The sequence below is a fragment of the Nothoprocta perdicaria genome, unplaced genomic scaffold (genome assembly GCF_003342845.1).
Source record: "Nothoprocta perdicaria isolate Ctin4 unplaced genomic scaffold, notPer1 scaffold_71, whole genome shotgun sequence".
Taxonomy (NCBI): Eukaryota; Metazoa; Chordata; class Aves; order Tinamiformes; family Tinamidae; genus Nothoprocta; species Nothoprocta perdicaria.
In genome coordinates this window covers 819434-887065 of record NW_020455988.1, presented here as the reverse complement: position 1 = coordinate 887065, position 67632 = coordinate 819434, and the positions used below count along the sequence as shown (strand labels likewise).

The following is a 67632-nucleotide window of genomic DNA, read 5'->3' as shown; positions in this document are numbered from 1 at the left end:
GGCCCGCGCCCGCCCCGGCTGACGGGAAGGGGAGGGCAGGGGAGGTGCCTCCGCGGCCCAGCGCGGCCCAGCGCGGCGCGCGTTGCCCTGCGCGGGCTGCAGCCGAGCCTCGCGGCTGGGCTGGCTCTGAGGCGGCTCCTGGCTAAACCTCACCGGCACCAGCCCCGCGGAGACGGCTGCGGCGGGCGCCACAGGGACGCGGCCGCAGGCTCGCAGTGCAGGGCTCGCTCTCTTCTTTTTAAAGCAGGTTCCTGCCTAGGTGAAATGCATTAGCAAGATGTCTCCCTTAAAGGAGGAAGGAGTGTTTCTACTTGCTCTTGATTGTTCTCCTTTTGATTAGCTATTCTCAGGCTGCCACTAATCACGATAAAATTGCTGAGGTATCTTCATTTACTTCTGTAGTTGGAATATGGTTCTCTTGGAAAAATAGGGCCTTCTGTTCAGATTTTTACAGACTGCAAAGGCCAGAGCTTAACACTGCAGCTGCGCAGATGCCACATGCAGCCCWGTGCCCTGTGCTCTAGGTGACCCTGCGTGAGCAGGGGGGTTGGACTAGATGACCTCTGAGGTCCCCTCCAACCTTCAGCATTCTGTGATTCTGTGATTCTAAGCCCTGCACGGGTGCCTGCAATAACTGCACGCAAGCAGCAGATGCAGGGTCTACATCTAGGACTGTGGAGTGGCTCTGCTAAGCCGAGGCTGAGCCCTGGTCCTCAGTTCAACYGTCCTCGTGGTTCGCAGTAAGCCGGGTCCTGGGCAATCACCCTCCCCTTCTGGTTCACGGGAAAAGAGCAGCAGCCTGYGTCCCGCTGAACTGCCAGCTCCAATCACAAATATGAACCCTTCCTCATGTAGCCTTTGACTTTGGAATGTAGTTCCTGCTTATTTTAGTAAAGAAAAGCTTTTTTTAGACATGTATGCACATGCTTTGAAATAGKTTCAGTTTGAAGGGGTTTGCAGTAGCTCCACTGTAAGTGCAGTAATCTTTGGGGAAAAAGAAARCATTACAGATGGATCAGACCTGCAGTTAAAAGATCAGAAATTTGATTGTGGACACACTATTGCTCTCTCAATCATCCAAATGGGCAAAAGAGCCGGGGGGGTGTGGGGGGRAAGGCAGCTGTATTAGCACCATCCTTCCTTTGGTATCAAGAGACTTCCAAGTTTCCAACGCGGGAATTTGAGCCTATTTTTGAGTTGAACCACACTTCCCTCAAGCCAGTTCTAGAAAGCTCTACAGTGACACTGCTCTAGCAGAGCTGCTTCATCTCCACAACCATGAAGAGAAACCACGAAGCACAGCCAAAAGCTTTGTCAGGAACTGAATTCTATGAAGAGCAGGCACGCTTACTTACATTCAGTGTCACGTAAAGGAGGCTCTAGTGGAAAACAAACAAAGTGCAAACAACTGGTCATACAAAAGCATTTCCAGATAAACAACATTACAGTCTAGGAATCGGGTAAATTGTAGGTGTTTTGCGTAGTTTCCACTCACATAATATTTTTATATATAACTTTTTAATATTATACTTTCAGTTCTCTCAGGCAGCAGCAGAAGAAATCAAAGTTTTTCTGACAGAATATCTAATACAAAAAAATTAACTGAGGTCTGACAGCTGGAGAAAAACAATGGAAAAAATCAGTGAAAAGAATAAGCTCAAAGTAATTCAGATGTCAGTGATTTCAGCTGGAGAAGGCACAGAGGGAACAGATGACAAAAATACAGAATCACATGTCTGTCAGCCTCATGAAGGGCATTTTAAATAACAAGTTCTTTAAGCACACTGACCACAGTCATGGAACTTTCATCTAGTTTTCAACAGAATGAATGAAAGATAATAATGTAATCATTGCTACCCTAGRCAAAGAGAAATCAACTCCTTAGAACAAATGAATATATAATTTCCTATGCAAATAATGCAGAGTACCAAAATGTTTTATTTGAAAAATAAACCCTTAAGACACATTTTTAAAAAAACATAATATTACAACTATATTTTAGCATTTTGTCAAATCAAAAATATATCCTTAGGTTGTAAACTGTTCATTATAATGGTCAAGCCTTAGAAGGATTGACATGTTGGATCTGAAAAGTGCTGCAGAAATGAATTTGATGCATAATCAGGTAAAAATACGTAGTGCAGGTATATGTTCTTGTTAAGGGCTTCTGGTCTTTTTTCACACAGGAGAATGCACATCAAAGAGAAAYGAAATCAGTTTATATTAGTGACATTTCACCGAAAGCACAAAAGTAAAGGATATTTAAAAGTCACATTAAACTCCCACAAAACAGTCTTTTCTGTTGGAGCCATCAGATGCATCAGCTGTTAGTAAACTTAAGATTTGACCTAYGTTTAAAGAAAACAGAGAATTCAATATAGCTCTTCTGCATCTCYGATTTCCCTATTATGCAGTTCTTTGAGTTGTTTAAAGTAAAAATAAGATACTAGTAAGACATCCTGAGCATACAGACATATGCCAAAGCAATATCACAGTGGCTTTCAAAGCAACATATTCATGTCGCTGTTTAATATATTACCTTCCAAAATATCTTAAACTTTGCAACTGTACACTGACCACAGTCCAGATGAGTCTTCTACTTCGCACTATGAGCTCTCAAATCCTTTGTTTAGAGATCTGTTTTGTCCTCATATTGACACATACATGCAGCTCTCTGGCTGTCCAAATAAGGTTTACATCCTAAATGTATAACTGCGTCAAACAGCAGCTGAACTGTCGATTCACAAGCTGCAAGAAGAGAAAAGGTAAGTTAGAAATGCTCTTTAAATGGAGCATGACACTCATAGAAATGACTCTAGCAACTTCAAAGAGATTTTAAGAAACAAATTCCTCTCTGGTCACAGCAAGGAGACATCAAATGAAAGACTGAACCAAGGCAGAATCATTTCAGTTGTGACTACTCCAACCAAAATAAAATAAGCAAGGAAGTTCATTGCATATGGATTATTATCAGTGTTAGAAACATCATCTTAGACTGGGGAAGATGAAACAACCATTTTTCCCCTCACTTTTTGCAACCTAGTTTGTTGAAAGCTTGCTATCTTCAGATGCAGTTCAATGGAACTTAAAAAAATGTTCCCTGACAGAAATATTCTGACACAAAATACTAACAACATGACTTCTTTGCAGTGTCTTTGCAATTTGAGAGGTGCAAACATAGGTYTGTTCTAAAAACTGACTCTTCAGTGGAAGAAGTTACTGTAAAAGCATCATTGTCCAAGTTTAAAAATATGGTTATATCATGTATTGATCAAGATGTACGCTAGCAATCAGAAAGTATGGGCTGTTACTGAAAAACCTAAAACTTATGCACTGAAAGACAGCATTAAGTGCTTACACTCTAACAGTGTGTTATTATAAGATCATTACTTCATAAAGGAAACAATTCAATCATTTTCTGCAGTTTACTAACAATAGCAATTAGCAGGCATTTAAAATTCACCCAGTCAAGCAAAGAATACTTAACTACACTAGGGGAAATGCAACACACACATTTTTAATGAAATGATATTCCTGTCTGAGGACACCGAGATGGGGAGCATGATAATTTTTTCAAGGTTACCTTTGATCCTGATCACCTCCCCATGTTGGGTCACTGCTTAGCTGTACAAATGCTGTATAGCAGAAGGAAAAAGCAAAGCGAGAACAAGAACTGCCTCTTTCAGCAACAGCATCAGCTTACAAAGATACGGCACACGTATTCCTTGCCAAATCAGCTCGGTCTAACTTGGGGAGAAAAGCATGCTTTTCAAACTTACCTTGTACACTCTCTGATATTCCCAGTGTTTTTTGGACATCTCTGCAGATTTTGGAGAGGCAGGACTGAAACTGCTCATCACAATCATTTTTTTTATAGCCGCAAGTGTCGTAGCATCTGTCATGGTGATTGCAGCACTTTGTCATCGAAGGGATACCGATGTCGAACTGTGAAGGAAATCCCCCTCCACCGTTAGTAGGTATTTAACTAGGAAAGATGCAGTCTCTGAATACGATGGGATATGAAAGACAGAAAGTAGAAACTAATATAATGGCTCCAGCGGTCATTCACTGATCTGGGATTGGCAGTTCTCCTCTAACAAATTGATCAACATTTCCTCTCTAGCATTAAGGAAAACGGATTGGTGTCAGCAGGAAGAATAAAGGTAAGGGCCAACGCCTCCACTTGCACAAACAGAGGGCTATTGTGGGAATTACTCARTGCTTCTGAAAACACAAGATGAAACATTTTTACTGGAAGATTAGAAATTAATTGGCATTGTTTTATACCTGTAATATTTTAGGTCAATAATGAAAATACTTCTCTGCTACTCTGTTTCTAATCCTATCATTTTCCAAGCAGACGCTGGAGCTAATGGCAGTGGGAACACTGCAAATGGGTGCTGTCCTCATCCTCACCACGAGGGAGGAAAAGAGCTCCCACACTGCGGGAAAGTCTGTGTGGAAAACCACAGAGAAACCAAAAACAGACTCACCTGTACTCCAAACAGAGGAGATCCACAACCATTTGGTGGTGAGGGCTTATATCCATAGCGGGCAATGGGCTTTGATCCTGAAAAGGTAATTTATAGGTCTTAGGTAGGTTTTTTTTGCACAGAAGCTTAGTGCTGTCAACACTCCTGAGATACTTAAGACAGCACCAGCTGTATTTTCGAACCAACCTGTATGTCCAGGCACCTGAGCACAGGCCGTTCTTTCCTACCCAGAGGGTCTTTTTTAAGCAGGGGGTTGGCGGCGGTGCCGGGCGGGAAGGGGCCGCGCGGGGCCACCGGGGCCGGGCGGCGGCTCGTCCCGCCGCGCCCGGGCCGCGGCCCGAGGCAGGCGGCGAGGCCGCGGCGGCAGCCAGGGGCACTCACCGTCGCCGCACTTGTACTGGCAGAGCCCGTCCTCGCCGCCCAGCAGGTCGAGGGCGGCGTTGAGGTACACGTCGATCTTGTGCACGCCGTTGCGGATGGTCTTCAGTGTCATGCGCCAGTCGGGGGTGTGCGGCGGCTCCTGGCCCCGCGCCGCGGGCGCCCGCGGGCCCGGCCAGGCCGCCAGCGCCAGCGCCAGCAGCAGGGGCAGCGCTCGGGCCATGTGGCCCGCGGCGAGCGGCGCCCCCCACGCTAAGCCGCCCTCCCGGCCCGGCCGCCCGCCGCCATCCCCGGCCCGCCAGGGCCGCCTCCCCGCCCCTCCCTCCGCGCAACCGCCCCAACCGCCGCAACGGCTCCCTGGGAGCGCCGCTGGAGCCGGCGCTTCCCGCCTCCTGCTTTTCCATCTTGGAACCTGCGTCCCCCCGTCCTCCTCCCCCCGCTCCAAGCTCGCGGGAGGCGGCTCGGCGCGGCCGTGCGGAGCGACTGCGTCCCGACGGAGTCGCTTCCTCATATGGAGACGGAAAGGGTCGGGGGGAGGGAAGTGTCTAAAAGTGTCTAAACGTAAGTGTGGAGCTGAGGCAGAAGCCCCTGGTGAGGGTGCGAGCGTGTCCCTGCTCGCTGGGTCTGCGCCGCGTAGTCCTCTCCGAGCACTCGCTTAATCGGAGCAAAATCCCCTTTTCTGTGTGGTACTGCAGTCAGAGGGGAGTGTGGAAATGAATATCATATCATCCCTGAGGAAGAGGGAAAAAAAAAGGAAAAAAAGAAAAAAAAAAAAAAAAGGAAAGGGGAAAAAAAAAAAAAACCCGAAGCTTTCCCGTCTCTTGCAGAAACGATCGTCAGAGCGGGAAGGGCCAGTATTGCAAAACGCGCCTCGGCACCTGGCCGGTTACCACAGGGCTGTTTGTGCCGCAGCACCGCGCCGGGCTGGCGGGTCACGGCGCCCGCCGCCCTGAGGGGAGCGCGCGCGGCTCCCAACGGCCGCCCCGAGCCCCAACGGCCGCGCGGCTCCCAACGGCGCGGGGCAGCGGGGCCCGCGCGGCGTCCAGGCTGAAAAGTAAAACCCGGCGGGCTCCGCAGTGCTTTCGCGGCGCTGTCGGTGTGCCAGTGGTCCCGCGACCTTTATACAGAGCAGTGATTCAGTCCCAGGAAACGCCAGCAGATGCACCGGTTAATCCGCTGTAAAAGAGGGCGGGAGGGAAGCCTGCTTGTTAAACGTCGAGTCTTCATCTGCTGGTGAAATATCAGGGCAAAATGAAGTAACTTGCAAAGCATTCTGGATTTATAGAATATGTAATGATCTTTTATTTAAATTCCAAATGTTTCTTAGATGAGCTAAAGTGGAACCGCATAGGAGCTGTTTTAATTTTTGTGAAGAAAGTATTATTTTAAGATGTCCGAAATTCCTCAGTACATAGTAGTATTGAGTTTTCAGGAAAAACTGTAAAGAAGAACAGGAGATAGAAAGAAAACTGAATGATTTCCACACCCAAAGGCAGAGCAGAAAGATATGTGACAAATATCGTGTTGTTTTTTTCTTTTCAGCCTCAGCATCTAGTACTATTTATAGTTACTGAAGAAATAGATGGAAAAAGATTTGCCAGAAGGTAAATAAATCAAATAAAAGAAGGAGCTCTTCATACATTTTTATTCAGTAAAGTAGTTTTTATGCAGGGATATACTTAAGTACTGTTCTAAACAAGGGGTAAGAGGAGCATTTCATTCCCTTACTTTCATTACCGGTGATTGAAAGGGTGCATTTGTGACAAATACCTATGTTATTTTTTATCAGAGAGTAGAAGTGGTGAAAAATAAATGAGAATAAATATGCTGCATAAAACAGATTATAGTAAATGATTTAATAAAATAAATTCATGTTATAGTATCATAAGAGATTTATTAATTGAGGGAAATAAACTAAAGTCGATATTTAAAACATTTGTGAATTAGTATTGAGTGAAGTATATTATAAAAGCATGGGCTTCCTGATAGAAGTGTGGGTAGGATTTCATCATTGGGCTTGTGAAAGTAGAAGGACTTTCTTTTGGGTTCATTTTTGTTGGTRGTCACTCGTGTTTGCCCAGTTCTGCATCAGCTTGGGCATTGCAAAACTCAGCATGCAGGATCAGGTTCTTGAAGGTAGTGTTAGTTTTATTTGATATGTATTGATTTATATTATTTATTTTATATGTATTTTATAGATACATGTATATGCAGTAAAGCCCCACCTGGGTTTGTCAAAGTACTAGAACTGTAGATAGTATACTAAGATAGTATATGTAGATATACTAAGATAGTAAAGACATTTATTATTTAAGACACTTTCRTTTTTATTATTTAAGATGAAAGATTCTAAAATTCAATTGTTGTTTGACCASCTATGGTTAAATTAATAAAACTTAGAGCTAGAAAGTTGCCACAATCTTGATGATGAGGTGAGGTATATTAACTAGATAAAAGTTACCTGTTTTGTAGCGCTGAGGGAACCATGACCAAACAGAGTGAATATCTGGGCGATTGAGTACAGTGTTCCGATCATACTCAAGCTGTGAATGAACAGGCAGCTTTCAACCTAGTTTCTCAATAAGCCTGTAGAATCATCAGGCAAGCAAAGCAGCATCCCAGAAGTTTCTCATGGCCCTGAGGTGGTGAAATTTCTTTAAAGAATTCTGTTTGCTGTCCTATCAGTGCAGCTCATACATCACCAGGGTCACAGTCMTTTTTCCAGCTACTGCTTTTAGTATTGTTATCCGTTTTAAAAGCACCCAATCTAGCACCAATTTAAATGCAATATGAAATATTAAAACAAAAAAGTAATAAAAACAAATGGGCATTTAATAAGCATGCTTTTATTACAGAATTTTGCATAAAGCTCTATGCATTTTCAAAATACCTTCTTTAAAGATTTGTACTAATAGTTGCTAAGTTACATGACTGCTGATTGCAGCAAACAGCTCGTGTACAATTCTGCATGGGTGTTAACAAGAAAACAATTTCTTTTCAGAGCTTCAGACGTTGTACCGTGAAATGAGACTCCTTGTCACGTGGCGACTGATCCAGTCGTAGTAGCTGGCCACTTTTGTATACACACCAGGGTGACCAGGCTCGCCGCAGTTTTCTCCCCAGCTCACAACACCCCAGACATAGGCCACGTTTTCCGCATCAAAACAGACCAAGGGGCCTCCRGAGTCACCCTTGCAACTGTCTATGGAACCATCGTAAGTACCTGAAGCARAAGAAGTAACAAAAAGCAAAATTAAGTTCACATGTAACCTAGCACAGAACATAGAGCTGAGGTGGGTGTTAGGTTGCCTGATGGTCACGGGTAATGGTACTTCATAGCCATGAGTAACAGAGGTTCCTAATGCACACAGTCCATTCCTCCTCCTTTCCTTTAAGTGCAGGGATTCATTTTATGTTTACAGGGGTCCAGATTCTCTTCATTTGCTTTGGTGTAATCATGGGTGACGTGAATCTTGTTTTACTCTGTGTATTTTATATCATTAGAAGTTACCCCTAAGAGTGAACAAAAGCTAGAAGGAAAAGGTACAAAGACTTGTAATATGGTTTCCTATAGGAATTAAGGGTATGTATGTGATCATACTGTGTGTAGGCCAATGTGTTGGCTTAGGTGTCCCCTCTGCCAAGCAGTTTCATTTAACAGAGGGGCAGAGGCCTTAAAATTACATTTCTCTACAAGTTTGATGGAAACAGATGTGCAGATATAGGAAAGAGTCCAAGTGGCTGCCTTCTGGAGCACCAGGTCCCTAAGGCGTATGTGGGTAAGGGTCACTGCTCTTCGCAGCTTTCAGTGATCAATTTGGCAAATATGATGCTCAGCAAAACTGAATTAGGAGTAAAGTTCTCAGCCAATAGAAAGCATGTTTTCTGGCCAGATTAATCTTACTGGTAATTTGAAAAAAATTGAAACATTTCTCCTGGAGGGAATAGGGATAGCAAATGTCTGACTGGGTGAATAATCACATTCCAGTCCATAGAACTACTGATGTGCTCCAAGATAAGCATTAGTTTAAATATTTTTCTGAATTGGAATGAAATATTGTAAATGTAGAAAGTTCAGTGAGCAGTAACATACTTATGCATTTAAAAAACAATTGAAATTGCATGCTGAAATTTACATAATCACAGACACTTGGCAAACTGTCATCACAAGTCTACTAATAAATATATATATAATAGTGGATGCATTTAGGTTTCAAAGGTAGAGTGTTTTGTTGAAGGCAATAGGGTGACATTCAGTTTATTATATTTCCTAAGTCTTGCAGGTTTCCTGACAATTTATCAGATCTTATAAAGAGTATTTTTGACGGTGACTTTAAAAAAATATAGTAACAAAAAATTGTTGCTTGCCTGCACATGCCATTTCTTTAAAAAAGCGTCCTGGATACAATTCAGAACAATTTTGAAATAAATTAACATTGCCCCACTTTAGGACATATTGTTTTACATAACCTAGAAAAGAAAAGAATATTTTTTSTAAGTTAGAAATAAGTGCATAGTAGACATTTTAAATATAATTAATATCATAAAGTGAAAGCTTTATATTTGCTTTTCTACTGAATGTAATCTTCAGTATTATAAACTAGATGAACTGCCATTAACACTCTCCCCATGTGTACTATAGTACATTAGTTATATGGTTCAAAACAAAAGCAGAGTGGTTTAATTGCAGCATTAAATTCAGTAGTTTCATTTTGTAGCATTTTTACTCTTTCCCCTCATTTGACTCTTCAGTTGCCTCTAGAGCCCATGCAGAGCAAGCAGTTCCAACAATGAAGAAACACTTGGGAAAAAAATATTCCTCATGACATGATAAATCCTCTTTTGTATTCCCCCCACTGAACCATCTCTTCCAGTTTTACCTCACTTACTTTCTCCTAATATGGATGCCCTTCTTTGCCTCTGAGCATGTWACCTTCCTCTGAGCTTTCCCCAATTTTACTATGTCCTTTTGAGATGAAGGGACCAGATATTAAAGATGAAGGTGAGCTCTGCATTCACAATGTTGAGGAGATTCTCTGTCCCTTTCATAGTAATTTCTAACTTTGTATTTGCTTTACGGCTGCTACTGAGCATGGACAGAAGCAGCCTCCCAGCCAGCACTCAGTAGCTCCAATGCCAGACTGTGATCTCTCAGTAGCACAGGACAAACACGTCATTTGAAAGTGTCATTTTTATCTGGCTTATCTGTCTCCACGCAGCCTTCTCTGGGTTACAGTCAAACACAGCTGAGACAGGATGTGCTGACTTTCAAACTGTTGGCAGCAGCTCAGGCCCCTGTGGGCTGGGGACATAGAACTGGCCTTGGCTTTGGGCCACAGTGAGCTACCACCTGCCAGTTGTTAAATACCAGCAGGTCTCCATATAAATCTGAAATCAGTAATTACAGCTGCTTCTTTCATATACTCGAAAGGTACTGTACTCCTGTTGTCTCCTCTGAGAAGAAGTACATATGTGAATATCTCAACAAATAATGATATGTTTGCTAAGGGTGGGGTGTTCTTCATGCTACCATCCTCATTCCGGGTGACATAAATGTCTGTGCTACCCAGGGACACACCAGCTCGAGGAGTGTAAATCTAGCTGAAAAATCAACATTTCTTTCTGTCAGAGTACTCTTTAACCAGAGCGGTTTCCAGGCCAATTTGCTAAATGACTGGCACAACAAAGGAAGCTGCTGAGGAAAGAGAACAAGCAGGATGATGGCTGAAAGTCAAGTCATGGCCTGCGTGGGTTTTTGTTTGTTTCTTGAGAGCTTTTGCACACACCACTCTGGAGCCTTTTCAAAATTAAACCTAACCACAATTTGAAAACAGAGTTATAAATTATCCATTCTAGTGGTAAGCATTAAATCAAGTACCTTTTTCTAGTCCCCACCCGGAAACCTTGCATGTATCACCAGGCTTGAACATATACTCAGACCAGGGAATACAGGCAGGTGTGGTGTGTTTTAGGGAGCATTCGCCTTTTAAAGAACTTTCCAGCTCCAACAAAGCAATGTCATTTTCGTAAGTTGCAGCATTGTATTTCTCATGGATGATCAGTTGTTTTAACTGGTAAGTATCTGTCTCTTTGTTAAACCGTATTGTATCCAGCAGCCCAACCCAGATCCGGTACAGATGAACTCGATTTGCTCTGGAAAAAAAAAAAAAAAAAAGAGCAAAATATTTTATTTTAGGTGCTTAACACAAGCACACTTGTATCTTTTCTCTAGCAGTAAACTTCTGCATTTTATTGAAGTTTTTTTATAGAATAAAAATGCATATTACATATATATAGATTCTTTCGGACTTTATGTCCAGGAATGCCTCAGGTTTCTTGAGCAAATGAAAAGCAAATGACACTGCTGAGCTGCAACTAATGCAGAAAAGAATGCTAAATGTCAGCGTCTGTATTCATTGCCCTCACAAAGAGAAAACAGAGGTCTGTGCCCCCTTAATTTCACATGAAATAACAGTGAGCAGGTGTGAAAGGGACCCCACCTGCTTCTTCTAGGGAGTATGTTCCCTTCAGGGACTGATGGTGGAACAGATCCCCAGAGCAGAGGTGATTGGGGAGAGAGAAGGGCCCTTCTGTGCAGGGTGGCTGAACTGAGCCTTTCCCGCTTGGCTCGTGTCTGCCTGAAGAATGCTGTGGCTCCTTAAAATCGGCATTGCTTTTTCATCTTTCTACACACCGCCAGAACAATCTATTTTCTCTGGATCTTTCTCATCATTAACTTGGGTGAGCTAGTGCTCTTAATTATTTTATGTCCAGGCAAATAGGAGTCAGCACAAAAGTGGATGAGAAGAGCAGTAATCTCCAAGTTAATTTTGCCGAAGGAAATCGTTTCTCAGTTTGTTTTTTTTTACCTGACACAGTGTGCAGCAGTCAGAACCCAACAGCCACCAATATAAACCCCGCCACAGTACACTGTTGTACCTTCATTGCCAGTTCCTCTAATTGCCACTTGCCAAGGGAATTCACCCTATTTAAACAACAAAAATCCAAGTAATAATTAATTTTAATTATTGTGCTGTTATTTGTAGTGCATAAAGGGAGATAGTCCATTGCATCACCTCATCTCTTTGACTGTAGCTGACTGTAGATCCAAAAGCTGCTGCCCAGAAATTGTCCATGAATTGTGCACAGAGGGTGCACATTCCAAAATACAGTAATTTTGCTCACTCTTGTCACTTTGTGCAATCTCTCTCTCTCCCCAGCTTTCTATCAGAAAACCCCTCCAGCGAGTGAAATGGGATTTGGAATCAGGAATGTAGGATCTGGCCCAGTATGATCCAGTATAGCATTTATGACTGTAACCTGATTCACAGGCTTAGGCTTAAAATCTGTTTTGCCAAAATTGTAATTTCTAGATAGAATATTAAGTATTTTGTTGAATTATTGTACTAGTAGTTTGCTGATTCATCGTCAATGTATCCTTCAATTATAATACTCTATAATATTTTACTCATAAGATCTGCCTCTTTTTGCATTAATTTGGTACTCTACCACTATTGCTGCTAGTTGTGAAGTTAGTATCTTAGCTGCGTTTGTTGTTTTCAAGCATTTGAACAGAAGGACAACAATGCTCATTTAAATTGATACTGATTGAACTCTTATCTAGTGAAGTGTGGGGTTTTTTGGTTTGCTTTTTTACCTTTTTTGCAGTTTCTCCACCTATGATTCTTTTCCGTCGAGTTAATGTGCGATTTGTAAGACCGCAGTTTATTTGGGGAAGAAATGTCTTTATTCTTTTTCTTTCTTTAACCAAAAGGAAAAATGTGTCACAGAATTAAGGCACTACATCAAAAACTTTAGGAACTTAGTAATTCTTACATCACTRTTTTGGGACAGGTTATCTTTATTTTGAAAACATGAGTGCTGTGAATATTGTAAGTAGCTGCAATAGAAGAAAGGCAAAGATAAAAAGCTTCTGCAATTGTTTTTGCTTTGAATATTGTGTCTTACTATCACATTATTTCCCTTCATTTTGCAGTTCCAGCATTCAAACAAATACTTTTAAAGCCGTTCCATTAGATTGCTTAGAGCTTACCTCCATCAGTTGCCAAAACATGCAAATGTGGATCCTCACCCAGGATAAGCTACTACAGCATTGTTGAAATGAGCAGAAAGATAGCAAGAGAGATAGTAAGCTCCCAATTTTGCACTACTAAACCTTAGAGTCCAAATATTCTGAGTGTTCTGGATCTGCCAAGCTGACCGGTAGCTGGAAAGCCATATATTAGAGGGTATGTGGGATTTATGAAGAGTTAGTTATACTTACCTGCATCCATACTGTGATTTTCAACATATTTTTCTCTATCTGTAGTAGAATAATGAAATACTGAAAACATCTGCATATATTAAACTTTGTCCTATTACTTGAATATATGTTTATGTGCCAAAATCGTGGTGCACTTTTAAAACAGTAAACAGTAACAGTTTTTAAAACACCATTTMACAGATAGTAATATTCAATGAGCCTAGTGCCTGATGTTTTCTTTCTTAACAGACATTGCTTGGCTGCCTTTACCTACASGTGACGTGTTGGTTCATAGTCACTTGACTCCTCCTCCTCTACAGTGCTTAGGGAATCCTAAGAAATGGCCTATTTCTGTCTTCACTAGGAAATGTCAGAACTTCCTCCTTCTGCCCCATGGAAGCATGGGGCAGAAGTCTGGAAGATGGAATCTGGAAGATGGAATCTCTGGAAGATTCCAGAATCTGGAAGATTCTGCCCCATCTTCCAGATTCTGCCCCCAATTCTTCCAGATGGGGCAGAAGTCTGGAAGATTTCTAAAGTCCAAAGAAGCATTAGGTAACTGGATTTTTTTTTCCAGTTTACCTGATGCCTTTATATGCAATGTTCTTCTGTAACAGGTAAGGGAGGGCATGCAACTTGAGAGGTAAATTAAATGCTTCCTTGGGTCTGCTATGKCAGCCTTTATTCAAATAAAATTCCTGTTGAATTCAGTTGCTAAATARTGGCAGAGGCTTTGGCTATTATCAGGTTACTGACAATGATGTTTACCGTTAGAGTTCAGTTTACCCTTACCAATAGTGTTTACTTTTTGGCTTTAGACTTTGTATCTCATCAGAGCAAGGAAAAACACTGCAAGCTCAAAACGAGACAAATCTTTTCAACAGGGAGGGAAACACTACAGGAAAACTATTATATTAGCAAACTGGTTCAGTTCATTATCTTTGAGGAAAATATTCCTGCCTGACTTGTCTACAATTTCTTCAGAGACATAAGATACCAGTTTGATACATGATTTAAGCCTCTTAAAACTTTAGCAGTTTTTCTTTATTTTAAAATTTTTATTCTTTTTTTTTCCTAGAAGGAGTCATATTTAACCTATGACAAATGTCCTATGACAAATAATATAACCTTGGGAAGATGATGTCTTACATGCATTTTGTATTGCTCATCTGTTAAGTAATTTAATAATACGCACAGTGTAGTTGTAACTGATCAGAATAGAAAGAGGGAAAGAGAGAAAGAGGTATCAGAAGGAAACCTGCACAGAGAAGTTGAGCTTCATCCTCTTCTGTGAGGCAGTCAGTTTCTTTGTTGCAGACGTTCTTACTTGGAATACAGATGTTGGACCTACAGTGGAAACTACTCCCTCTGCATGCTGTAATAAAGGAGAATTAYATTGGTCAAGTACAGGGTCATATGGTTCAACAATCTTACATATTTAAGCAGCTCATTTAACATAAACAGAATGTAACATCCATGTTACAAGGCACTTGGTTTTCTTTTTACATAAGATGTAAAATGAAATGAACACTTGGTTTTCTTGATTTTACCCTCTCAAAACAAAGGTTCAAAATTTTGGGCCAATTTACACCTTACTAGTTTCATACATAACTTGCAATACTTGAAATTATGGCAGAGTTTTTGGAGTTACTCTCTAATCTTATACCAATCTACCGTTTAAGGATGTATCTCTTTAACATCAGGCAGTCATCTAAAAGTATCCAGATAGCCCAATGTTAATTTCAACATCACTAAACTCAGTGGAAAGGTTTCCGTTTACTCCAGAAACCATTGTTTTCAGCCTATATAGATAAAAATAGTGCCATTTTGGTCAAGTACAATCTAAATACATACCCTCAATATACAAACCTRCCTATGCTTATTCTTTTAAAATGCCTGTGATTATGTTTCCATCAGTTTCCAYGATTCTTCTGTCTACTCAAATTTACTGACAATTGTAAAACTACAAAATTATTAGGGGTAGTGATGAGATTTGTAATCCCATCAGGTCAAGTTTGGCRCTTGAAATCCAGTTTCTGAAAGTATTCTTCATTCAGGTTATGTGAGCTACTCTATTCCTTGTTTCCAATGAAAACTTTTACAGTTGGAATTGCTGATKCTAAAAGAATGATTGTGCATGAACAATGTGTGCACCAGGAACTATCATTTTATGGACGATCTGGCATTTAAGAAAGGCCTTACTTTGGTTTAAAGATGGCTTTTAGGATGATGGATCAATTATTGATTTTTCTCGACTAAAGATGCATTATCATTTGATATAACACTGCTAATATTTTGTATCAGTGTTTGRTGGTCTCCTAAATATCTTGTTTGTATTTCTTCATTAGATGCCACCTACCTGCTTCAGAAAATGTTTATGGGTTTTTTTTGTCCTGGTGAAAAGACGAAACTTTTTTCGTTGCCTTAATGTAGTGACACTTTTGTGAAAGTTTTTGCGTTCWTGGGGATGATTTTCTGAATGATTGTTGAACAACTGAGAAAGTAAGTAGCTGTTACCTTTGCAGCATAGCTCATCACTTAGGTCCCCGCAATCGTTGATTCCATCACAGGTGTCAGTCAAAGCAACGCACTTGCTGTTGACRCAGCGGAACTCCCCCGCTGAGCAGTCTGTGCCGCAAGGTGAAAACAGTTAGTGTGCAAATAACTGCAGATTCACAGCTACCCAGGGGAATATTTTTCTAACTTGTTTTATTCTTTAAACAGATTSGCCCTAGGCATTTTAAGGCTTGCTAAAGTAAGTAGTAATCTTCTTTGGGCTAGTTCATATATTACACGTATGTAAAGTATGCTTAAAACAAAGAACTCCAAGTAGATCTTTACAGAGAAAAAACTACTGACCTCTGACATTTTTGTAGCATTCAAGGCTAACAAATCCCTCATTCCTATCTCTTGCTTTCTCCACTATGTAACATTCAGCAAGACTTGTCTCTAGGCCTCTGCAAGTTATTTGAAGACACTGTGATGAATTTAAGGTAGATTTTACGATGTTGGAATTGGACTGGTAGTATTGAGCCCCTCTGTGAAGACACAAATAATAACAGTTCATTTCATTTCAGTGGATTGTCCTCTGCTTTTATTGCTCAGATGTTGTGTGATTTTGGTCAAGGCCAAGAAAAAAAATACAGATTTCATATGGAATGGGATGGGGTGAGTAAGAGATTGTTCTACTTTGGGGGRGAAAGTAAAACAAAATGATGTTTTTCACCAATTGCTGCATAGGATTGGCCCTCGACTCATATGTAGCTCTGCCAGAGTCACCGAGTATCATGACAGAAGATTCTGCTTGTACAAAAGAACTTGTCAGTTTGTCAGTGCTGTCTCTGTATGRACATAGATAAGCTGTAATTTGGAAATTTTGGAGGTAAATTCTCACATTAAGTTGAATATCCCTTGTATTAGCAGAATCAGTGCATGCTTAGGAGGCTCAGGAAGCTGCAAGATTGGGATTTAATAAATACTGCCTTGCTTGTAGCTATGTTTTTACCTGAATGTTGCTCTGTTAAAGCATGTGTGTATGTCTCCAAAACAAATACGGACTGAGTAAATAAGTAACTACAGAGGCTTACAATTGAGCTCGAGGACTGAGTGTTCTGTCTCAGCACAAACTCTGTCTGTGTGATTTAAGGAGATACAGATCAGGAACGAGAAGTATTTCTCATCCATAGGGGATGAATTAGGGCAGCACGAAATAGCATCAGTCTTCTGGAAGGATTGGTGGCAGGATCATTCCTACATGCTTAAGTTAATTTAGTGGTATATTTGTAAAATTATTGCTTACAGGATATAAAATGAACTCGTTATGATGAGCTGAGTAACACAGGTCACCAGTGTGGTCACAAGCCAGAGGACAAACTGTGTGCAGCTTCAGCTATASCTGGGGGTAGAGCAAGCAAGGGCAGTGGGGGGTGAGCTCTGTGGAGACCCTTGTTCTGCTGCTCACCAGCCTGGCTGGTGCAAGGGGCAGAGCAGAGCTGAGGCCTGCAGTGAGCCGCAGGGACGATGTATGGCTCAGGGTTGCTTGGCACTGCTGCATCTATGCATGTTCCCTTGCACTAAGCTGACAGAAAACTCGTGCGCCAGTCTTCAGTTTTATTTTAAATGAAAAATAATTATGGCTTGAATGAGATACGGTATTCTATTTGTAATAGAATAGAGAAAAAATCCCCTACATTTTGTCTTTCACGCTCAAATGTCAATTTAAGAAGCTTTACCAGGATATTACAGCTGATACGTATTGAACGTTYTGTCTTACTGTAGGCTGACAGTAACTGACTCTTACATGAGCATCAGTACTTTTTCAGACCCATTGCAGTTATCCAGAGAGAAAGCCCCAAACTTACAACTGAAAGCCAAGGTGCCTGCAGGCCACATTTGCTTCATTCATAGTCCACTCACTATCACATACAAAAAGATCCTCTCTGTGATTCACGGGTTTTACTCGAAGCAAACTTGAATCGCCATGGCCCAAGGAGACTTCAAATGTTTCTGAAAAAAGAAAGGAATCAAAAAGAAAAGGAAATCCCCCAGAAGCATCAAATCAAATCTTATCTTATAGAAGCATTTTAGTGGAAAGACAGTACAAAAATAAAGCATACATAATTTTGACTCCTGGAGACAGCAGAAGTTTGCGTGGAAGGAACAACAGACTGGGAAAGAGAAGCTTTAGGTATTATTTCTGATTCATCTGGCGATTGACTTTTTGTCTTTTCTCAAAATAAGCCAGTTTCAGGACAATTGTGGATACCTCATAAGAGTATGCAAACATCTGCTGAGAAAAGCTTGCATCTTAGTATCTTGAGTTAGCAAGATGTCACGTGAGACAGCTAGATCCTGCAATTGTAGCAAAACTTCAGCTTTTTGAGAAAAGCCCTTATTTTAGTTTACCTTTACCAATAGTGTTTACTTTTTGGCTTTAGACTTTGTATCTCGTCAGAGCAAGGAAAAACATTGTAAGCTCAAAACAAAACAAATCTTTTCAATAGGAAGTGAAACACCACAGGAAAATTATATTAGCAAACTGGTTCAGTTCATTATCTATGAGGAAAATATTCCTGCCTGACTTGTCTACAATTTCTTCAGAGACATAGGATACCAGTTTGATACATGATTTAAGCCTCTTAAAACTTTAGCAGTTTTCCTTTATTTATTCTAAATTTTTTAATCCTTTTTTTTTTTTTTTTGGAGGAGGCGTATTTAACCTATGACAAATATCCTATACCCTTATTTTAGTGAAGCCCTGCAAGGAGATGGCTTGAGACAGCAGCTGGCTTGCAGGAGGCATTTCTGCTCACGCTCCTTGGGGAAGGAGGCTCACGGGAAGGCTGCTGTGCTGCCAAAGCCCTGAGCAGCAGCTTGATGCAGCCTGCGAAGCCGGAGAGAACAAGCACGTTCAGCACAGCAGGCAGGCTGGCTGGCCGGCCACATTTGCAGAACTGCAGCTCTGTTTTCATGACGCTCACTCTGGAGGTGGACAGCGTTCTCCTGCTCCCCGTGAACTCCCTGCAGCCTTTAACACCTGACTTCTCCCGAATTCTCAATGTTTTTACTACTGCAAGGAAATAACACGGCTTTCTGAACTGTAAGTAGTAAAGTAACTACTTTTCTGYAAATGCATGACTGATATATTTTGGAAAAGGAGATATTAATACCTCCAGACACGCAGTTCCCATTGTTCAGAAACCTTGCTGCAGGCTGTTGACATTCATAGCTCTTTAGCTGGCAGTAAGTTTGGAACTGCCTTCCATTGGTAGAGCAAACTGCAGTGCCATTCTTTGGGCACTGGTAGGGAAGTTTACAACGGCATTTTCCCTCCACACATCGTTCCCATGGGTTACAAAAAACTTTCTTACAGGAATTGTGTGTGTATTGGTTACTTAAACATTCTTCTATCAAGTATTTTTCTTGCTCAGCTGGCTGGACAGGCCTAACCTGTCTTTCTTCAGCATTAGATGCTGCATTCTGCAAAACACAAAGTTAAAAAAAAAAAAAATCAAGACTACGAATTACAACTTCTCCCAAAAGTCCTGCAAATCCTTCTCTTCAACAATATTTTCTCGCAAGCCTTTTCCTGTTGTGTTTAAAAGTATTACATTTTATGTGTGGTGTCTATTCCCTTGTCTTTTACCACCTTATCCTCCTCATTTTTTTTCTGGGAGTCTTTTCTTTTTAACATTCTCCTGGTGTAACTTTCACTTACTGGTCTTTTGCAAATATTGCAGTCTTGTTCAAACATCAGCTGAAATTTATAGCAGATTATAAATGTTCTAAGGAAGCAGTTTAACATACCACAGCAATGTGATTATAAGCAAAATTCATAAAGGGAATTAAATACTAGGAAAATAAAAAAGTAACATCTTGATTTTTTTTAGATGTTCTTATTGGTCTAATTGGCTCTGAGGTCAAATCTTACCTGTAAATATTAACAAACTACCTAGAAGGCAAGTATTTATAAGTATCTTCGAGAAATTTGAAAATGAAATGTCCTTCCTCATCTTTTTTTTCTGTATCTTGCACAGCAGTGGATTTGCAGTGTTGTTGCTGATCACTGCTAGACTGCAACAGCTGATTCTGATTGTCCAACCAGCCATCTCTAGGTGAGTGACTCTACATCTATATTTATATTCATATAGCTCTCCAGAAGCTACATTGCTGTGCTTACACTTTGTAAAAGCTGCAGGTGGGAACGAAATTGAAATGTGAAAAATATGTGGATGAACTTTGCATAAAAAATAAGGGAAGAGCTAGTCCTCAAATGTGATTTTTCGACTTCGACTGTGTCCGCTGAATCAATAAAGCTTAAGTTTAAAGTTCTCGTGAAGAAATCCTGCTGCTAGTAAAATTAGTGGTTATATTGTTGGAGCAGCTTTTAACCCAAACCAATTTTTAACAGTTGTATAATCATTAAATTCTTTCTGCTGTTCTCAGGTCAGTAAAATCCAATGCATAATCTCTAATTAGCCAGATCTGGCTTGGCATAAGTCTCATATTTTAAAAGACTAGAGTTGCACTAAATAGGAACCAAAGTAGCTTTTTTTTCTGTAAGGGTTTTGCTAAAAGACTCAGGTTATGATGAATGCTGAGCCCACATAGGCTTTATGGGGTACTTTTGCCAGAAGAAATTCCAGAGCAAAAGTAGAGGCATGTTGCCACGTTAGAAGACTATAATCTCCTTTCTCAAAAATAGTGCCACAGGACAAACAGTTGCACCATTCTCTGGTCAATTGTGCTCGTAAATTTGGGTTTAGGATCATAATTAAGATCTTTTCCATAAGATGGCTGAAGTAAATCTCAGATATAATCGGTACTATGAAGGAGAAATAGAAAACTTCAAATATTCAAACTGGACTAAAACAAGTGGATTAATACTATGAAAGGAAACTTGAAAAAAAGCTTTTATAAAAGTAATCTTGTTGACCTTTTTTTTTTTTTTTTTATAAATTAATGATACCACAATAAAATAAATTCTTACCTCTGCTCCACAAAAATGAGAGAGAGACAAGAAAACCAAGAGAACTGGAACCACTCTCATGATGAAGTCTTATCTCTTTTTTTTAGAGAGATACCCTCCAGTTAGGACTCTTTTGAATGGCAGTTGTTTGATTTGTGTTTAATTTTTAACCATTAGTAAAATACTTCAAAGTGTATTTAGAAATAAAGTGCAGAAGCCTCCATTATTAACTGATAAATGTGATCTCTCCAGAGGGATCCTGCTTCAGTCCATCTGGTTTTACTGTAACTGAAAGAAGAGATAACAAAAGTAAAGGCTTTAAAGTAAATGATTAAAAGGAAAAACTTACGAAGAATGTACTTTTCCTTTCCTTTGCCAGAGGAGACTGAGGGAATCTTCAGACTAATTCTGCTGGTTATAGGCATTCATCTCAATCAGATGAATTAATGTTGAAGATAAATGTATTTTTACAGAACAGATTTATTTATTTATCTATCTATTTATTTACATCTTTGGGGGGATGAGGGAGAGAGAAAATGACAGACATGTACAATCCATTACATAGCTAAATTACTGGTTCATATTACAAGATTTTTATAGAAAATTGCTCCAAGTGTTTGTCACATGGTTGAAGTATTCTTTTGAAAGTCAGTTTCCAGGAAAGCATTAAATCAAAAAAGCAGAACCAAAATCCTCCACAAATAGCAGTACAGGCTACATAGAAGGTGGTATCAGATCTTGTTTCTGAGGCAGGCAGTTTGCAGAGAGAGGGTCCTGTCTCTTTCCTGTTAAGACAACTACCTCTCTGCGCTCCCAGCTCCTTTATAGCTCAGTGTCACACAGTGACACCAAGACAGAAAGGTCTGATCACTTGAGACATGTGGTCAGGAGAAGGCTGGAGTCTGAGAGGGGCTGCTGCAGCCATCKATTGTACAGAGCTTGGCGTTATGTTCGTGGTCCAACACAGCAGCTACAAGCAGAGGAAACAAGCAGAACTCCATCAATGTGGTCACAGGAAAGTGAAAAAAAAAGATGGCTGTTGTTTTTCATTGTTTTTATTATTTCATTGTTGCTTTTTTCATTATTATCCTGTCATACCTTTGTCAGAAATGTATTCCTTTTCCCCTAGAAAGTGGGTTCATTACCCCGAGATCTTGGAGCCCCATCAGAGCAGCTATGTGCGTTTGCAGCCTGGGGCCGCTTCGCCCGCCGTCCCGCGCGGAGCGGGCACAGGGCGCACTTGGACGGGGCTCTTGGAACACACGTGGGAAAGGGGCCGCCCCTCTGCATGCGCTTCGTTCTTTCGGCTCGTTTGGACGCGCCTTCTGCGCTGCCGGTGGCTCCGGGGTTCACGCCCCGGGCTGCGGGCGCAGCTGCTCGCGCACCCAACGAAGCGCGCGCCCGTGCCCAACGGCCCTTAACGGTTGTCAGGGCGCTCCCTAACGGTCGTAAAAGTGCTCCCCCCGCCGTATCGTGGGCCTTTTGCGGCCCTGCCGGTTGGAGTTAGTTTGTGCTCTGCGGCGGAGGGGGCTGCGCATGCGCGGAGCTGCGGCGCGCTGTGCTGACGAGAGCGGCCGCGCGCGCCACGTGCCTGACGCGGGGGTGCAGCCGTTAGTGACCGTTACTGACCGTTGGTGAGTGGGCTGTGCTGCGCTCGCGGCGCCGCGGACGCGAGTGCGCTGAGGGGCTCCTGAGGCGGCTCCGGCGGTGGTGGCGGCGTCCCGCGGGAAGGGCGGCCGTGCCCAGGCTTCTGGCGGGTGTGGGGGCCCCTTCCGTCCCTCGGGAGGGTGCCGGGAAAGGAGCTGTGGGTGCTGTGCACGCTTCCATTTCCAGACGTTCCTCTACGGCTCTGGTGCAAGGATGTGCTGCTCGGCCCTGTGATAGGAATGGATAATTCGGAGGAATATGAATAAAAGCCATAATGTTGTCGGCAGTCCTTTTTTTTTTTTTTTTTTTTTTTTTTTTCAGTTAGACATTGCAGTACATTATGGTGGAAATCTTAGGTATAGATAACTGCATGCATTTAGTAAGGAGTGAAGTGTCTAACTATTGAATTTGCAAACAATGCTGTTTAGAGACCTGTGTTTATACAGCAAGTTAAATATGAAGCACTTTTTACTTCTTAACTGTGTTTTTCAGTTTAGGAGATAACAGAGAATGACTTTTCGTGGAGGAGGAAGAGGAGGGGGCTTCAATCGCGGAGGAGGTGGTGACAGAGGTGGCTTTAATCGTGGACGTGGTGGCTTTGGACGGGGAGGCGGTGGACGAGGAGGTGGTGGACGAGGAGGCTTCAACAGAGGCGGATATGACCAGGGACCTCCAGAAAGGGTAGTCTGTAAGTTATGTGAAGGAATTATATTTGTTTTATCTAGAATGACACTTGCAGGTCTTAAGTATTTCTTCTTTATTTCAGTGTTGGGAGAGTTCATGCATCCATGTGAAGATGACATTGTTTGTAAATGTAAAACGGAAGAAAACAGGGTGCCTTATTTCAACGCGCCAGTGTACTTGGAAAATAAGGAGCAGATTGGCAAAGTAGATGAAATCTTCGGACAGCTAAGAGATTTTGTATCCTTCAAAAGCATGTATGATGTATAATATTTGTCTTTTAAAGCCTGATTATTAATGGAGTTGCTCTAGAATTTACAAGTAATTTAAGACTTAACTAGTTAAATGTAAATAGTGATAGATGTAACTGCAGTTGTCAGTAGATGTCTTATTCTAATGAGATACTTATCCTAAAATATTTGTGATATGACAAAATATGGGTACCTTGTCTCAGGTAGAGGTTTGCAATCAGCTAAGCCTGTAATATGTAAAGTACTGGCAGAAGTCTTCTGAGGTTGGGGGTTCAAGATGTTACTTTCCAAGATGCTACCTGGAATAGGTTATGAACCTGATAACTGGTTGGCCCAGGGAAGAGGGTGGTCTGTGCTTTAGGGCATCTTTCTTATTGTCCATCTTACTTCTTAAAGTAATTGTGAAAAGACATTATGCTAGTGTGTCCGCTTGTGAAGGAAGATAGCTGAGTCCAAGTTGGTGGGTCCCTTCTGTCATTACTGGTGGACTGACAGAATTCCTGACAGGAGAGAGAGAGAGGGAAACAACTACTAAAGTAAACTTACAGACAGTAAGGCTTAGTCTTTGTTGCGCAAGTGTTTGTAACCAGCTCAGCATGCTCCTGTCCTTTTCTAAATGTGAAGTAAAATGTGAAGATTTAAATCCCTGTCATGATCTGAATGTGTTAGAACACATATTTCATATGTGAAGTTGTGTTGATCACAGTTTCACTTTTTGTATCAGAATTATTTGAATTTCAGGAACTTTTTTTTTTTATTTTCCTCCTCCTGCTGTAGCATATTTAGAGACAACGGACTTGAGTGAATTTTTCAGCTTCTTGCTTCTCTATTTTAGTCTTCAGATTTTTTAAGTTGAGTTGGCCAGCTCTTTTTGAAAGCTGTTTAGCAAGCCTTGTATGCTTAAGAGCCACAGGATGGGCAAGGTTGTATGTGTACTCATGAAGACTCTGCTATTTTACCTGCAGGATGAGACTGGGCTGACTTACCTCTTTGCAGAAGCAGGCAGTTGTATCGGGCAAGATCTCTGCTAGCAGAGTCCTTGCATCATAGAATGCATCCAGATCATTCGGGAGGTATATTCAGGTCACCTTGGGAATTCAAGGGGGAGTTCTCTACTCTGGCAGTTATAGTTTTTTTTGTTTGTAATGATGTCTTTTTATATACTGCTAAAGTAGAAATTCCCTGAATTGTTTCTTTTATGTAAAGAATCTATTTCTAGTATTTTATTCATGATATGTTCCTTAAAGAAATTAATAGTATTTTTCAGTGAAACTGTCTGAGAACATGAAAGCCTCTTCATTTAAAAAAATGCAAAAGGTGAGCAGTTTTAATAGCAGAACTTTACTGTATGTCATCAGTTAGATAAAATGCTTTACAAATAGTTCTTATTGACATTAAAGGCTAATTGTCCTTTAAGTAATGAGTTACTTAAATTCATTTGAAAATGAAAACATTAGTTTTCGTTTACTTTTCCTTTTCCCTTCTTCATTTGCCTTGTTTTTATTTCTTGTTGAGGAGAAAAAAATTATAACTAGTGAAATTTCTAAAAAGTATTAAAAAAAAGATTTTTCATATTTGCATTGTGTTTATGTTGCTGTTTGCAATGGACAGTTTAACATAAAGACTCAATTGTGGATGTTTATGAAGGAATAAAAAGATATGGTTATGCTTGTAAGTCGTGATACTTTCAGAGACTAATGGAAATGTCTTTCTACAGTTTTATATTGATCCAGCAAAGCTACTACCCCTGCAGAGATTTTTGCCAAGGCCTCCTGGAGAAAAAGGTCCCCCTAGAGGAGGTGGTAGAGGAGGGCGTGGTGGTGGACGTGGAGGAGGAAGAGGCGGTGGTAGAGGTGGAGGTAAGATCCTTTGAATAAGATCTGCAAAATGCTTCTTTGGTAAAGTGCTTGCATAAAGAAGTATATTTTGAAGAAAAAAGTGGCACATGTTTCTTTTTCATATCTCAGTAGAGACAGTGACATCTTCCCAAAGGCGGGATTTGCAGCTCGTTCAGTAGTAGATTCAAAGTGTAGGAAAGAGAGTGMATTGGTTCAAAACCGAAATAGAATTAGCATAATTAAGAAAAAAATAGTGGCTATTAAGCAAATCTTTTGTATTAAGAAGTAATAGGTAGTGTACAATACAATGAAAACTGTTAGCAAAAGCTGCTATGTTTTGTTATACTTTAAACTTCTAGTTTGGACGCAAATACTTGAAATATATTGGTTGAAATAAAGGATTCATGACTCCTTCATCTCCACTGTTTACCTATTTGACACATCATCTGGGTTGTCTTCCTTGGTTTAAAAGTAAAGGTAATTCTTTCTTACGTTGAAGGTTTTCCCTTTTCCCCACCTTGTCCTTCTGTGTGCAGGGAGCAGAAAAAAATTCGACCGATCTCTTATACAAAGAGCCATAATAATATTTTTGCTCTCATAAGTTAGCATGGAGGTTTTATAAGGAAGAGATGACTTGGATGACTTGGCGGTGGGTGGGACTAGAGGACTAGGATGAAGCAGTGAACTTTTTTATTTTATTGAACTACTTCTTTCTGAAACTGTTAACAATTTTTTTTTAATGTATGTCAGAGTTTATAGACTCCTAGAACTGTAATTTCTTATCTATGTTCAGGAGGATTCAGAGGCGGAAGAGGTGGAGGAGGAGGATTCAGAGGTGGAAGAGGTGGAGGAGGAGGATTCAGAGGCGGAAGAGGTGGAGGAGGAGGATTCAGAGGTAAATGTACAGTTGTTTCATTTTGATAATAAAAGCAGGTCCTGCTAAACTTTTACCTATTGAACATAATGTAGAATTTTTCTTTCCATCTGCCTTATAAGGCTTTATAGACTATTTTTATGCAGAAAGTTTCTGTTCATCACAGTAGCTATCCTAAATGTAAGTTCAGTATTCCGTATGCTTACGAAATTCTAACTGCTGTCTCAAGAAGGCCTGTCAGAACAAATACGATACTGACTTTTATTTTACCAATTCAAACCATTATGTGTTTCATTCATTTGTTTTAAATGCAACTAAGACATGACTTGTTCAGTGTATTTTTCTTCCTCTTAAAATAGGGAGAGGATATTAAAAATGGAGCCACGAGAGTCTTCTTGCTGCCTTACCATGTGATCTGCAGAAATGAAGAACAAGATAAATTTTCTAGTGGACCCTGAAAAATTGTTTATAAAGGACTTGAAACTGTAAAATGACAGTGACTATTTATCAACATACAAGGACAATATAACCTCTGTTGAAGAACTGAAGACTGCTCAGAGTATACTTGAACTTTTTTACTAAGGCAAATTAATACTTAAACTGTTTCTTTCTTACAAACTATTTTTTATTAATGCTYGACTTCATGTTAGAGTTGGGAGTAAACAGTCCATTGGTTCTTTTTTATTATCTCCACAGATTCTTTAAATCTGTGAATCTGTTACCAATGTGTTACTGATCCCTTGTCCTCATCCTGTCTTTATGTTTAATCCACTGGATTGCTGTACAGTGAACATACCATTTAAACAATCTTTGCAACCTTCATCTACAAACTAAACTTCAAAATTTTGTGTTGATAGAACTTTGTTTTTATATCTAATGTACACAAGGAAAAGACAGTAACATAGGGTGCTTTATGGATTCTGCTGTATAAATCTGAATGAAAACAAACGCATCATGACATATTCTTCTTAGAAGCTGCTTCTGTTAATAATTTCAAGTTTAATCTGGTTCTTCTAAATCACCTAAGTAGTTGTGTCTAATTACACAAATACTGAAATTGTTTTGGGTTTTTCACAGCTTATCCTGTTTCTCTGACAATTTGATGTCCTGAGAAAAACACTGGAATGCACCCAGCTTGCCCAGATCTAAGGTCCTTAGGTCTTCTGCCCACATGATGTTAAGTACTCCCTAAAGACAAAGCCTGCACGAGTCTTCAACACAGACTCTGTTGCCCTTAGACTCATTATAAGGAGTGTTGAAAAGCTAGTAACTGTCTCTTGAGAATGGAGAAGGACAGGTTGCCTCTTTACTTTTTAGCTCTGGAGAGAGAATAAGAATGCAAAAAAAAAACAAATCTTTCCCTCCAAATTGCATCTCAAGTGGAGAGTCCTTCCGCAGAGTCTTTTTTTGAGAAGATCTGCAAAATAATATAAGTGTTTTGAGCATCTTTTTCAARTGCTCTAAATGTTCTGAAAGGGCTGTCTGAGGATCTCTATCTTTTTTTTTGCTTCTTTTTTTCTTTAAGAAGTAAGCACAGTGAAAATGAATTATGTTAACCTTCTACTTAAAGAAGAGAAATTGAAAAAAGCTAATTTACTGTCTGTACTGTTCTTGTCATTTTATCAAACTTGATTGCTCATTGTGAGTAATTCTTGGAACAAAACTTGAAACAAGCTGGAAAAACTATTCAAGAATTCAAATAGGAAGCCTAAACAGATATTGCTTGGGGTAACTCTTCTCTTRCAAAGAAAACATGGTCTGCTTTTATGAGAAGAAATAAGTACTGTTAACCACAGCAAAGTCAGCAATCAATGGATACAAGTTCTTTACCTGGTATTGTTTCAGACAACTTTATTCAGGACAACTAAATCCAGATTATTAAAGATGTTTATCGATTGTTTGCTACCATGCATTGCTAGGCCTAAACGATTTAGGACTGTGGCTTAATCTAGACAGAATCTTATGCAAACCATTGTATTTATTGTAAGCCACCTCTGGCACACTAAATTGCAGTCAAACAATATCAAGCTACAGTGAAGCCAGGCCTGTCTACTACATTCTATCATACTTGTAATTGCTGTACCCTCCATATTCCCGTTCTGATGCTCCAGTGCTGACTTGCGGGAAGCTGACCTGAGCATGTTCTTCTTCCTTTCAAAGATGGCACAATCTCTTGTACCCAGATTCAGTCTCTGTATAGCTGTGCTTACTGCATTCTTCAGAGACATACTTTTGCAGGTCTCCGAAGATTGCACTGTTATGGTCTTTCAATTGCCTCGCCTGACATCTGTCAGTGTTCACTTCTACCTTAGAAGTTTGAGCCTGGAACAAGAAGGCTGTGCTRCCTGCCTCTCAGCAGGTGGAGCTATGAGTCATAGTTAAGCCTGGAGCCCTTGCAAGGTCAAAGCAAAGACTTTAACATCTCCTTTACAAGGGGGTARGGAACTGTTTTGCCCATTGTAGCTCTAGGGGGAAGAGCTGTCTCTGATAATAGGAAACTGGACTATATTTTGTGGCTACTCAGTCCCAGCTTAGAAACATATGAGGTGCTTTACACTTGCAGATGATGTTGGATGAGAACAACACAGATATCTGGAGATGGTTTGTTATCTTGACTCCTTGTGGAGCTAAAGGGTCGTTCTGATGCAGATGGAAGAAAGTCCTCAATCACTAGGCCTGAAATAATCTACCATTTGAGGAAGCAGTGCACAGAGAGGTATGTTGGTGTCTGCCCTGTGGTGATKTCTGTTTTCCTCCCACCCCACCTAAGCTGCTGGGTAAGGATAGTTGTTTGACTGCAGTATGACCCATCTGGCYGCCTTTTGCACTGCCTTTTCTGTGTTGTGACCTGATTCTGCCCTCTTGATGTTAGTAGTTGTCAAGTGTAATAGAAACACACAAATGTAGCATCTTGTAAAACTTAAGGACAACTCTGACTTGTCTACTGTGTAATGTTACAGTGGACTAAAATACAGGTTCTCTTCTTTTAGAGATGGGCTTTTCTTCTCTCCCAAACTTTTTGTTGCTCTGCKGTAGTACTTTGAAGCTCAGGAGCAGGTAAGTTTTGTTGCTTTCCAGAGTGTTTTATTTCTGTACCTTGGACATACGAGCAATGTTGTCACCTTACTGTCTCCTTGTCCACTTGTCAGGTGAAGTTAGACTGTTAGCTGATTCTTAGCGCTTATTATTGATTAGATCAAAATAGGGAATAGTGCATGGGCACAATACACTGGTGCAGAGTTATTGGCAATTGTGAAAACATTGTCATGGCAGTAGAAGATGTTGCCTTAGAGAAGGCGTGGTTATGGCATGAATATGAAGCGTAACAAGTGGAAAAGCTTTTTGGGGCTCCTTGCATTTTTTTTTCTTCAGGTAGCTGAAAGTCTCTCTAGTTTACAGAGTCAAAATAACTAACAGTCTAAATTTAGAGACTATGAAAGGAGAAATATTAAATATAATTATTATTTTCTTCATTTTGTTGGAATCATTTTCATTTGTTGTGGAAATAGGATTAAAGAAAAGTGCTGCCCTCTAGTGCTGATATGTTTAATGTACAGGGAGGCTTTTAGAAAGTGTGTTTATGTTTATCACTTCTGGATTGAAATACACTTTTAAATACATATAACAGAGTTTAGTGAGCTGCAAACATTGCAGTTATAAATCGTGCATTGCCTAGTATGTATACAAATATCTGTGAAAAGAAGAATGGATTCAACTAGAAATTGGCTTTTCTTGCTACTGATCAGGGCCAGATGAAAAGGAAGAGCTCCATCATTTGAAATCACAAAACTTGCCTCTGACCTGAGTAGTACTGGTTCTTACTGGAGGGTAAAAAGAATTTGAGTTTCTGACTTTCCATATGCCAGTACTAGAAAGCAATAAGGGGTAAGTCATATTTTGCCTCGCTTAAGAACTGCTTAAGAACTTTGTGGATTGCTTGTAAACTTTAGTATTGATTTAATTATTTTGAAATATATTTTTTGTTTTGTTTTATAAATGTCAGTGTTCTAGAAAAAGCGTTACTGATGTATTTGTGATAAGTCATTTATGTCTTTAATTTTGACTTTTTATCTCAATTTCTGTCACTTAGAATTAGCCAAATTCAAGAGAAAAAAAGAGACAGAAACAGTGTAATGGTTCATAGAATAGACTGTGCATATTGAGAACTGACAAGTACTGACAAGTGTGAGACCTGTATGGTCTCATTAACCACACTAACTCCAAATTTGGCATTCTATCCAAATAAAACTAGAAATGCTTTGCTTTTATGTGCRTATAATGCTTGTATTATACTTTACAAGCTCTGATTTCTATGGAGGCTGCAAGATTTGAGGTTGATCTTGACAGAGTTTCAGAGGAAGAAAGCAGAGCTACCAAATTATCATTAAGCTTTTATCTTTCAAGGCAGGACTAGGCAAGTGGATACATTGTCAAACAGATCATCTTTCCTTTCAGAACACTCCTACCTAGTTCCTGCCTAATCCTTTTCTGACAGGATATGTTGAGTATGCTGAGAACCCTAAGAGTGAGTGTAGATACTGTGGGATTAAAAAAATGTTTGCTGGTAGAGCTGAGACACSTGATCTTGTGTCACAATGATGACTAAATGCCCTGACTGAATAAGTAATGTATCAAAATTTTCAGACCTTCAGATTCAAATGAGTAAAAGATATAAGATGTCTGTCTTGAAATGATGAGGAACAGGATTATGAGGAGCTGTAGGGATGTTTCATGGATGAAGATGGCAATAACTGTACAGATGTAGCCTCTTTTTATGGGATGTCTGTATTGCTTTCAAACTCCTGGTGTCACTAAAACCTCACTGCTGCTTCCAAGACACAGCCCTAGCCTGGGAGCCACATACAGCTTAAGAAGCACAAATTGCTCCTTCCTGTCACTTTTGTACCCTCTATAAGTATGAAACTGGAGGCAAACAACTGTATATAGGGGAACTGGTCGTATATATGTTTGATTACTTGCACTAATGCTGTCTGTATGGTCTTTGGATGAGGGTGTATTGCACCTAGTATTTATACTGGCTTTTGCAAAAGCTTTTTCAGTTTAACAGCTGTGTGCATATCATTATGAAGAAGAAAACAAGCTACTGCTTGGGGCTTTGGAAAGTAACCTAGCACTTTGCTGTACTGTGCAAGATTTAGGTGAAATTTTCCAATGCCAGCTTACCTATATGCATTTTAGAGAGAGGAAGAAAATTCAGATTTGTGAGGCATGTTCAATAGCTTGTTTTTTGCAGACCAGATTGTTTTTAAAAATGTAATTGGGTTTTTCAGTAATTACACTTCAGAAAAATACTGGACAGTGACTGGACTAGTCCAAGACTAGACTGTCTTGTCTGCTATTGTTAGAGAGCTGTAAAAAGAAGTAGGCCTCTTAAAATTTGAAAAGATGGATTTTAGAGTAAGCGTGTCCTGTTTTTTAGAGATTTTGTTTGTTTGTTTGTTTCTATGTTGTCCTGTGGTTGTGTTCTSTATGATGATTAGAATTAATTCCAAACCAGGCTAATGATCAACTGACCTGAGCCAGTTTTCTCTGAAAACATTGCACAAGAAGTTTGAAGTAAAGAGTTTGGGGGCATGTGACAGCTAATCTCTTTAGCAGTAAGAATGAAGTTTAAGCATCCTGTTGGAAATGTACTCTGCTCTGTTCTGCTCTTTGTTGTAATTAACAGGCTTTCCTCTTGCATAGATTGGGAGTGTAAACTTCTTTGCAATTTAGTCCAATTAAATCTTGCTTGGAGATCGTCAGTGGAAACAGGTCTCCCCCCTCTCCCCCACCCCTGGCTTTTTTTTTTAATTGTTCATTGAGTCTGTTGCATAATGAAAGAATTGGCCTGACCGTTTTGTAGTGTTTGTCTGCTTGATGAATTACCAGGGAGGCTAGAGCACAGTCTTTTTTGTCGAGCATGCTTTGGAATGGTTCGGCCAACTCCTCTGAGAGTGACAATGAAGCTCATTCAGCCTTTACACAGACTGAGCACAACATAGTTGCAGCTTACTTAATAACAGCAGGTATGGGCACTAGCAGTTTGGTGCATTTCTTCTCTTAAACAGAACTGTATATTTGAATGCTTGTTTTGTATGGTAACAAGGACATTTCATTATGTATTATGCAAATATCTAATGGCTTTTCCTGGTAGTTCACTGACAACTCGCTGATCAGCACACTGAAGTGTGCAGAACTATTATGTTTTTTGCTGTATAGTTGAAGGCAGTGTGGTGCGTTGAAAAACATAGTTTGTTGATATGTAATTATAGAAGAGAGTGAGAATTTATTTCTGCCAGCTTGCAAAAGAGATAAAAATAGGACATAGCTGCCACAGCTTGCATTTTTCTGTGATGTGCTTGAAGCTATCTTGAGATTTCTCTTGGACCACATGTTCATAATATATGTGTAGTCTGAGCATGTGAGTGGGTGTCTGTTAGGGGGATGTAAGGGGAAGGCTTGGAATGAGGCTTGGAGGGAGCTGGTCATTAATCAGAGAGAAGAGCTGACTCYGGTAGCACTTGTGCTTTTCACTGGTGACACGCATTAGAAAAAGCATGCTGGAAGGCTTGACGTCGTGTATTCCCTTCCACTGTAATGGCCTAAGGCTGAGGCTGGCATCGTTATGGAGTAATATTGTCCTGAAAACTTTCCCCTTTGGAATTCCTTGTTTTGTTTTTGAAGCATTGTTTGCTACCAGAGAAATATCTTGAAATAAAAACTATAAGCTGCTGTGTTTAAAAATGGGCCTTCTATATCTTTTCAAAATTAAAATCTATTTATAGATACTTTATTGATAGACTATATCCTTCACTTAGGGCACTTTTTCTGTGTTAGAACTGGCTTGTGAAATACCAGCAAATACTAATCTGCTTAAGGCGTATAGATAATAATACTGATGATGTTACTTCGGACAGCTGCCTTAAATAAAATGTGCATATCAAGTCTTCTAATAGAGGGGGTATTTTTGAATGCAAAACCAATGAGTTAATTCAGGTTTTTAGGGAAGTTTGTGTTGTTGGCCAAATACCAGTTGCTGGACTTGCTGAGAAGCTGTAGAGCTGTTTTCTGAGAAGGAAGGCATTGTTAAAGCATTGCTTTCTGTAGTGATCAGTGTATCATTTTAGTGATCGCTGCAGGGACACTCAGGCTGCAGGAAGCAGTGCTGCTTTGCTGATAGCCTTCAGCTTGTAATGAAGTACTCCGGAATATCTTTAAAATGCTTTCTGGAATAGTAGATTTCCTATTATAAATAGATTTAACTTGTACTGCACAGTTTTAGTGCTACTATCAATGTCTTCTACCTTATTAAGACTTGTGTTTTCATTTGGACTTCTTTAGTTTCCTTTGCTTCCCTAGGAAGATGAAAAATAAGAAACTTTTCTGTTCTTGATCAGGGCATACATAAGGATTTTGTCTTGATCTTGTCTGCTAATGGAACCAGGAACTCTTTTCAGCTCTACTGTGAATTTGTTTTGGTTGTGCTGATATCTTTACTGAATAACTTTTTTTTTTTAAACATTGGATTCTGAAACACAAAATTCAAGTGGAGTTAACTGGATCTTCCTTTGGCCTGGGGTTATGTGTTTATAGTCCTGTCAGATTCCTGTTTTCATTCCTGGTATATGCAATAACTACATGTACCATAGGAAGCTCGTACTACTGTATAGACTTGTAATTCTAGCAGCAGTCTATAGCATCAGTTTCACTCCTAAAATGTGTGCAGTGTGATAGTTGCTGATGTGCATGGAGCTGGGCACCATCCAACATCTTTTTCTTTGTAGTGCAATTTCTGTGTGCTGTGCAGGTGTTTTGAAAACTCCCAAGCTTCTCTGTTCACAGGTAAAAGAAAATRCAAGACATCTGAAAGTGATTTTTCCTCATTTGATTTTAAGATTATCAGTCTGTTTCTTTAATATAGGAGAACGGTATTGATAAAAGAAGCATTGTAGTGAAACTTCTCACTGCAGGTGAGGTACGGGTATTATAAAATCTGTAGTAATGCCCCTAATTGAAATTGAACTTTATTTCACAGCTGCAAGATTGGTATTATCGCTAGCATTGGTATTTTCTTTGTTTTATATTTTTAGATGTTAMTAAAATCACATTGGTTTCTCTTGTGACCGCTTTCACATCAGGTTCACATGGTTCTTGATGAACATAGTGGTTCAGATAAAGAAATGGTACTGAGGTAGCATTTACATTTTTAGCGCTGCATTTGGGGTGACAATTGGCTTAAACTATTTACAGATTAACCTCTTCACATCTGTAATGCTGAAAGATATAGTTCATAGTTGAAGCTTTTCAACTATAAAACTGAAAAAATGTGGAYGGCATTTCCATGGATAATGTAATTTCATATGTCCAAGTTATGCAGATGTTTTTATGATTTGAAGCAGTATTATTGTACCAGCTGTGTTGATCTAGGGAATATATGACCACTTTGCCAGTTTTTGTCATTATTTACAAGTTGTTTTTAAAGTAATTTTCTGCATTTTCTCAAAAATGTTGAAATTCTCCCTTTTGTTGATAAAGGCTGCAGCCACTTCTTAACTGAGATGCAAAGGGACGTGTTTATCTTCAGTGGTCCTTACTGCTTTTGTTTGTCATGGGGGACTTCTTATTGCTGATACTAATAGGAGTCTGGGAGATGGGATTCTGCTCCAGATATTTCTGCAATGAACTAGGGTTTGAAGAGAACAAAAAAGAAAAAATGTGACAGAACAGTCCTTTGAGGGTGCCATGCATACTGCAGTGTAGTAAGATTTGCTCAGAAAGGAGGAAGAGCCAGAGAAGGGGAAGAGGGAGAGGTTTTCAGGTAGGTCATCAGGTTTAAAAAAAGCTTGCTGGTGAAAAGAATCTAAAGAGGAGAGTCTTCGGTGTCTCATAAGGCACTATTAAGTCCCAAGCAAATTCCAGAGAGTTGGATTTGAAGAGGTGAATGTACGTGTTACAGTTAAAACTATTTGTGGCATCTCTTTATTTGGACTACTAGGTATTTCTTGTATTACTTAAGAAGACTTGCAAGGAACAGTTTACACACACTTTTTGCTGCCTCTACTGCATCTATTTTAATTGTCAAAGCACTTGCCATGCTGGGTTCTTAGGAAGTCTTGTGTTTAAGTTTCTGGGCTGCAGTTTCTGTGGGSTCGGGAGTTCCAGTCCTAAAAGATAGGAAATACTAAAGTGYGCCAAAGATGCGAAAAACAACATAGTCAACCAAGCCAGCCCAGAGCARCTTAAAAATTCACAGTTCAGTTAARCAGGTGCATCTTCAGTGCACAGCTGGACTTTTAGCATAGCTGTGAATAGTCATGAAGTTTGGAGCCATAGAGCAGGGCAACTTGACAGGTCTTCATGCTTGAGAAAATACACAGTTTGCAAGAACATGAGTCARCTTCGTAAAGAATTGGACCTTCGTGAACAAAGAGAGGAGTAGTCTGCGTTGGATGTAGGCAAGGTCAAAGGATAACAGTTTATTTTTCCAATATTCCCTTTACCTAGAAATAAATACTGCTTTTACCTGAATGCACAGTGTAAAATCTGAGAGAAAGGAGGAAATGAAGTGGTGGCAGAGGGGCTTTGGCTAGACCTAGTGAATCTGTGTAATAGGCCAGTAAACCTGCTTTTTATCAGCTCGCTGACCTACATCCTTTTTGGGCACATAGGCAGAAGTGGCTAGAAATATCAGTGGCTGCAATTTCTAATTTGTAATCCTAAATTCTTCTGAATGTTTGCTCTTCTTGTTGCCATCACTTAGAAAGTCCGAAGATCAACTAAATAACCTACTAGCACCTTAAGCCTTTACAAAATCAAAGTGCAGGTTCTCTAATTAGTTAGTATCAGAACTTCTCCCTTTCTTTGATGTCTTTTGTCTTTATTAAATTGTATACGATTGAAAAATTAAGCTTTTTCTGGACTCAGATATTACCGTAACCTGCATTGTATTTTGGATGCATATTGCTGGCTTGCCTGCGTATTTTGTTAAATTCCTCTTTCTCTCTGTTTCTACAGGAGTGGTAAGCATTTTCAGTAACATTGTTGTGTTAGGCATCTTTGTTAAGTACAAAGAACTTCGGACAGCAACCAATGCAATTATTATCAACTTGGCTTTTACTGACATTGGTGTTAGTGGCATTGGTTACCCCATGTCTGCTGCCTCAGACCTACATGGAAGTTGGAAATTTGGATATACTGGATGCCAGGTATTTCATTTCATTTAGGAAGCAAGTCTTAAACACATAAAAGCAAACCAACGGTCTTATTTAATATTTTGTTCTTTTTACAGATGAGGTGGAGGTGCCACATTTGACTCTAGACCTGAAACTAATTTTCTTTAAAGTCAGCATTTTGGAAGAGATGATTTAGTTTGGATTTTACTGGATTTTACAATAAATAAATTGGATTTTACAATAAATTTATTGTTTAAAATCTAAAAATACTGAAATATATAACTTTATACTTATTAACTTAGGATTTTAAAATGAAATTAAAATATTTAAAACCTTTAAAATGAAATGAAAAATGAAATCCACAAATAAATTGTTTCTAAAACAGTTTTCTACTTCTTAATAGACTGGTGAGCTTAAGAGACCAGAAAAATAAGTAAATGTTACTCAAGGAAAGTAACACGATAGATTTTTGGTCCTGTATATGATAATGGGTGGTTATAACATTTGTGATCGCACAGTTATGTTGAGCTAACAAATCAGCTATTTTTTTGATTGGAAGCCTGACTTTAATAACACTTATCTAGCGTGACTCTCCCTTTGTGGGCTGAAGCTAATGTGAAATCTCACTAGCAGTGCTTTGGGAGCTCTTACGATCACATGAAACACAGCTCAGGTCAACCTAAAAGAAAATTCTGTGAAATGAGCCAGCATAGTGTCACATGTTTCCCTTATGGCATGTGATGTGGCACAAGGGTCTGTATGTGGTTATGCCAGTAACAGCATAGCCCTTCTGGTCACCATTCCTGCTGAGGTTTTCTAGGGGGCAATGAGCAGGTGGTTTTGGCTCATGCTGGCATTTCAGCCCGCATGCAGTACAATCATTTGTGCACTACCAAGACATCTGGCACCATGTAAAAATGGAAGAAAGGGGGGAAAATGATTGGCAAAGAAGGGTAGCTGTATGACAGATGAAAGAGTGACCATTTGGAACCCTTCTTTTTATAAAGCTATACCYAATATAACTTTTTGTGATGAAGGAAATGTAGTTGATGTTTATTTAACATTTTTTAAGAATTCATTGAAAACATTAATTGAAAAAACCCACAAACTCCAAACCTTCTATCTATGAATCTCAGATTTTTCATCAAATATGTCATTTCTTTACTTTTTTTTGGCTGTCTTTAGGGTTTCTGATATACCTGCAAGCAAGTCACTTTTAAAATGTTTGTTTTAAAATTGGCTAGCTCTAAGTTGCTTGCACTRAATTATTTAATTCAGTATTATGCTAATAGAGAACACAGACCACGTGGTTGTAGACAACATGTTTATTTGTTCAAATTCAGCCCACAAACTTGTGTTTATACCTTTGAAAAATTTCTCAGAATTTTTTTCTTTTTTTTCAGATCTATGCTGCCTTAAATATCTTTTTTGGAATGGCAAGTATTGGTTTGCTTACTGTTGTTGCAGTTGACCGTTATCTAACTATCTGCAGACCTGATATAGGTACTGTATTCTTGATCCCAAAACATTCACTGTAGGGGCACTGTGAACTATCATTCTAATTGTATTGTCTTCATAAGAATGTGTCATTCAAGGACTGGGCRTACTTTTAAGTTGGGGCATGATCCTGCAGTGTTTCACCGTCTGGTTAAGTGTATAATCTAGTTATGTGAATGATACTGCTTTTGCAGGTGAAAATTGCAGATTTGGGCTGCAGTTCTGCCTTTATTTTCACCCCCAGTCAGTTTCCAAACTGTATCTGCTCTATCCAGYTTACTAGAAGGCCCCACCCATATGTAAAAATGTAGCAGAAGCTTTSGTCTGTGGGATTTTTCTGAGAGGTGCTAAGCCAATGTGTTAGCACCATACTGGATTTTATTCATTCACAGCATACAGCTGTAATTTCATTCCTCTTTTTTTCTCTTTCTTTCCAACAAACACAAAGATGCTTATTCTTGAATGTACTGGGTTTAGAATCAGGTTTTGTCATTATGCTTAGAGTTGGGATATATTATGATGTAGGTGATGGTATAAAGTGCATTTGAGCTGGAAAACTTGATTTTATCATCAGAAGTGTGAAATGGGCATGTTATAATGTTTGGTAGTGTAGTCCTCTGAAAGAATTAATCTGAACCATTACTATGGTTCAACGAAAGATGAGACCAGTTTGTAATTGTGTGTGCTTGATTATAGGAAGGAGAATGACTACCCGTAACTATGCCACTCTAATCCTTGCTGCTTGGACAAATGCAGTCTTTTGGGCCTCCATGCCTGCTGTAGGCTGGGCCAGCTACGCTCCTGATCCAACTGGAGCAACGTGCACAGTAAACTGGAGGAAAAATGATGCGTAAGATTTGCCCCTCTCTCTGTTTCTTAAATTTGCTGTCTTGCTGAAGTTTAAAAATATTTAATTCATTGCTATGGGACTAACATTTCCTCTCTAAAGTAGGAGCCACAATTGTAGAAAAAWAAAATCAAAAAGCATGGTAATAATGCAGAGCAAGTCTAGGGAAAATAAATGTCTCATGGCCACTGTCAAAAACCCATGCTAAGGAAAATCTTCCTGATTTTTAAAGTACTTTTTAAATTTCATAATCAAATCAAAATACTGAATTTTTCGATAACTTTTTATGGATGGATAGTTGTAATTCACTTTTTTTTTTTTGTCTTATTAGGTCATTTATTTCCTACACAATGAGTGTAATTGCTGTTAATTTTGTTGTACCCTTAACAGTCATGTTTTACTGTTACTACAATGTTTCCCAGACGATGAAACAATATGCAGCCAATAACTGCTCAGAGAGCCTCAATATAGACTGGTCTGACCAAGCAGATGTAACAAAGGTATGGCAAATGAAGGCTGTTCCTTTTTAAGCATGTTCTTTTGTGTCAAAATCTGGAGACAGAGGAGCAATTCAGCTTGTTAAGCATTTTTTTCTACATTTCTCCCTTCTTCTTGCTTACTAAATATTAACATAAGTTAGCCAGGATGAAAATTTTTAACTTTATTTTGTATAACACTAGATTGATTACTTTCAGAATATTACCCTTTCCATAGCTTGGGAAATGTATACAAATAACTACATTGACGGCCAGGAATAACACAGATATTCCCTGCTTTTCTGCTCCTTCATGACATAGAAATGTAAGTCGGAGAAATCCTAGGAGAATTCTCTAAAATATTTTTACTCCTTGTGTCTGTGGAGTTTTAGGTTTTCCTGCTAGGTTCATGGATGTACCTTATCAGATATTTTTTGATCAGSTCTTGTCTAAACTCATGACCTAGGCATGAAAGGGCAATGCCCTGTTTGACAATTAGTAAATTGAATCACAATCAACTTAAGATATAAATAGTATCCTCTAGAATTGGACTGCTTGCTTTTTTTTCACAAATTAGTGGTTTTTTTAAGTCTTCTAGGCACCAAAGGTGAACTTCTAAGCAAAGATGTTCCTTTGTGTAATAAATATATTTTTAAGAGGTACTGCTTTTGTATTTATGTAGGAATCTTCTCTATAGGGAGTCATAGATTGTTTATTGGTTATGAATCAGAGCAGCTCTCCTTTCTAGTCTTGCTTGTCACTGCAGAAAAGAATATGGGCACAAGTAGTGTGTTATTTCTGGGTTATTTGACTTTTTATAGGTATATTTTCACACAAGTGTATACATATAGGTTAGGCTGTGAGGGTGTTCATCTGCGTGTAATACAGATAACAGATAATACGTAACACAGTTATGTGTGTGTTCCTCTTGTTTACAGATGTCTGTTGTGATGATTGTGATGTTTTTGGTGGCATGGTCTCCATATTCCATTGTGTGTTTGTGGTCTTCCTTTGGAGACCCAAAGAAAATTTCTCCTGCAATGGCCATCATAGCTCCTCTGTTTGCAAAGTCTTCCACATTCTACAATCCTTGCATTTATGTAGTTGCAAACAAGAAGTAAGTGGTCTTAATTTTGAACTATGAGTTCCAGTCTACTTAATCTCTGGGCTTAAAGAAATTGTTTGGATCAGCTTCAGAAAATTCTAAATTAATTAATTTTTTGATAACATGCTAATGACGCTTTTTATTAAATCTCTTTGAAAACTATTTTTTGGTTTATCGTGAGAGACTGATCATGCAGTTTGCATTGCATCAATGATAGATTGGTTGTTTTTAATGTCTGTGGTCAAAGTATGACATGACTTAGTGACTTTTAACTTGTGGGTTTTTTGGCTTAATTTGAGTTTTGTTCTAGTCTGACTTGCTTCAACTGGATTGATGCTTTTCCTTAAAATGAGCAAGTCAAGCTTTTTTATTGATGAAGTTTTGCTAATCAGGGTCATAGTACTCATAGCCAGCTCAGCTGCTTTGTTTTTGTCTCTTGGACTAACAGTTTGTGCCTTCCATTTTTTTGTCCTGTGTAGGTTTCGGAGGGCAATCCTGGCAATGGTACGATGTCAGAGACGACAAGAGATAACTATAAACAATGTCTTGCCCATGAGTGTATCTCAGAACGCACTGACATCGTAAAACTTCCTTCATTTGCCTGCATATGTTGAATGGAAAGGAGTCAAACCTGGGTTACAGTTATTTGTTTGGTACAGTAATCTGCCTCATCCAGCTAGCTGTTTTCTGCTAATCACAGTTACGTTTTAGATCGTTTAAAAAGAAAAAGGAAAAAAGTTTAGACTTAGTTTCAGGGAATGAGGCTGAATGGCCTAGTATGCCTGCTCCAAACAAAGGAGGTCAGTGAAATCTTCTTTGGACTCTTGGACAAGATGAGGTAGGGGCTGGGACAGACTATAGCAGGAAATGATGAGCTTCAGTAAGAAAGGTTTTACTCCTCTATTTTCTTTTGGCTTTCAATAATTGGGATTCTGCATTTGTATGTGTATGAAAGTATGCATATAGATGTATAACATATATAGCTAAAACTTCATTTCCAAATTGACATGCCTTGCAAAGTTCTATTTCAGTAAATATGTTAAGGTACCAGAATATCTAACCAAGCCTTATTTCTTGTCAGCTTTAAGGATTTTGCAAGGGGCTGGTGATAGTTAATGAATTTTTAAAATCTTGGGTCACAGAATCAAAAGGACTTGTGTGAAAGGCAGTCTCTACTTTAGTATTAATATATTCCTACTGTTTGTGTCTGACCAAGTCATGAAAATGAGACAAACAGGAATCTAAAACTATATATACAAAAGGCACATGCAACTGAGTAAATATTTATGATGCTTTCTCATCATTTCCAAGTTAATCTCATGGTTATATAGGTCTGCTGTGTAACTTTCAAAGAAGGATTTTTATCATCAGGAGTAGCTGTTCAGACTAGAAGCAATGACTGTGTATAGATCTATGTGCGGATGGTAGCCTGAGCACTCTTGATTATTCTCAGGTTATCTTCTCGCTTGCGAATCCAAAGTCTCAGTGATCCTTCAGACAAAGTTAATCCATTGTGACTTTATACAGCTAAAGCTACTCAGCTCTCTGTATTTTCTTTTAAGATCTCTAATGTCTGTCTGAAGGGATACCACTCTTAAGTAGTACTGTCACTTTGCAATATGAAATGTTTAACTTTATCTACATCAAATGTAAAAAAGCAAAATCAAGTAATAGAGTTGGTTTTGAGAAATCCACAGGTGCTGGGAAAATAAATCATTTAGAATATGTATTTTAAGCCTGACTCTGTGAGATTGAGTATGATTTGCACCAGCAAAGAGTTTATTTTTGTGGCTCTATTGTAATATTATTAATACTAAAGCGATACATGGAAATATCTGATGTTTGGCTTTGCAGGAAGTAGCTGTTACTTAAAATATGCATGGTTTTGGTAAAACTTCTTAAAATAGATTTTTTAAAATATAACCTTATTAATAATTTGTCATTTTTAGTATTAAAGTAGCTGTCATGCAGTATCCTCTTGTGAGAATATTTTCTAGTGCTGTGTCAATATACTTCTGCAATAGATTTTCTTCAAGGACCTTAGAATACCTTATGGATGTTAGTGAATACACTGGCCCTCAGAAGTAGCAAAGAGATGTTTTACCGTGGACTACCTTTACAGTCATAGCTGCATATTAAAATAGTCTTGAAACGTGTTACATGTAATTTGGAGCGGAATGTATTATTCTTCTGACACAACAAAGAACAGACTGGTTTAGCTGATGCCTTTCAGGATACGTTTGAAGGTTAAGTAACTACAGATCTTGGCTAATCTGATGTAATCTGCTGTTACTAAATGGATGTCTACATTCACATTTGTAGCACACAGCACATGAGCACCCGAGAATAAAGCTTTCAAGTTTGTTCGTATTGTTTTGTTTTTTTTTTCTGTGAAGAAACTATGTATCTGTTTACATGCTTATACCTCATAATGCGCTTTTTTGAAGAAGTAAGTGGTTTTTGTCCTTCRCAATGCACTTGCATTTACCATGGCAGAAGTGATGGCACTGGAACAAGGTATACATTTTATTATTTTTTTGTTTAAGGCAATGTATAAGGGAGAGGGCTGAGGAAATTGAAAGTAGGATCTTCTGGGATGTTGCAAACTTCAGTTTATCATGGTTGCTTAGGAATAGTGGCATATTTTTTACCACATGGCTAGCAGCGTTCCTGGTAGGAGCAGATGGTGACGATGCTTTGTTTTAATGACTTTGTATTTAGTTGCTAGTTACTATTAATCATCTTTTTTTTTTTTTTTTATTTTAAACATGGAAGACTACTCCTAATTTGACATTCTGTATTGTGCCAATAATATTAAGTAAAGTAGTAGTATTTACATTAAAATTTTAAATACAAGTTTCTGATAATGCAGTATAGATCTCTCTCTTTTTTTGATGCCAGGTCTGTGCTCTGTAATGATCCTGATATGTTTGAGATCCCCGTGAATGTTCCTGTGGATACTGTAAAACTTCGTATAGAAAAAACTGTTGTACGAAGGATCCCAACAGAAGCCTTTTACTATTTAGTAGATCTCAAATACTTGTGGCTAACTTACAACTGCGTAGCCAACATTGATACCAGCAGTTTTTATAATTTGAAACAACTGCATGAGTTACGGTTGGATGGTAACCTGCTCTCAACTTTCCCATGGGAATCCCTGGCAGAGATGCCCAACCTACGGACCCTAGATTTACATAACAATAAAGTGACCAGCATTCCAGCGGATGCCGGCAAGTACCTGAGAAGACTCTCCTACCTGGACATATCCAGCAACAAGCTAACTACCCTGCCATCAGACTTAATGGACATTTGGCCCCTTTTCTCAGAAGCTTCCTCGTCCAAGAACAGGGACAGTCTGGCAGCACAGAGAGTAATTTTAGGTATGTTCAGGAACCTGCCTCATTTAAAAAGTATGTAAATATTAACTTGMAAAGTAAAGCAGGTCGGATACTAGCCTGGGATTTGGGAGAGTGGCTTTTAATCCTGTATATGCTCCTGATTTTCTCTCTGATACTTATTTATAGTATTTTTTGTCCTCCTGGTGTCAATTCTGAAATGAATATAGTAGCTTCAATATGTTGCTATTTCACTTTTATAACCCTGAGGGAAAAAAGCTAATGGGTTCCCATCTCTGTGAATATGGACCATAAGGAATATTGAGTGTTTAGATGAATGCCAAATTTACAAGAATTGTATTTCTGATGACATTTCCTTCATCAGTGAATGTGTATGCTCGCAAACATAAGCATGTCTTCTTAGTGCCTCACAAACCACATGATTCGGGTCAATACATTTATGAAAGTTTCTCTGAAATACACTATTGCAGACTGTATTGTTGGTTCAAAAGAGGACAAATTTCCCTCGAACTCATGTTGACTTTGCATTGCTTAAGCTGASTAGTTATCCTGATATTTTTCTCCAATTTACATGATGAAAAATAAGGGGAAAAGTAGAACTCTGGTACCTAAGCTTTTACAGCACTTTTTGTAATCATTAAGATAAGCACTTAAGACTAGTGTATCTACATTCTTGTTTTTCATAATTCTATTTCAAATCTCTCTAGTTTTTATTAGACCACTATGTCAGTTCTCCTTGTGACTGTTCTTTTTTTCTTTCCACTTTCTTTACAAGTTCTCATTTTTGAGGTACMCTCTCTGTGATTTCAGAGTGTTCATGGAGTAGCTCTATCAATAGCTCTCTTTTCTGTCACTTTTTTTTCTCTCTCGTGTATGTGTGTGTTTTGCCATATTTTAGTGCAGTGTAGCAGGTGGAAGAGGAGAAAACCAGGAGCAGGTGAACAACTGGCTCTGCCTAAACTAACTACAGGAATTCTGTACCCACTGGTGAAGCTCTGCCTTGCATTTACACTGCCCACTATTTCTAGCTTCTTGGTCTAAAGCCAGTATTCAGTGTTCCTCTGTTCAGCTGCTTTGTTTTGCAGCAGAAGTTGCAATCTGAAACTCATTCTGATGAGAATGTAAGTAACTTAATAATGCAAGTGAACTGACCATACTCCTCACATGCATGGTAGGTATAGGTTTGCACTATTAAAATGATCTTGGTTTTCATTTCATTACAAAAATGCTGGAAAAGTAAATCTAACTCTGTACCCCTTTCCCTGTTGCCAGGCTATAACAGGGGGCAAAGTAGGAGCTGACTGTGCTAGATTTAATCCTCCTGAGGATCTCCTTACATTAGTGTCCCAGTGTTATTTGGTTTTGCTCACTTTATACTGCCCTCAATACTTAAATAAGTAAATAAATAAAAATCTGTAGGCTTTATTGTTACAAGCACTTTGCCAACCTCCTTTAGTCCCACCAAACTCTGTGGTACCCCTTTATTCTATAGAGTTAGGATGGGACCTTTGGATCATTTTTGTTTATGAACTAAAATGGGGTTTGAACACAGACCTCCAGGAGGAAAGCATGCAAGTTTCAAACAGCACTTTGATTTTCCTTTTCTTAAGTAGGCTCTGTGCAGTAGTTATGGAATTTGGATTTTCAGATTCAAATCTTAGTAGTTTCATTGTAGTGGGTTGAAATCTGCCTTTCAGCTGTGGATAATTTGCTTAAACTTTCATTCATACATGTCACGGCCCTCTTGTGACTAAAAAAGTGAAAATGTGTCTCTAACACTTCAGCCACAGAAGATGTTGACTTAAAAGACAGGCATAAGGTATGCTCTGCAGCAGTGTTTTCTCTGTCTKTGATTGCTGGAGCCTGAGGGAGGAGAGTCCTACCCCAGAGATACTAGTTTCCATCTCAAAGGAGGAGGAGAGCATCGCAGAAGTAGATCAGAAAGAATTTTACAGTTCTTCCATCTTGTGCTGCTGTTGGGGTGCGCRTCCACACGGCCTGAACCCTTCCTACTATTTGGCTAAGCTGTTCCTGTTCTTAAAACCTGCAGGAAAGCCATTCCATAGCCTTGCTGGTAGCCTTATCCAGTGCTTATCTGTCAGTAGAGTGAGAAAGTTTCTCTTAATATCTAGCCGCAATCTACCTTACTGCAGACTAAGCTGATTACCTCTTGTCCTACATGAGACGGACATGAACAGAACAACAAATTATTATCTCTTAGAGCAACCTTTCAAATCTTGAAAGATCATTGTATTTTTCTTTCTGTTTGACTGCCTTCTTTGTTACCTATTTGAACCATTTCATTCACCCATTTCTTACAGAGCACGTGTATGTATAGTCTGGGGTTTTTCCTGTCTGTTTTCCTCCATTTCCTACACCATTTACTGATTCTTTTTTGTTCCTTTTGTGTTTTAAAAAATGATGCCTAGAATTGCACACAGCCACTCTGGTACTCAGGAATGTCCTCTACCCTGCTGCTGTTCACATTGGGAGTGTTCAGTCCGGCCCACTTGCCTACATGAAAGGGTAACTGCAGCCAGAGCACTGCCAGGTGCTGGAAGCCAGAGCACAGAAATATGGATTTTGTATTGTCAGTAAAATTCAGATTCTATTTAGTGCAAGCAATTATAGCTTGAACTAGCTCGTTTCCTATTCTGGCAAAACAAGCTTGTCACTGTGTTTAATTAATGGCATCAGTAGCAACAAAGTGCCAAACTTGGATTACTGTGCATATATGTTTTTTATTTTTCCATGTATACATGTATATGTTTGTGTATGTATATATTTAACACTAGCAAGGATTTTTGTCTGCAGTATCTTGAATTTCAAGAGAGCTGCACGTTAGAGAAAGTTCAGGTTCTCCCTGTTCACTCTGTCTTGTGGAAGCCCCAGGCTGGTGACTGACAAACTGACAAACTAGCATCTCCTTATGTCAGTTCATAGGAGTATGAAGGTGCAGAACCTGCTGTGCGTGTGTTGGAGGAATGAACAGAGTAGAAGAGCAGTCCTTGCCATCGGCTGCTGGTCCGTCCTTTAGGGAGTCCCTGGAGTGAGTGTCCTTGGAGCTGTGTCTGACCTTGTCTCAGAGGGAGCTCTTCGAAATGCTTCAAAACAAAGCTGTGCAAGGGCTGACATGCAGCAGAATTAAGTTTGGGAATTGAGCCTCTGGGCCTCTCTTCATGAGCCCTGGAGCTATACCCTAGTACTTTTGTCCAAAACACAGACAAACTTCAGCAATGGCTGCAGTGTAAAAGCTCAAATTTCTAGCTTGAATGACGGTAGTAGCATTTTCCGTATGAAAAATACATCTAGCGAGTCTGAGAATGATGAAGAAATCTCACATTTCAGAGTGGCTGTTAGACAAAATCTTGCCTCTGTTGCCTCTATACATGCCAAGAATTTGAAATGCAGAAGGACCCATCAAGCTTCTACTAGTTATGCTGAGTGGTGAGGCAGATAGCTACTGCTTTTCTTGAACCTACTCCCCAGTGAAAACATAGTAGGTGTACCCTATGTAGGAAGCACAGGGAAGCATTGGGAGACAAGGACTTTACGGTTTAGAACCATGGATTAGAAATCTCGTGGCTTCATGTTATTGCCATTTTACTGCAGGTGGAAAAATAGATACTTGTGTTTGTGAATGTATGTTTGGTATTTACAGCATATCTCTCTCTCTCTCTCTCTTTTTTTTTTTYCTCGMTGATGAAAAGCAGTTTCTCCTTAGTTTTCTTGGTGTCTCCCCTTATGTTGTTAAGGGCAACATGTAGCGAACAGATGCAAAGTCTCTTAGGCCTGAAAGGGTAAAATGGGATTGTGATGTCAGGCGTGGAATCCCTTCAGGTCATGTCTTGTTTTAAAGAGTGGGGATTAATCAGGCTTTATCATTGCTATAACCAATCACCGTCATTGTGCTTAAAATAACCTATTTCTGGTCAAGCAGTAAAAGACAATAGTAACTACTTATTCATGTACTTTTATATCTTTAGACTTCTTCCAAAATGAAAAGTTGAGATTGCTGATACAGAATTTTTCCATTAGTTGATTTAATAACTACTAAAAATACATCACCTACTGAACTGTATTTACAGATGTTTCATGTGTTTTATTTTTCTCTATGTTGGAATTTAACTAATGACTTCTTTGTTGTACTAATCAGTATATGCAAGGATGAGGGGTTCTGGTGGTCACTTCTAGCATATCATTCATCATTTCACTTGAATTTCTGTTTATTGTTAATACTCAAAGAAAATGAAAAAGGTGTACAATGGTGTAAGTCAAATGATCAAATGAGTGATAAACTGTGTGCCGTTCTACCAGATAAAGTGAATGTTGCCCTGTTGAATTAAGCAKAGCAAAATAATTGGCACTAGCTGAGGCTTCAGACTTAAGCTTTTCAGAAGTGTCCTCTATTTCACTACAGTCATTCACCAAGACTGAGAAGTCTCTCATTCAGAGACTTTGGAATCAAGAAGGAAATATTGTGTCTGACAGAAAGACATGAAGTTATAACCATAAAAAAGTTATAAGCTTTTTTTGATCCTTTCTGTTTTCTTCTCTTTTTAAATTTTTTTTACTTTATTTTTTATTGCATCACAAAGACTGTCCAAAATTCTATACCATCAGTTTTAAGAGGTCTTTTCAGAGTGCTTTTTTCCTTAGATAAATAACACTTTAACAAAGTAAGGCTTTTTTACTAATAATTTATTACCATGCTCCAATTGATTACCATGTAATTTATTATTTATTATGAATTTATTGCTATGGTTTGTTAACTTTGTGAAAAAAAGATTCAGAACCTTTTTCGTCAACTCTGCAAAATATCTGTCATCAACCAACCAAATAAAAAGAGACAAATTGAAGGAGGAATGATTAAATCAGATTAATTGAATTGTCCTCTTTGATCATACTTGGTGTAATCATATGCTGTACAGTAATCACAGTAGTCAGATATTGCCTGATTTTTTTTTTTTTTGTCTTGCTTCAGGTTTGCAGGACAATCCATGGTTTTGTGACTGTCGCATTTCAAAGCTAATTGAATTTTCTAAAATAGCGGATACCTCAGTTGTGCTTCTTGATCCACTGATTTATTGTAGTGGACCTGAGAGCTTGGCAGGGATCTTGTTCCAGCGAGCTGAGTTAGAGCAGTGTCTTAAGCCATCTGTGATGACATCGGCAACAAAAATCACTTCTCCTCTGGGAAGCAATGTTCTCTTACGCTGCGATGCAACCGGGTACCCAACGCCACAGCTTACTTGGACCAGATCAGACAATATACCAGTGAACTATACAGGTATAATAGCTTTTTGTTGGTTTGTTTTTTTTCTTAGGTGAGCCTAAAAGTATTGGCTTGTTTGTGCTTTTAGAATATTATCATAAAAACGGACCATATATTCCAGGACACTGTTTTCAAATTAGGTCAAGCTAATGAGTCTGTAACTGAATGTATGTTTTCTATGTTATTTGCAAATGATACAACATATTTGCAAAGGCCATCTTCAATACTAAAGAAACTGTGGCTGATACCTTTCTAGTTGTGATATGCTAYGATAAATATTTATGCAATAGCTTGCACAGAAATTTTCTTGCTAGTTAGCCTAGCAGTTAGCCTAAGTCTTAGGTCTGAAAAGAGTGATTATCCAAAGCACAGAAGTCTGTTGCAACAATAATATTATTTTCATAAATGTTTTAAACAGCTAGTGTGCTTAGTGTCATCTTAAGTCAGAGACTTTTATTTTCTACTTGCTTTTGTTAAYTTAGTGCCAATGCAAATTATCTTGTAGTTCCTGCAGAACTTCAGTTCTGTTTTTACTGAGTACTTTTTTACAATAATATTATACCATACCAGAGACTTCCATAATTGGAGGGTGTGTATGTGTGTGTGAAGATTTTGCTTTGTTTTGTTTGTTTGCTTTTACATGTTTGTTATATACAGTTCCTTTTGGCAGAAGTAATTTCAGGTGTGAGTAATAGTTTAACATTTTCTTTCTCTTCATCTGCCTTTTATAACATCTTATTTTTTGCAATTTCTGTAGTAATTCAAGAAACACCTGGAGAGGGCGTCAGATGGTCTATAATAAGCTTGACAGGGATTTCATACAAGGATGCAGGGGAATACAGATGTAAAGCCAAGAATTTAGCAGGAATGTCAGAAGCTGCTGTTACTCTCACAGTGGTTGGTGTGGTTACTACGACTATGTCACCACAGAAATACGAGAGAAAGCAGGAGGCAGAGAGACAGAACACTACACAAGAAGAATACAAGCAAGGAACTGAGAGAACAACCACTCCTCTTGCTCYATCAACCACTACAGCACTAGTTACCACTGAAAGATCAACAAGTGCCAAGCTTACTGACAAGAGGCAGTCCAGGCCCATAATGGATGGAAAGAAAAATTCAAAGACAGTGACAAATGGAAACAAAAAACAGGCTGCAGAGGTGAGCAAGAAAGGTGAGGAGACTTCACTGAACGCAACAACTATGACTGAGCAAAATGTCACTGTAAAGAACCTAAGAGTGATCAGTGAAACAGATGAAAGAGTGACCTTAACATGGAAAATTGTCAATGCTACAAGCAACTCAGCAGTAACTGTGTTATACTCAAAGTATGGTGAGAAAGACATGCTGCCTCTGAGTACCGACTCCAGCAAAAACAAAGTCACAATCGATGGTTTGCAGCCGAGCACTCAGTACATGGCATGTGTCTCTCCTAAAGGAGTGCCACCTACCAAAGAGCAATGCATTATTTTCTCCACTGATGGACTAAATGATGAAAGCAGCTCTCAGTTTTCTATTCTAATAGTGGCCAGTAGTGCAGCGTGTGTAGTTGTTTTACCTTTGGTATTTTTCTTGCTCTACAAAGTTGTAAAACAACTTCATGGAAAACCTAAAACTGCGAAGGAAGCTGACCTTGCAAAAGAGACCTATGTGAAATTTGAAACACTGTCTCTCAAGCCTCGAGTGGTGAATACAGCAGGAGAGCTGTGGGCACGAAGGTACACAAATGAATCTGAAAGACTGCTACTTTGTTCTAGGTCAAGCATGGATTCTCAAATGACCTTCAAAAGTGAGGGCTCTAGATCTGAGTATCTCTGTTGAGCATGGGTGAGGATCGAGGAGGTGGAATATACAAGGGGTAAAATTAATCCAAAATGCATCTGGAAGCAGGTTGGTACCAGTTAAAAAGTATTGCAGTCATATATATCATCTGATATATTGAAGTCTACTGAAGTCCTACTCCTGCTGGGTAGGAGATGGAGTAGAAGAAACATGTTAGCCACTTTTTCTAATGACTCTTACTTTGGATGCGAGGGAATGACATTCTTAATGGATAAATAGAGCATGAAATTATTTTGCCTGCATAATCTTCTATCTTCTATCTTCTATTTCTATTTTTGTTTTTTATTAAAACATWATGCTGTTGTATCATCTTGTTTCTATGTTTCTACTATATGCAAGTTTCATGTATCAAATATTAATCACGACTGTATATACTGAAATGATAGGAATAGAACTCAGACTACTTCTACTGAAGTCGAAACTTTTTTTGAAAATACAAACTTTCATCTGATGTGAGCTTGTGCTTCAAGATATCATTTAGCTCTGTACAGTATCTTGGACTAGAAGTGATCTCAGGCTGATCAAAACTGAAGTTAGATAACCACAGGTTATGGGAGGTACAGTCCACACCACGTTGTCATTTTGCAGATGCTGTGACAAAGGAGATTCTTTAGTGTTCTGAAGTTCAAGTAAGGCAACATTGTGAGTAACTCTGTAGTGCATAGTACATAATAATGTGAATTTACAGCAAATAATGTAATATCCTGGCCTTAGGATTTTCTTGGATTCTGTATATATCTCAAATTCAGAAGTATTTTTATAAATTTTTCCTGGCACTTAGTAGTACTGCATACTTCTGTATAACTGTGTATTGCATGTATTGCGTGATATTATAGACTGCACTGTGTTACTGGAATGCACACTGAGATATAGTAGGATGAGATCTTGGTCTTGGATCACACAGGCTGTGAGAGGAAGTTTACTCAGCAAAATGAATGTTGATTGTGAGCACAATTACTAGTGTTTAGAAAATCAGATATTAATGGTCACAGAATTGCCTGTTAATGATACTTCATTATCTCTTGTGAAGCTGCTTTTTCACTGCCTGAAGGAAATAACAGAACTTCATTGGGTTCAGATGTCATGGTTAGCAGTAGGTGTAAAGTAAGAACCACAGTGAGTATCACAACTATACTGCTTCTTTGGACCTTTATATACCTAGAAGAAGTCTTTTGATGGGAAACCGAGAACATTCAACTCAAATAACTCAAATCTCCATAGCATCTGCGTGATTAGTCATGGTAGAATGAGTATTGGAGGCAGTGGAGTTGTAGTAGGAAGCAGGTACGAAATCAACTTAGTGCCTGTGCTTTTAGAATTAAATGTAGTGTTACTACTGTATTACTGGTAAATATAATCAAAAGGGCTTTTTTTATATTGCTTTCTTGTGACTAATATTGACTGCAATGAAAACAAGTATATTAACTTTTGAAGTTTTCTTGTTTTTCTTCCAAAATACTGAATTTTGTAGGGAAAGAAGATTGTTTTTGCTTAAAAAAATAGTTAATCTGAGAGGTCTTCCATAGCAAATGAAGATTTAAGAAAAGACCTGTAGGGTTGCACTATTTGCCTTCGATTTTTCGTATGGATTTTGTAGCCAGTAGAGGCTGCTGAAGGTCTTCCTAATGAAAACCACCACATTTCCTAATGAAAATCATCACAGTAAGAGATTGTTCTAACATTTCATTTTAATTCCTAGGGAATGTGTGGCATTTGTTGTGAGAAAACTAGGTGTAATTCTAGAGTTTTCCTCTTCAGAAGTGTCCCCAAACTCTAAGATGATGCATCAGTGTCTCAGACTAGTGGTGTGAAACTCATTTGTAGAGTACTTGCTTTTTATACTACAATCATTAAGATGTATGATAAAATCGTTGAGAGAGATTTTTGTCACCTTTAGTCATTCTGAGTAACATCTTCTAAAATGTGATATTGAATCAGCTGTCATTATGAATAGTGGGTGCCTATAATCTGTGCTTGGCTGATAGAAAGCTTTGGAGAGAATTTTACCCCGAATGATGTGCTGCCTTTCATATACGTTTGCACTTTGTTATCTCAATTCATCCTGTGCTTTACTGAAAATGTTAGATCTATTTTTATACATAACTTGCGAAGGGTGTGTAAAATCTGGATAATTAATATAACTGCAAAGTAGTGTGAGCTGAATTCCAAACAGACCCTATGTATACTCAGAGTTTTAATGGGCCCCAGCATTTGTCATAATTAACCATAATCTTGTCCTCAGCGAGCACTTACTAAGCCAAACTCTAGATATCTGCTTTACTCCTCGCTTTTCCTCACAGGAAGTGTTGGTATTCCTTGCACTACTGTAAGATTCCCCCTACTTTTTCCCTGAGGAGCAGTGGGGAGGTTATGTTAAGAAACAAAACCCTTTAATATGTATGATGAAAATGTATGAAATAGCATGAAAAAAAATAGAATTGGACTACATTAAAGAAATTAAAGATATTTGAAAATCATTACCTTTTTTAAAGAATTCAACTAATAAAATGTTTAGAAATTGTTTTGATGTGAAAATAAAAGTGAACATGTGCTTATCTGACCCTTTCTTCTTCATTTAGCTATAGATTACATATATACAATGAACTTCAGTTTGGAGACAAGAGGAAATCTGAGGAGAAATGAGGAAAAAAATGACAAATGAAAGCTGAGATGTTGAGGGGCAATATCATAGTGAGTGCTGAGAGTACATGCAATGAAGTCCTCCTTGTGAATGTGTCACGTGCATGGGAAGGATCCTGTGGTATGTGTAGACAGTAGCCCTAAGGGGATGGGAGAAGATCCTGCCTGGATAGTGCAGCAAGTGGAGCTCTGCTTGTGTTCAACTTGGGCAGGGTATGAGTAGCCAAAAAATTGGAGCATGCAGTGGGTACTGAGGAAATATGAAGAATGTACCTGAAAGTGGTCTTAACTGGTCTTAAAGCTAGCACGTATCCCATTGAAAGTTTGTGGCAGCTCTGTGGGGGTACCAAAGGAAATGTCTTTTTTTTTTTTTTTTTTTTTTTTTTTTTTTTTTTTTTTTTTTTTCGGTTGTAGACTGGAAACGTGCTCTCCTGGATGNTTTTTTTTTTTTTTTTTTTTTTTTTTTAATTTTTAAAGATCTAATCGGTTGTAGACTGGAAACGTGCTCTCCTGGATGACTTCCCTAACAGAATTCATTACAGAGTTCAAGTCAGCTGCAAAAACTCCAGGCTAGCTTTCCTTCGAACAGATATGTTCTGTTTTCTTTTAAATCAATGATGCAATTTTCCTCTGAATCCCAGAAGGCAAGAAAGGAGGTATGATTAATCTGTCAGTCTTATAAACCCTGGTGATCCATAAATCTCAGTGTATCCCTTGCCAAACAGTGGCAAAAGTCAAACTGAAATGTGAATCTGAAACCATGTATCCCAAGGAAAGAATTATCTTTACAGTGCCGAGTACAACACATTTTTCATCTATGCTCATGCTGGGATTTTTTCTAATCATTGATGCAGAAAGCAACTGTGAAAGAAAGGTTATTACCATTTCCAAGACCTGCATAGTAATTATAAAAATAACATTTTCTCTGAGTTTTCTGAGTCTTGATTTTAGTTGTGAAATAACATCCTAACTTTGTGTTTAGAAAAGAATGTGAAATTGCTACAGTTATTACATCCAGTTCAGAAGCACCTGTCAGGTATGTCTTTGAAAAATATTTGATCTAATTTAGCATATATTATTTTGGGAAAATAGTTGAATGGCTTAAGAGTGATATAATTGGAGATGACATGGCAAATTGCTCACTTGAACCTCTCACAGTAGGAGGTTCCTCACAGGAACCACATATCAGGTTCCTCACAATATGCAAATTATCAAATTTTTGGAGAAGAAGCTCTGGCAAGAAAGTAAGAAGAAAGTACTTGATTGTAGAGAATGATGAGTAATAAAAGATTTGGAAAATCTTTTAAAGAGGAATTCAAAGGAATTGGGTGGAATGTTTCATGAAGGTGTCTAATAACTCAGTAAAATACTCCATGTTAGAAAAGGCTAAAATGGAAATGTATTTTTCTTCTATCTCTTACTATAGAAAGAAGGATCTTTTATATGTTTGTGGATGAAGGGCAGGAATATTACCATGAGTGGAGCTCTTTATGTGTCCAGTTTGGACAGAGTATGAGGAGCTAGTTTTAATTTTTTTTCCCCTAATACAGAGTTCAGGAACTTTCTTCTGAGGCCTATAGTACTGGGCATTACAAAATAAATATATCAAGTAAATTAATAAGTAAAATAATAGTTTTTAAATAAAGAGATTCCAAGTCATATTCTTGTTTGACTCCCTTAATAGTGTTTTGGAAAGCTGGAATGAAGCAGTACATAATTTTACCTTATAATAATTCCCAATCTCGAAGACAATTACACCTTTGTTGAGGGGAAAAAAATAAAAGTCCAATTCCAGTAAATATTTTTTATAATAATCTGATTTAATTAATGATCCTGAAGTCTAATGCCATGGGATGATTGCATTGAATTCTGAGTCATATGCCTTGAGTTTTTATGCTGGTGAATTTTTATATGGCTGATTTAACCAAATATTTGAGCCTCCAAAAATAACTCATACCAATTATATTTTTTGTTTCATAGCCCGGTCCTTTGTGTTTAAGATCATGTGGAAGTCTAAATCACAGAGGGAGAAAGAGGACAATATGAGAATATGGTAAGCAGCCAGCTACACAGCATGGCAAATTAAATTCAGAATAACTGCTTCCTGATGAAGTTCTTTTAAATTGTATCCTTACTTGACTTTTGATAGAGCCCTTTTCTATATTAGAGTAATTCTACAGAGCACTGCAAGCTTCAGTTTACACATAAATGACATTGTTTATGGGTGTTTTTCCAGAGCACCATCTAAGATTTTGAGAGGCTCTTCTGGTTTCTTGCTGAGTGGTTAACGAAAGTGATGTGGTGGAATCATTTGCTATCTGCTGAGGCAGGAATGCAAAAATAGATCATAACAGTCCTGTTTGTTGTGAAACTCAAACTGAATGACTGATGGTCACTAATATGTTGCTATTGTCGTGACTGCTGTCTGCATTGTATCAATATCCACAAAACACTCCAGTTATGTACAAGTCATTCTAAGTTCATTTTTAAAACCTGAGGGTTACTTATTTATTTTTGGAGAATATTTCTAATATTGAGAAACAACTTGGGGCAAAGAATCTCCTAAGAATGGCACAGGCACCCTTTAGTGAACAAACGTGCTGTTATTTGCTTCTTAGCTTGCTTGAACATTCTCAACTCTTTAACAGAGGATCAGACATTCCCTTTGGATGGGGTCATCAGCAATAGAAACAACCCATGCCACATTTTTCACAAGCCAAAAAAATAAGTTTTTGCTTTGGTKAGGCACTGTGGTTGAGTGCACATTATGTGCAATAGCCATATGAGCTATTTCTTTGAAGGATTTGGCAAGGTAATAAATAAAGTTTGCTGTTTATTGATAGAAMACAGTGATTCTTTCTTCTAATTCTTTAACCACAACTTAGCTCTACAGRTTGTCTGTATGTGAACTGGTACAGTTTGAAGTTCAGCCTATCATAAGATCATTTGAGTTTCTTATCCTCCTGAAGATTCAAATAAAAATGAAGTGTGGACCAAATGATACAAGAGAGAAACTGGTGATCCTTAGGATCATTGGCCTTAAGAAAGAAATTGGAAGAATGAAAGCCTTTCAAGGGTTTGTTAACTTTGTGATGCCAAAAAAGCAAGTAATCCACTTTTTTTAGTAGTCTGTAAAGGTCTGGAGTCAGCCAAGAGGTGTCTGGAGAGGCGCTCAGTACAGGCAGAAAATATACATGATAGTTTGGTGGTTGGGAGGTGAAACAAGAATGTTTAGTACAAGTACTTATGTGCAGATATGCCCTGGAAAAGAGCATTAAATTGACAATCTGATCAAATGCAGATTCTGATAAAGCAGAAAGTATGTTCAAGTAGGACACATGAGTAGCAAAGAAGAAATTCCTATAGAAAACAAAGTAAAACAGTGAAAAAGAACACCCTCGGTGGCTCAATTCTCTGATTGGAAACCACCCTCCACCCACTCCAAGTGATCCTTCAGCTTATAAAATCATAGGCAAGAACTGCAAGGATTATTGGGAACATGCCAAAAATTGGATCAAGGAAAGATCCCTTGTAGAGCTGAGAGAAAGCTATTCTAGGGGGAAAAGCACTGTTCTTGAACAGACTTTGTGYATTGCATTTATTGCAGATTTAAAAGTTAAGGTAAGATCATTTGGTCAGAGGGAGAGGGTGAATTCTAGACCTAGACTTGAAAGACCTCAGAAAATGGTTGGACTCTTGRGTCTGCTGAGGCTACGTAAGCAAGGAGCACCATGGCTGATACCTTTCTCATCAAAGGAGCCTATCAGAACAAAAGCAAATGAGAGGAGCCACATATTAAGTTCGAAAATTAGGACTGTATTTTGTGGCAACTGCAAGCCAGAACTCCTAGTGCACTATGAACAGCACTTCCTGAATTGTTTCAGTCTCAGCTTTTCTTGCAGTAACAGGCAAAATGGGCAGTTTGGGAAGAATACTGAGGCAGAACAGAAATAAACTATCAAGGTGATGCACTTCTGTGTCATCTGATGTAGTCAAAGCATACTCTTTCCTATCTGCGGAGTCCTTGACAGTGATTGAAAGTTCTGAGCAGGATGAACTGACAAACTTTTAATACTGGAAGCCAATTACAGTTCAAATGACTTGTGATTCATCTAAAGGGCAGGGTGACAGGCCTGGAAGAAGTTGAACTCAAATGTCACCACCTAAAAATATATCTGAAATGATGAGGTTTCTTCTTTTGATGAATTTTTGGAGTAAATTCCACAGAAGGCGAAGCTTTTTAATCTGTGTATAATGTTAACTTGTGTGGGCTGGGAATAAAACATGTGAACAGGACTCTGAAGAAGGATCCAAATAACTTACTGACCATATCCTGGGAGCTGACGTTTGATAATGTTTCAAAGCCCGCTGCCATTTCAGCAGATGCCAGTAGCTCAAGACGTAGAGGAGTGGTGCTCCAGTTACAGAGATGAATCCTGTTACACGTTGTTCCAGGTGGCTCTCAGACACCAAGAATAAGTGTGCAAAAATGGTGAGAATGGGAGAGATTCAGAGGACACTTGCAATATCTTGATAATTTCAAGGTGATGACAGGCAGGTCACAAACCACCTGCTTTATTGATAAAAGACTAATAGGTGAGATGAAGTATCCCTTTAGCCATGTGTTGCAAACCTAGCTCAAAAAAATGCAAGTCCCTAGAGGTGACTGATGCCTTGTTCCCCTGATGACTGATTTTCAGGATGATAAAGAAGCCTCTGAAAATGCAATTGAATGTTCACCCTGCAGCACTAGGCAAACTTGACATTAGGCAGAAGACCACGGACATGTGAAACTCTATTTTTTTGGTTTTTGTTTTTAATGTACAGCAACTTCATTGCAGTTTCACCATCCTCAAAGTTCAGCAGCTTATGAGAAACCTTAATGTATATAATATATATATGCTTTAATGTATATAGTTACCTTAATGCATATAGTAAGATGTGGACAAATAGAAATCAGTAAGGTAGAGGCTTGCAAATAGTGCCAGTTGCTGAAAAAGTGTCAGTCACGGTGCTTATCAATATCCATTGCCAAAGTAACGAGAGTATAAGAGAGATAAGGTGACTGCCTTACTGCCTTTGCAATCTGGTGTTCAGTAGAATGGTACAAGAAATTTTGATCTGACTTGCTTGTTAGCATGCGCTGCACAAACCTCACAGGGACATAAGAGTGAAAAAAGAAGCTCCTACTTGATATGCTCCTGCAGTGGCAGCATGTGTTTTTGACGCAGGTGTAAAATTACATACAGTGAAAAACATCCTGAAGCCTTAATTGTATTTTAATCTTACTTTGCTGTTGCGAATATTTTGTTCAACTTAGTGACAGTTACTAATATTTCTCTTATATTAGTGCGTTGGACTTGAGGTAAATTGGAGAGCAGGAGTGAAATATTCTCTTACCAAGAGCCTAATCTCTTTCAAACTTCTGTGGGAGAAAAAGGAAGACGGTTTATTTAGAGTTGTGTGAGTGAATTAGGGCAAGTATTTGTCCCTTCCATGAGATGGCCTAGTCCAGATTTTTTAGTACACTCAATGGGAGTGTGCTACTGACTTCARTGGGTGCAGGATCATTTTCTCTTGAGTGTTTGGAAGCAGGGAGCTTCTGGGTATGTAATCCTGGAACGTGATGATGAGCCTGTGATGGGACAGCACTTGTGGAGAGTCCTTGCCCTTGGAGTAACAAGCGGCTGCGCACATTGAGAATTTGCGCACGAATCCCTGACTTCTGTGCCAATAGATATGAGGTGAGTCCTCCTATAAATCTATCTGGGGATACACAGATATTATTAGAATATTTGAGCTTTTTTTTTTTTTTTTTTTAATGACGCATTCAGCCTTGCATGTGAACCCAGATCCAAATAAAGCAGTCAAGCCCGTTCGCACAAATAGAGAGGTTTCTTTAGCATTGGGAAACACATGCAACTCTCAGAATAGATTTTCCCTGCCCCTCTCCCCTTACTAGAGTCTTGTTTCATTTTGGAAAACTGGGTACCTATGACTAATTTTTAAAGTACTGACCAAGAGGTACATTAAACTCTTTCATGTGGATATTACTGAGAAGTATTTGAATAGGTGCTTCCTTTTTAAATTTATACTAATGCCTAGCTGGTCTTTATCTGCTGTAGTATTACAGTATTGTACAGAATGGCCCTTAAATACCTGTCAGTAAAGATGTTATGATAATGGTTGGGGTAAACAGTGATAGCACAAATAGGAATTTTATATGACAAGCCTAGTTTGCTCTTTGAGAAATAGAAGTTTCTACAATATAATGTCATGATTTCCAGAAAACATGAAGTCTAAACACAGCTATGTCCTGTGAAGAAAGGTGTCCTCCTGGGCTTTTCTGTGTTTGGTTCAACTTACATTGCATGCTGTGAGTGACAATAAAAACGATACCTACAAGTTTCAGTGACTTGCAACACCACTTGGAAAAGTCTGKTTTTTTTAGTTCCAGTGCAAATAATACATCAACCAATGAAGTTGGTACACTAATGAAGTRTAGAGATCTTTACTAGTCTTGTCAAGGTGGCACAAGGTAGCTTGTGGCTGGGATGTAGATGGAATGAATGAATCTTTTAACATCCTGCATATATGATTAAATCAGGCACAGAATTGTCTGTGCAGCCTRTGTATCTTTTACTTTGCAAAGTGTTCACGTGCCAGATTCCACCTTTGCTCTCTCTGGATTGTCAGCTGACAGCCTAGTCTAAGGCTGCCCCAGCTGATAGATACTAGTAAATCTATCTGTCAGGATCTGTTCGTTCACACTTCGGTGAGGCAGCATTTGGAGCCTGGCATGCAGCTAAGTAGGTACCTTGTAGGAATGTTTGCAATCGGTCATGGGCGCTCGGCCTCTGTGGGCCAGTTACACAAGGGCTGGTAGGCTGATCTGCCACAAAGTGAGATCCCTCTGTCTCTAACACTTAGCCCAGTGCTCACTGCTTGCTTGATCAGTCTCTGAGACTAAGCCTGTGTTATATTGCTTCATTTTCTTTAAGAACATTATGGCAATGTGATTTGTGACTCCTACAGGTAATCTAACGGGATTTCCGTAGGATAGTGGTCTTTTATAGGACACTATAGAAAGAATCCTGTCTCTAGTCCARTATAAAAAGAGGCAGAGGCTGTTGCTTAGAATTGCTCCCTCCTTCCTGACTCCTTCCTGAAATCACCGCTTGCTAGCATCTGAACTGAGTCTCCATATTCATGCTCGTACTAGCAACACAGAATCTCTCTGAAACTTTGAAGTACACAGAATGAGTATCTGTTAAATTTTAAGTACAAGTTAAATACAACAGTTAAATACAGTTAAATATGAGTTAAATACAAGGTGGGCTACTGCTTGTACCCTGTATCCCTGCCACCTTTGCCAGTGCTCTCCTTGTGTATCCAGGAGCAGAATTGACAGCTGTAGCCTTGAGCAGGGTGTGTTTGGTAGCTGCAGGACTTAGATGCCAAGTTCTGGGATATCATTCCCACAGTGGCATTCCGGGCTGTGATAGGCTCCTCTGCATTGCTCTCTCTGCAGCTGTGGGGTGGTGTCGGGTCAGGCTGCCTCCTCTGGGCCTCGGCCCCTTGCACGTCTCTTGCTACTTTCTCTACTAACTTCTTCCTGATAGGTTATAGGAAAACCACATGCAGAGAACTCCTATGACCATTCTGGGTAGGGTCTTTATTTTGTTTTTTCTTTGAAATTGTTTTACATAGTGAACACCATCACATCAAGAACTCGGGCTTATTTTCAGCGTTCTGTGGGCAACTTTTTCAGGACATCTGCTGTATTTATTAATTAGACAATATTTACTTCTGATGATCCCCTGAATGTTTACTGCAAACAATAGAGAAATTAACATTTCTAACAGTTACCAATGTATTTTATTATCGTTCGTCTTGCTTAACTGCTAGTTTACTAACTAATTCTTCTGATACAAACTGCTTGGTTTTGTACAGGAAACTTAAATCAAAACTTAACAGRAAACTTAAATTGAAACTTGATCGTGAGGAGAATGTGACTTGCAGCACACTCAGGAAGTTTCCACCTTAAGACTGGCTACTTTAGATGAAGAGAATCACAGAGTCTGGCAGCCTGCGAGAGCCTCTTGCACTCCACTCACTGAGTTGAGTATTGGACGCTGACAGCATCTCTGGTAAACCCAGTGTCTTGAGTTCATTTTAGATGTGTTTGCTATAACAATATCTTTTTCTACTTTTATTTATTTATAAGCTATCTTGTTTGATTCTGGATTTATGTGAGTGATGCACAGAAGTAAGCTTACATACGTGTGTGTTCAAGGGAAGTATGTCAAGCTAATGTACTAGCAGCACCAAGTGAAATGAGGCAACTTAGCAGCAAAAGTGGATTAGATCAGTAAATGCATGGATTCTATTCCACGTAGTCAGCAAAGCAGCTGCAAAACAAAACTTTAAAACAGTTTGTGGTGTTCATTTTATTAAGGAGCAGCATGATCACGAAGAGGATGAACCATCTGAAAAGGTCTGTAATGTGGAAGACAGAATTTGACTGAATTAGTTCTTTTAATTACTTGTCTGTCCAGCCAGAACTCATGCAGGGAAAGAGGAGGTCCACAGGAAACAGCAATACCTTTGATAAATGAACTTCACAGCAACTGATATCAGTGAAAGTCTTGAATAGTGATATTGTCTTGAAGTCCTGAAAGTTTTACTGATATCAGTGAAAGTCTTGAATACATATCAACTCTGAAAATCAGGGCCGAGTTTCGGTCAGTGCTTTTTGAGTGTCTGGTTCCAGTCCATGTATTAGGAATCATGGCACTGGCAGGGAAACACAACCATCTCTGAGATGGAAAATAACTGTGAGGTGAAAGCTATGGGGAGAAGGTGTTTTCTGACCTGCAGTAGTGAAGTCATGCTAATGTCTTTTCTTAAGTGCTCATGCATACTACTTATTCACAGTAACTAAAGACCTGCCAAAGCTTTAGCTCTGCTTCAAACAGTCGAATACTATTTTTTCATGCTATTTTAGCTATTGCTAAATAGCTAAATAGGGGCCTAATGTAGTCATCTAGCAGTGACAAATGTCACCAGTCAGTAACGTACTCTGTGACTTGCCCAGAATGTTTCACGGTTGCTCTGACTGTGTGGATATGACACAGCATATTTAACTTGCTTTCTGTATCACAGTGTGCTCTGTCCGATGAAGGAAATATTCACAGTAGTGCAACTGGTGAAAGGGACGTGTCAAAATGCTTTTAAAAATGCTTTAAAAATATAATATTGATTATAACCAACATTGTGATTTCAGTGAGGTTTTTGTTTTGTGCGTGTGTCTTTTCTTTATTATCATATTATAGTAGGAGAAATTATAACCCTATCAGAAATGATATGAAATTCAAACTGCCAAAACAAAATAAACTAAGACAACTGGAAAGAGGTTACCTACAAGAGCACTTGCTTTTCATAATATTTTCATGATTGAAGTCATGCTTATTCATTTTACTAATAAATTAACTTAAAGCATCCTGTCAGCCAAATATCTCCAGATTGTTGAAGAGAACAGTAAGGGACCTGCCTGAGGCCAAAACAGAAGGACCATCATACTTGATGCGGAAATTTCAAGCATTCCTGGCTTTCAGATATAACAAGAATATGCTACTTTCTCTCATATTGTGCCTCCCCTACCTACTCTGACAGGCACTTTCTATATTGTATAATGTCTCTTATGCCAGAATTATCTTTTCAGGATTCAACTTGCTGAAAGGACATTAGCAGTACTGAATGAAGCACTGTTAGATCAGAGGAAGTAGGTTCATCAGAGTTGGCAGTCCTGAGATCAGTCCTAGGTGAGTTAGTGTAAGGTAGAGTTTACAGTGTTTTTTTTTTTTTTTCTTGTTAGGAATCATCAGTGTTATTAAATAGCTGCCTATGTCTGTCAGCTCCTGCTCTGGTCACAAAAGTCTGAGATTTCTGTAAGCTGTTTGACCCAAGACCTAGTAGAATCACTTGGACTACTGGGAAGGAACTTGAAGCTGTTGGTGCAGACTGTGCATGTCTGACAATTTCTTGCTACTCTAGACTGTTCATACTAAAAATAATCAATATAGATTTTTTTATGCTGTTTCAGGGAACTAAGTATCTTCGTTTCATCATTAACCTGTCTTGGCAGGAATTAGGATTGTGGTGCCTATAAAATATAATTTTAATCAGATTAGAATCCGCTCGCAGAGGCTGACAGGAAAAGAGATTGAAGTGCTGACAAGTTAACATAATATGTAGTAAGCAAGATGTGATTATAAGCCAATATATGATTTAAACAATGTCCTAATTAATACAATATAGATACTGAAAGCCCTGGGAAAGTAATGGAGAACTGGGTTTCCTTCATAACTTAGAAACAGACAGAKCATTGTGTCCTTGAACTCAATAATCACAGCTCTTTGCCAAGGTAGAGGAATAGACCTCTTCACTTGGATCACTAGCTGGGCTTTACCAACCAAAGAAAGTCTTTCAAAGCTAGACGAGAGAGAGGGAAGTCCAAGAGAAAGGAAAAATATTTACTGGTAGTTTAGCAGTCTGTTGAGACTGCCAGGTCAAATTAAACTAGGTTGGTTCTTAGCATTTAGTGCATCAGGAAAGATAGTTTTAAGACCATTGGACTGATTCGTATTTAAGTCCAGCCTAATTTGTTGCATGAATGCTAACTTAATGTCAGTTGCTTTGATTACTAGCTGGAGGTGTGAACGGTACCTGGCTTTGTAGAAATATATTTGAAACAATTCCATAAATGCTAAATGATTTTAGGTGGGAAAGAATTAGAGTGCTGGTCTTCTGAATTAATTGGTGAAAAATGCTACATTTTGAAATTTAGTTGTGGCACAGCCTGATGTACTTTGGTACTTTGCTGAGAACTTTCTGGTTTGGTCTACAAGAAAAGAATTGGGCATATCTGCTTTCAAGCAATTTGTTTACCTCCTCAGGCCCAAGTATCACACTGGATCTGGCCACTAGTTCTGATCTGAAGCATGTCTGGTTTTGAGGGGAAGAAAATCCCACTATTAAGAATTTTTTTCCATTTGTTTTAACTCTTCCCATACTTCTGGGACAGTGAAATTAGTCAGTTTATTAACCAGTCGCTCTGATTGCAGTGGAGGGTTATCTTTTGGAAAAGTTCTTTGTGTTATTGACATGTCAGACTTTTTCTCTCTCCCTTTTTATCTTCAAAGAAAAAAGAAATTCTGGGACATGACTTCAGCTTGCATTTTGGGGTAAAGGCAAAAAGTGGAAATAAATAGGAGGAAAGATAAAGATGTTTGGAAAAGACAGTATATGTGAAGGAGAAACTAAAACTATGTGAAGGCCTGTAGAGTAACAAAAATTGCCTCTGGGTTTTAGTGGAGAGCTTATTCATTTTGTCTCTTTTTGAGAGTTTGTGTCTCCTTGGAAGAGGTCAGAGCGCTTACTTGGATGGTTGCCCTCCCAGTCTAGCAAGCGCTCTGCTGGTGGTTACTCGCAGAAAAGTGACACATTCCTTTGGAGCTTTTTAGGTTGTGTGCGCCCAGCTTGAACACAGAGGAAAACTGTGAGGAGGAGTCGACAGCTACAAAATTAGTAAAATAGATTCATGTGGAACATACCACAGTTCCTGGGCAGGATCCTGTAATCCTAGATGGTATGGCACTATTACACTTTCGCATTGGTTCCCCTTTTGTTTTTCAGGGGACTATTTGGAGAAGCAAGTGCTGTTTGGCAGGAGTCTAGCCCTGCATAATTTACATTACTATTATTATATTTTATAGCATGCAGAATAGACACTCAGAGCTGAAGAGGGTCCATGAAAACATGGCTTCCATTTGTCAGTCCGGATTTGATTAGTTACATTAGTTGTAAGAGTGAGAATTGAGTAAGCAGAATGTGACTACGCAGGCAAAGAAACATCAAGAAACGGTTGCTTTTGGTGGAGAGTGGCCCAGTTTATAAACATGTTTTGTACTTCTTATTTTCTTTTAGTGAAAATTTGGACACTTATCAATTCAGGCAAATAGAGAGGTGAAGAATTCCCAGAGATGCAACTCGCACAGCTGCAAGTTACTCTGTGATACGCCTGGTGTTTCCTACTGTTGTATTGATGTTTGTTCTAGCATAACACTGCAGAAGATTAATTTAAAAAAAAAAAAAAAAAAGCAACAGAACTGAAATGCTTCCTGTTAGAGCGGCAAACCTTGATGCAGTCAGCCACTTAAACACCTGCTTAACTTTCAGCACATTAAAAATTCCGCAAATCATTTATAYCTGTGCCCTAGAGTTTTGCTAATTAGGGAATTAGATAAAAAATAGGGAAAGGATTAGGGAAAAGGAGATTTTTTTTTAATGCTGAAAGAACAGTGACYTTGACTTAAGTGGATTTTTCCTAGTGCATATGCTTTCATACCAAAAGGGTAAAAGAGCACTGTATCAGAACAACTGCATTTTACAGCACCTATGTGCACATATAAATGACTAGAATACATGTGAGATATTGCAGACTCAGAACATGTTTTCTTGGATTCTGACAGTCATTTTTTCCTAGAACTCCAGAGGGCCATATTCAGACTTAAGCATAGGTTGTAACTTCTGTGAAATCAGAATTGTGAACATATACCCGAGGGTGATAAATAGCTAAAATAGATTGGGGAAACTGGAGGGATTTTTTTTTCCTTCCTGTTCACGTGAACAAAGTTTGTTTCTGGTAATAAAACACACAACATTATAAAAATGAATATGGCTCATCATGACTGAACATGCATAGCATAAATGAAGCTGCAATCTCTGAAAAATAAAACTTAATTGGTATGCAGCAGGTACATCTCCAACATGAGGGGCTCCCTTTGTAGAATGTATTTATTGTGTGTGGCTGGCTATCTGCATTCTGGCGCAGTTCCCTGTAGTAAAGCCACTGACCACATTACTATTTGCAAACACAGTGTTCACTCAAGTGGTACTAAATAGAGAAGAGGTGGGGCAAGTAGAGCTTTAAAAAGAAAGATGAGTCCCTCCAAGTGTGCATGCAGAGAGCAACTACRTTTTGGAGTGGGACGGCACCTGGAGATCTCGCTTGCTGTACTCCACTGAGGGCTTTGGTGAACAGTGTTTCAGTTTCTTGTATTTAAGATTTGAACAGCAGCCTTGCTGGCTCCAAGGAAATTTGCAGTGATCTTTGCAAGCTCTGCTTTTAAGCTGTGTTAAATTGGTGGGAAGAGAGTCGGGCATTTCATGGTTGGCGTCCAAAAAAAAAAAAAAAAAAAAAAAAAAGAGAGCGAGACAGAGAAAACGACATGTGTGGGGAAGAAACCCCTCAGGAGTTTCTTCAAGGTTGCAGTCAGGCACAGTAAGGACTAAAGTGTCAAGAAAAGAAAGACAAAGATAAAACTTCGTATTGTCTTAATATGTCTGAGTATAAAGTAGGATTTTGCAGAAATCTTTTGGAATTACACATGCTCCTTCTGTCCTGGATATGACTGAATACAAGCCTGTTCTCCTCTAACAATAGTTCAAAAAACTCAAGATTATGTTTCTCTTCCTTGTTGCCTTTTTGCCGGTATTTTTTAAAATTGGTTTTGTCAGCCTTTCAGCTCTGCAGCACTGGAACTGTCCTAATGGATACAGACGGGAGACTGAAAACTCCACTTGTATAGGTAAGTGACTATTCGCAGTTATGAAAACAGTATTTGTGCTCTGTTAATTGAGCTGTATATTTTTAAAGATTTATTTTTTGCAGAGGTTGTGTGCTCTACTGGCACACAAACTTTTTGATATCACTTGCTGCTTAGAACCAATAGAGCTCATTTTATTTAGTAGCTTATCATTCAAAAAATCAGTCTTTTATCAGTTTAATTATCAGAAAGCAGGATTAGGGTGATTTAAAAAAAAATCTGAACAGTTCAGTGGTTACCAAAATTAATTCCTTCAGTTTAGTTACTCTATCTTCAGTGCATGTGCATTCACATATCTGTGCTACTATATCTGTGTAATTTATGTATGGATCTATTTATATATGCATATTATATATATATGCATTTGGAAGGAATAGATAGYTAATACATCTCATACAAATACATGAATTGTGTTGTATAAGGTAGTACTAAAATGTGGATGAAATGTATGACACTAATATTACTATAATAATCTCAAGTGATTTGGAACATTTGAAAAGCAGATTAATCTTTAACAAGTGTAAGACAAAGAATGACAGAACCCTTCTCACCACTCTGATACTTTGAAATTCTTTTTCTTTTATTTTGTTATTACTTTTATTATCTTTAGAAAGGCACAGCCAGCAAAGTACTGGCTTTTGTGTTAAGAAATTCTCTGTAAGGTTTCAAGCAAACAGACCTAATGCCTAGAGTTAAGCTTTTGCCATAGTTTGCTTGGGTTTCAAAGCTCTGACTCAGTTCTTGACATGATTCCAGTGATTTAATAGCAGGTGCCTCTGTGCATTCTGCCAAGTAATACCAGCCTGCAAGCAGTGTGCATATTAAATGTTCTGGTATTCAGTGAGGAGGAGCAAGG

The 67632-nt window shown here is 38.8% G+C and overlaps 6 protein-coding genes and 2 long non-coding RNA genes across 8 annotated transcripts in view; 6 read left to right on the top strand and 2 right to left on the bottom strand.

Annotated features, from left to right (window-relative positions):
* Positions 1-2093: 2093 nt before the first annotated feature.
* On the bottom strand, positions 2094-5094 carry PLA2G12A (phospholipase A2 group XIIA). Its single transcript, XM_026050904.1, has 4 exons — positions 4875-5094; positions 4494-4570; positions 3780-3945; positions 2094-2748 (listed from the first exon to the last, which is right to left on the bottom strand). The coding sequence occupies exons 1-4, from the start codon at positions 5092-5094 to the stop codon at positions 2630-2632; spliced, it is 582 nt and encodes a 193-aa protein (XP_025906689.1). The 3' UTR covers positions 2094-2629.
* Positions 5095-7723: 2629 nt separating this feature from the next.
* CFI (complement factor I) lies at positions 7724-20695 on the bottom strand. The gene is made up of 12 exons (XM_026050852.1): positions 20624-20695; positions 18804-19113; positions 17496-17640; positions 15994-16172; positions 15652-15762; positions 14393-14509; positions 13156-13194; positions 12529-12632; positions 11741-11856; positions 10750-11024; positions 9240-9341; positions 7724-8094 (listed from the first exon to the last, which is right to left on the bottom strand). Exons 1-12 carry the CDS (start codon positions 20681-20683, stop codon positions 7877-7879), a joined length of 1776 nt encoding a protein of 591 aa, XP_025906637.1. The 5' UTR covers positions 20684-20695; the 3' UTR covers positions 7724-7876.
* Positions 18470-25786, top strand: GAR1 (GAR1 ribonucleoprotein). Its single transcript, XM_026050856.1, has 7 exons — positions 18470-18733; positions 19671-19748; positions 22742-22937; positions 23016-23170; positions 24439-24498; positions 24899-25040; positions 25770-25786. Exons 3-7 carry the CDS (start codon positions 22760-22762, stop codon positions 25784-25786), a joined length of 552 nt encoding a protein of 183 aa, XP_025906641.1. The 5' UTR covers positions 18470-18733; positions 19671-19748; positions 22742-22759.
* Positions 25787-25813: 27 nt separating this feature from the next.
* On the top strand, positions 25814-27547 carry LOC112957260. Its single transcript, XR_003251185.1, has 2 exons — positions 25814-25854; positions 26253-27547. It is a non-coding gene; the product is annotated as an uncharacterized LOC112957260 (long non-coding RNA).
* A 570-nt stretch (positions 27548-28117) lies between these two features.
* On the top strand, positions 28118-29174 carry LOC112957259. Its single transcript, XR_003251184.1, has 2 exons — positions 28118-28609; positions 28884-29174. It is a non-coding gene; the product is annotated as an uncharacterized LOC112957259 (long non-coding RNA).
* A 2614-nt stretch (positions 29175-31788) lies between these two features.
* On the top strand, positions 31789-42234 carry RRH (retinal pigment epithelium-derived rhodopsin homolog). Its single transcript, XM_026050853.1, has 7 exons — positions 31789-31922; positions 35911-36101; positions 37472-37571; positions 38262-38415; positions 38744-38912; positions 39827-40005; positions 40473-42234. The coding sequence occupies exons 1-7, from the start codon at positions 31817-31819 to the stop codon at positions 40576-40578; spliced, it is 1005 nt and encodes a 334-aa protein (XP_025906638.1). The 5' UTR covers positions 31789-31816; the 3' UTR covers positions 40579-42234.
* A 160-nt stretch (positions 42235-42394) lies between these two features.
* LRIT3 (leucine rich repeat, Ig-like and transmembrane domains 3) lies at positions 42395-50483 on the top strand. Its single transcript, XM_026050902.1, has 4 exons — positions 42395-42510; positions 42895-43373; positions 48334-48639; positions 49382-50483. The coding sequence occupies exons 1-4, from the start codon at positions 42395-42397 to the stop codon at positions 50443-50445; spliced, it is 1965 nt and encodes a 654-aa protein (XP_025906687.1). The 3' UTR covers positions 50446-50483.
* A 15899-nt stretch (positions 50484-66382) lies between these two features.
* Positions 66383-67632, top strand: part of EGF (epidermal growth factor) — a 49869-nt gene continuing 48619 nt past the window's right edge. The window contains exon 1 of the mRNA XM_026050851.1: positions 66383-66758. Coding sequence (XP_025906636.1) covers positions 66632-66758 — 127 coding nt within the window. The 5' untranslated portion in view covers positions 66383-66631. The remainder of the gene's footprint in view (positions 66759-67632) is intronic.

Bases quoted from the DNA above. Each gene is read 5' to 3' on its own strand.
- PLA2G12A (XM_026050904.1), bottom strand. From the start codon at position 5,094: ATGGCCCGAGCGCTGCCCCTGCTGCTGGCGCTGGCGCTGGCGGCCTGG. The intron at 4,571-4,874 runs GTGAGTGCCCCT...TTACCTTTTCAG, and splicing joins CCAGTACAAGTGCGGCGACG to GATCAAAGCCCATTGCCCGC. The intron at 3,946-4,493 runs GTGAGTCTGTTT...TTTCCTTCACAG, and splicing joins CTCCTCTGTTTGGAGTACAG to TTCGACATCGGTATCCCTTC.
- GAR1 (XM_026050856.1), top strand. From the start codon at position 22,760: ATGACTTTTCGTGGAGGAGGAAGAGGAGGGGGCTTCAATCGCGGAGGA. The intron at 22,938-23,015 runs GTAAGTTATGTG...TCTTTATTTCAG, and splicing joins ACCTCCAGAAAGGGTAGTCT to TGTTGGGAGAGTTCATGCAT. The intron at 24,499-24,898 runs GTGAGCAGTTTT...GTCTTTCTACAG, and splicing joins CATTTAAAAAAATGCAAAAG to TTTTATATTGATCCAGCAAA.
- RRH (XM_026050853.1), top strand. From the start codon at position 31,817: ATGCTTTGGAATGGTTCGGCCAACTCCTCTGAGAGTGACAATGAAGCT. The intron at 31,923-35,910 runs GTATGGGCACTA...CTGTTTCTACAG, and splicing joins AGCTTACTTAATAACAGCAG to GAGTGGTAAGCATTTTCAGT. The intron at 37,572-38,261 runs GTACTGTATTCT...GCTTGATTATAG, and splicing joins TATCTGCAGACCTGATATAG to GAAGGAGAATGACTACCCGT.